The following is a 72,089-nucleotide window of genomic DNA, read 5'->3' on the forward strand; positions in this document are numbered from 1 at the left end:
CCACAGAGACTTTAGCATATAGACTACCGCTATCTGCACGGATAAGAAATTATATCAAGTATAATTCATTTAAAACAGACTGAAATTATCTTTTGTCACGGAAATCAATTCACCTGTTGTCAAGTTAATACCTCTCAAACATTCGAGCTAGCCTAAAATGATTTAGACAGTTTTATAGTAACTTAAATCGCGAAATCACCGTAAGGCCTACATTTGTTAATTGTTCAAATTAGCCTGCATACGGGCCGCATAGCCTACCTCTGAAGCATTGGATGAGCAGGTGAACTCGTTTCTCACTGGGCACAGACGTCAGTTTAAAGACCGTTTTTGGCTGAGCTGTCAACTTATATTAATTCAATGTGAAATCAACAAAATGTCACCATGTCATTGGATTTAGGTTAAAAGTTCGGTAAAAAAAGAAATATTCGCTTATGTTGACAACTTTTTAGAAGTCCAATAACTTCTCCATCTTCACTCAAGGTCACACACATTTTGTTGTTTAAATGACATGGAAGCAACGTTGATTCAACCAGCCTTTGTCCGGTGGTCTACCAGAGATAAATGACCATTATAGATCAAAGTAAATGGCAACAATGAGTTATTAACTCAATTAGCATGCTACTGGTGATCCATCTTTTTGATTTTAAAATAGATAAGGACTTAATACACATTAAATTGTCTTTGATGAATCTCGTTCACATCAAGGACTGAACATTGATTTGAATCCATGCCATCTTTGCGGTGTAGGACATTGTGCCATAGGCTACTCTATCCGTTCCCATGTCCACAATTAAATAGGCCCAATTGGAAAGTACCAAGATGACTGCACAAGTAAGCAAAAGTGGAATTTTTGTCTTCCAATGAGTGACCCATTAAACGCGATTAATAACATGGGGTTGGTTATTTTCACATCTAAATATGACTTGAATAAAGTATTATTTGAATACTAATCCATTGTATTGTCTGATTACATTTTGTAAAGAAGCAAAAATTATATAATTTTTATGATCGTTATTGTATGGGGTAATGCAAGCCTACCAATTTGTCATTATATTTATTTTTCCAATCACACCCTTAAACGCAAAATGAGCAGAATGTGACAGGTTGGATGGTGAAAGAAAGTCTTCATTGTGGTGCCTGATTCGGTCTCTGATTCGGTCTCTCGTGTCTGTTCGAAGAGCTCTCGAGTTTAGAAAAAGGTTGCTATTTTATTTTTTGGCTGGAGCAACAGCTTTACCCGAATGCACCTAAACTATAGCCCATTGCCTCACTTGAAATCCGACCAAAGAATCAAAAAATATATACTTTTCGAATTAGTTCCATATCACAGGTATTTATTAAGTTGACGTTTAAACCATCTAAATGGCATCTTGCTTATCTTAACTCAAAAGTAAAATGTTCCTAAATTACCCGGTTAAAATGTCAATGCCCATTGTTGGCTTGTTTGGCTCGTTGCTCCGCCCCTCGTGTTTGTCGTAAACCTGGCGCCTGGCTAGAGTCAAGACAAGAGCGCCCAAGGCTCCCCTCCTTCTCCAAGGCGACCCATTAGAAATCTCAGACGGACTCACAAGTACTCTTGTAGGTGTCCTGCAATAGAGACACTACGGTCGGACTTGTTCCGCGTTCAGCCAAATTCACCTGCGGGCTAAACCATGTCCTTGAGCCCAAAGCACTCAACTCCTTTCTCAGTGACAGATATTTTAAGCCCGATCGAGGAGACCTACAGAAAGTTTGGAGGCATGGACAGTACAGGGAACCTCGCGTCTTCGCTGGGCGCATACCGACAAACTCAGGTGTCTCAACCAGGCATCCAGCAGCATTCCATGTGCCATAACACCGGGGTGGCGAGCACCTATCACATGCCACACAGCGTCTCCCAATTTTCCAGTGCCATTGGAGGCTACTGCAATGGGAGCATCGGGAATATGGGAGACCTCCCGTCTTACCAAGACACAATGAGAAACGGCGCAGCAGCAACTGCATGGTATAGCGCAAACACCGAACCCCGCTACCCAACAAGTAAGTTGAACAAGTAGCCTATGATGTTACTTTTAAGAAATGCAATTCGTTTTGAATAACTTAAATGTATACCACAACTTGAAATGGAGAATTGCATTGCGCACCACGATTAAATTCAAATATTTCTAACCGGTGTCTAATATTCATTTATTTAACTCTGTTCCATTAAAGTTTCTAGATTCATGGGGGCTTCCACAGGGATGAACATGACCGGGATGGGGACGTTGGCAGGGATGGATCCTACCAAATCCATGGTCACCTTACACTCTGCGCCCAGGAGAAAACGACGGGTGCTGTTCTCTCAGGCCCAGGTGTACGAGCTGGAGAGGCGCTTTAAGCAGCAGAAATACCTGTCGGCACCCGAGAGAGAACACCTGGCAAGCATGATCCACCTGACGCCGACCCAGGTAAAAATTTGGTTTCAGAACCACAGGTACAAAATGAAACGCCAAGCAAAGGACAAAGCGAACCAGCAGATTCAACAGGAGAACGGCAGTGTGTGCCCACAGCAACAGTCACCGAGGCGGGTAGCAGTCCCGGTTCTCGTGAAGGATGGCAAACCATGCCAGAACGGGTCAAGCATACCGACGTCTGGGCATCAGCAGGTGCAGCAGCAGCAGAACGTGTCCGGTGGTGCGATGACGGCATCGGGCAGTGCGGTGGTCAATCACCATAACCAGCAGGTGAATAATCCGTTATCATCCGAAGAACTGGAGGAAATGTCCCCCAGTTCCCCTATTCTACACAGCCAGATAAACATGGCTCAGACTGACGCGGGTCTCATCGAGTACACCAATAACATGGTCAGTTCAAACCTGCTTTATGGCAGAACTTGGTAAAAGGGAGAAACCTGCCATTTTATATTTTCATTCTGGAGAACACGTCAAGTGGATTTTAAGACGAACAAAAACATCGGGAAGGACAGTGGTCGTTGGTGACATGGACAACAGAAGCACCATACTTCCTTGACATTTGAGAGGTGCATAGACCACCTATTTTTAAGAAAGTCGACCGTGCGCGTTTTACTTTTGATGAAGAGTATTTGATAAAAATTTGACTCCAAGCACTCGGTGACGGTGTTAAGGGGGTGAAGTTTTATTTGTTGGAATTAAATTCTTTAAAAGGACACATTGAGGGTATCAGGCCAAAGTATTGTAATATTTCGATTAATGAACCTGAACTGTATATATAGTTAACACATTTCATGTGACAGTGATTGTTTTTAAACGATACATTTGTTCGATCATTTTTTGTAAATTACAAATGTGATTGATGCATAGCATACATATAAACAAATCACAATCCAGTTTAACTAACAATAAATCGCTTGACATGTAAGCATATCAATTTTGATGAAGACGTTGGCCTAATGCAATTACATTTGTTATTAGTTCTTATCACCCAATTATTGAACGAAAAAGAGTCAAAAAATATAAATTCCAATATTTCTTGCCGTTACAAGCAGGCCTGGTTAAGTAAACATATTTAAGCACGTAGTCTATTGCATGATAAAGTCCTAAAATGCAAGACTATTTGCAGGATATTTAAAATTGGACTGCGACTGATTTGGGCAAACAATGTAAGACAAAGATGAAAGGCGAGAATTTCCAAACTACTGTAACAACTGAGCTCAATTGTTTTTTCAAATTTTCAATAAATATAATTTGTTATTCGTGGGCTCTTTGATTTGAACATTTGAAATATAAGCAAGCAAAAATGCTAACTATTAGTGATAAAGTTGCCTACTTTATAATAATAGGGTCCGCATTAAATAAAGGGGCTTCTGTACCTGTGAAACTGGTAAAGACTGATTTATTAAAACCGGTAGGAAATGAAATATGTTTTTTGATTAGGCTATGTAATTTTGTCTCAAACAAAGCCGCTATGGAGCTTAGCAACTGCTAAGGAATTTTGAATTGACAAAAAAAAAAAAAAAACATTCGAAAATAATTAAACTATTGTCTAAAGATTTGCCATGTTCATGATTTAGGAATATTTAGTTTACATTTTTCAATGAATGCTTCACATCAGAAAGCTTATGGCGATTGTGAGAATTGATAGAGGAATTATGATTTGAAAAATGTAAGGTTTGTGATGCAAATAGCTGAATAGTTTAAATTTGGCTATTTATGAAAATTTGAAATAAAATATGAAGGTAATCTAAATTAGAGGGGTCAATATCAATGTTACAAACAAACTGACAATGACACAATTGTCTTGACTCACTTGTATTTCACAAGTTGTACAGGCATTACTCTTAAAAATTCAGTACATAAGAACATTATTGGTATTATTAAAAGAAAACATCTTAAGTAAAACAGCCTGAAAGACAAATATAGCGAAAAAAATAAAAAATCATATTCGCCTTCTGCCCATCTAAGTCTAAATTTAACTCCAATTGTATCTTCTTGCTGGGGGTGGCAAGGGGTAACTCCGTCCAGAGCTGTATCCCTGTAAAACACAGAAAGGACCAAACCGGTCAGAAGGGCTGCACAGTAAATAAAAGCATAAAGAGCAAAGACGGCAGACATTAGTGGAGTATAGTATGCATAAATTATCTGGAGGTGTCCTCCTTGTCAGGTGGACATGGTCAAAGTCATGTAGTTACCGGTTGTCCTCCACGGTCGTCTCTGCGGTCTCCTCTACGGTCATCCTGACCACGTTGCTGGTGGTAGCCCCCCTGACCCTGCCCCCCTCCATGGCCTCCTCTCTGCAGGTTCTGCTGGTAGGCAGCTCCCTGGGACTGCATCGACCGGTCCCAGCCGTGCCCACCACCACTACTATACTGCTGCCTGTGGGGGAACAAACATTACAATTAATTGTTATTTTGGATTGTAAAAATTTATGGACTGTATTCCTACATTGCAATTCGGTTCTTAACTGCCATGTTGTAAAAGATTACTAAAACTACATCACTGCCAATTTGCCTTTGATTCTAAAACGATGCAGATTCGTTCAACATGAAGTTAAAACATCTAGCTAATGAATAGTGCCGGAGACAAACCAGTATCGCAATATTTTTTCAATGGCAAAAATTAAAACACGAAGACTAAAATCTTTGGTCCTTTAAAAACCTACTGTATGTAAAATATGGTGTTCCATAGTTTGGAAAATAAATACATGTGACTGGATGACAACATAACGTTGGTTTCCAACAAAAGTTCAACCCACTTCGTGTTGTTTCCGTGTCGCGATCCTGGTATCATCCCGGCCCTACTCAAATAAACAAATCAGATTTTGTATTGAATTCCAAAGAAAGTTCAGTCTTTCCTCCTAATTGACAGCTACAAAACACATTTGCCATGCTGGACAATTTGGGCTTTAGGCCTGCATTTGTCCTATCCATTTACTCAGTCTAAATATGTCAGAGCACCTGACCAGGAGCAAAAAGAAAATATATATGTTTCAAGTTCTATTGATGCAGCCTTCAAATTGACCGTGGTGACCTAGCAACATCCCTGCTAATTGGTATAGACCTGGAGATTGAATTCATAACAGAATTTAAAAAAATAAAGGGCCACCAATTTCACATGATTGAGAGTATAAGAATATTAAATTCATGCCAGAGTGTGAAATAAACCATACATTTAAACGTGGCTTGAATCATGAACTGCATTCATCCCTGAAATGAGGACACCACATTTCCTGTGTGTGATGAGCACACAGTGGCTCTCCATGAATAACAACTCAGCAATGTGTCCATCCATAAGCCAAGCCACCGCATCAAGGTCTCATCTTATTCACTACAATAGGCCAAGGGAAAAAGTAGAAACCGTCGTAGAGGGGGCCCATCCCTCATTATTGAACCATGTCACATTCTTCCCCAATGCCAGACTTAACTGAGCACTGGAATCTGTAATCCCTCCTCAAAGTTCCTTATGAGTTGCATTTCGGGTCCCGTTCGTATAAGTAGTTAAAAGAAACTGTTTTCAATTCGCCCACTAATAACTAGTGACCTAAGGTGACAGAGAGCCACAATAGGCCTGGTAGGCCTGAAAAGTTGAACCAAAGAAGCTGATTAGTCTTTCAAGAGGTCTGGAGCCAGAAACAATGGCGGGTCTGTGCGGACACAGTGGCTGTGGTGCAGAAATGTTACCGCTGGAGCAGTATTAGTGATGCCTCATTAAGTTGGCCAAACCTCAAGAGAAATTTGTTTAGCACTCCCAAATTCTTAATTCATCTCTAAGCCCCCCCATGGTGCAGCCCAGTGGGCTCAACTAATATAGGAAGGCCTGTCATCTAACTGGACATTAAGTGTGACTCCGTAGTCACCACTAAACCACTGGAATATTTTCTACTAACCACATACAGTAGCTGTCAAAAGTTTGGACACACCTACACATTCAAGGGTTTTTCTTTATTATTACCATTTTCTACAAAGTAGAATAGTGAATACATCAAAACTATGAAACAATTGGACTCATGTAGTAACCAAAACAAAGTGTTAAACAAATCAAAATATATTTTAGATTCTTCAAAGTAGCCATCCTTTGCCTTGACAGTTTTGCACACTTGGCATTCTCTCAACCAGCTTCACCTGGAATGCTTTTCCAACAGTCTTGAAGGAGTTCCCACATATGCTGGCTGCTTTTCCTTCACTCTGCAGTCCAACTTATCCCAAACCATCTCAATTGGGATGAGGTCAGGTGATTGTGAAGGCCAGGTCATCTCATGCAGCACTCCATCACCCTCCTTCTTGGTCAAATAGCCTATACACAGCCTGGAGGTGTGTTTTGGGTCATTGTTCTGTTGTAAAATTAAATGACAGTCCCACTAAGCGCAAACCAGATGGGATGGCATATCGCTGCAAAATGCTGTGGCAGCCATGCTGGTTAAGTGTGCCTTGATTTCTAAGTAAATCACTGAGCGTCACCAGCAAAGCACCTCCTCCTCCATGCGTCACAGTGGGAACCATACGTGCGGAGAGCATCCATTCACCTGTGTCACAAAGCCACGGCAGTTGGAACCAAAAATCTAATTTGGACTCATCAGACCAAAGGACAGATGTCCACCGGTCTAATGTCCATTGCTCGTGTTTCTTGGCCCAAGCAAGTCTCTTCTTCTTATTGGTGTCCTTCAGTAGTGGTTTCATTGCAGCAATTCGACCATAAAGGCCTGATTCAGTCTTCTCTGAACAGTCGAGGTTGAGATGTCTGTTACTTGAACTCTGAAGCATTTAATTATTTGGGCTGCAATTTCTGAGGCTGGTACCTAAAGAACTTATCCTCTGCAGCAGAGGTAACTCTGGGTCTTACTTTCCTGTGGCGGTCCTCATGAAAGCCAGTTTCATCATTACGCTTGATGGTTTTTGCGACTGCACTTCAAGAAACTTTCAAAGTTGACTGACCTTGAGGTCTTAAACTAATGATGGACTGTCGTTTCTCTTTGCTTATTTGAGCTGTTCTTGCCATAATATGAACTTGGTCTTTTACCAAATAGGGCTCTCTTCTGTATACCTTGATAGGCTCAAAACGCATTGAGGAAAGAAAATCCACAAATTAACTTTGAACAAGGCACACCTGTTAATTGAAATGCATTCCAGGTGACTACCTCATGAAGCTGGTTTTGAGAATGCCAAGTGTGCAAAGCTGTCATTAAGGCAAAGGGTGGCTACTTTGAAGAATCTCAAATATATTTAGATTTGTTTAACACTTTTTTGGTTACTACACGATTCCATGTGTGTTATTCCTAGTTGATGTCTTCATTATTCTACAATGTAGAAAAAAGTAAAAATAAAAACCCTCGACTGAGTAGGTGTCCAAACTTTTGACTGGTACTGTATATTACACTAAACCTCATATGTAATAATAATAAAATAAAAAAAAGTACTACCATGGTTAATTTCCTACGCTGCAGTGGGGGCTTTGGAGAAATACTACAACATCAGTTTGTAAAGTGTATATATAAATGCCACTGCCCAGGATGAAAGGCCTTGTGAATACACGCCTATGTATTAAAAGCAGACAATGCCGTAGACTCACCTTGGATATTGCTGTACAGGGTTAGGGTTGAATGGGGGAGGTGCCCCTAGAAGACCCTGCTGCCTGGAATCTGTGACAAAAGAGAGACATTCAGAAAGTGGTTCTGGGGAACCAATGTCCCTAACACGCTACTAACCTATCGAGAGCGACACACCCTTTTAAAAACAGCAATACTTAAGGTGTACCTACCTAAGAATTTGGTTCTGATGAGTTGCCATCAGTGTCACTTTTATACACCTCAGTACATATTGCATAGATAAAACCAGCTAGGAGACTTCTGTATAGTGAAAATGCTAGTTTGACACAAAGTGAGATTCCAAGGAATCCATTCCAAAGCAATCCCTTCGAGTGAAAGTTAAATCTGTTGCATGCAATGTTTGCGAATCAAAACGGAAACTCGGGTTTAGCATACAGAAGACTGTGTGTAAAAAATGTATTCAAGTTAATTAACCCAGTTCACTTCAGCCTTAACCTCAATATGAAACCCATAGATTTCAATCTAAAAACAGATCAAAAGAAAGTCACAATGATAAAATTAAGTCCATTCAAGCACTAAACCACAATAGGATTTGAGGTGGGGGGGGAAAGAGAGAAAAAAATGCTGCATTTGCATTTCTCGTCTCCAGCAAAATGAAATAAGCATTCAGCGGGCAGCATTGTGGATGACTCAAGTACCCCTGGTTCCATCGCGGCGAGCCCCTTCACAAAGCCACACTTTTTAAAAAGTAGCGAGAGCGGCTTCTTCCAGATCCGCTGTTGCCAAGGCAATGACCAGCTGCAAGCCCTGGACTTGTTTGTTTATAGGGGCAGGCCTGGTGAGTGGCTGAGACGGGAGGAGAGGGGGCGGGGTGAAATGAAAAGAACTTCAGCAAAGAAAAGCCAGTCATTTACAAACCTGGATTGGAGGTTGGTGTTAAAAATGTTTGATAGGAGGGGATAGGATATCTGTGGAAATAAGCGTTTGGCCGGCTGGCACAACGAAAGTTTCACTTTGAGGCCAATGCGCAATGTTATGGGGAGAGAGTTTAATGTGGTCTGAGATGGCCAAGAGAATATGGACTGGTTAGCCTGACTTGCGGGGTGGAGTAAAATTGACCACAAGAGATGTTTGTCAAGTGATTGAAAATTCTACAGATAAGAACTACGTACAATTGAAACATACTAACAACGCATAACGGTTTGTCCAAACAAAGTGATTAGGTTGGATCTGTGGACTTGTAAATCTTGACAGTTAATAATCTTGTGGACCAACAACCTTATTGAGGACCACCCACTCTGGCCCCAATTATACTCCGGTAACATTGTCATCCGTCTTCTGTCCTGATGACCGGCAGTCAGTCAAAGGAGGAAATTACAATTTAGACACCTGTCCATCTCCTTAATTAACAAAGATCTAAAACTCTAGAGCTCCAAGCCATGTGACACAAAAGACAACAAACGATTACGCCTAAAATCCCCCAGTACACTTCACATTCCCTGTATTAACCCAAGGGATAAAAACTAGCTCAAACCGACTCCCTTTTTCCTTCCAACAGTTGGTAATGTTCGATGCCTAGACCTTTCGGCCTGAAACTAGAATCAACTGAATTCCATGAGAATGCCTTAAAAGTGCAACTTCTAATAATGCCGTGACAAAGTTGCTAGTACAACGTGACTGGACATCAGAAGACTAATGGCCACCGGCGGTGTCTCCCCGTTGGGTCATTACACAGCAGCTGTTTTCATTAGGCCCAACAAAACCCCGCAGCATGTTTCAGAAGCAGCCGGTTGACACATCACCGCAGGAGGTAGTGGCACGCTGAAAGGGGAAGTTAACTTTGGTTTCAACCCTCTCCAGTCTACCACACATCCAATCAAATGGGATCGTCCCAGAAGGCTTTTATCAGAGGGGCCAGTGTGTCCAGAAGCACTCGACAATCTCATTACCACCCGCAGTCTCCCAGTGCAGCCAGCACCACTAATCAGTAAACAGCGACACAGGAGCCACCCCGAACCCAACACAAAAGGCCCCGACCTGACCAGGGTGATTACTGACAACCTAGTGGATCCTCCCTGAGAGAGACAGTTCACAGCAACAAAAGCCTTTGAGCGCTGAGCTACCTACTGTCCCAGAGTTGTCACATTTTGTAGTCTCGTCTCAATAACTTGTCTGGCTAATTGTGCTGTTGGGACCGATGTCGTCTCACACCATATATAGACTAGTTCATCTGTGCATCCTTTTATAAATTGGTTGACTAAAACGGCTAGATTATCTTATGGATGGAATGGGAATATATACACACACATTTACAATTATTTGATGTAATTTTCCCTCTTACTGACTTAAAGCTGCAATGTCACTTTTGGGGCAATCCGACCAAATTCAAATAGAAAATGTGAGTTATGGATTTAATTCTCATTGAAAACAAGTTATAGATCTGTCACTCATTGAAAGACTAAAAAGAGGCAGATCTGTTTTCTACGTGCGCAATCTCCATGTTTCCTGTTCTTAAGTTCAAATGGAGTCTTTTGTACACCAGCTTCAAACAGCAAAAAAAAAAAAAAGTTATTGAAAAAATATTTGTGTCGTTGGTTATTCAAGACAAGCGTCAAAGGGACAGTATACTAAAATTAAGCAGTTACATTTTATTATTCCTTGTATCGAGTTGTATCGTCAGGACTAGAAGGCCATGAATTTAAAAATCCCACCGTTACATAAAGTGACAATTTGAAGAGAAACAGGCCCACAATCACAGATGGGCCAGCGTATTAACCCTGATTGCCTTAATCAAAATAACTAATATAGAAAGAAAGAGGATGAAGTCCGTCCTACGCTGCTAATTGGCAAGTTTACCATCAGGGATGAACAGCAGAGGCCAAGGGAGGCTGCCGCAATCCGAAGAAACCAAAAGCCTTATTTGCATCAAGTGCCACTGGAATAGCCTCTGCTCCCCCACAAGCTATCAGCAGCCAGATGAGATTATTCATCAACTTGCAAATGGGAACATCAAAGTCAAATTGGAGAACTGAGCCGGCGTCCCAAATGGCTCACTATTCCCTGTATAGCGTACTACCGTTGAGCAGAGCCCTGCTATCAGAGGAGCATGGGGCTGAGACCGGGGCCTGGGGACAACCAGGAGCCTCTGATTAGGGGCTAGGAGACCGAGAGAGAACGGCCCCCTCCAGATTACGCCATTCCAACTCCCCAGTGTTGAACAAAAGGGCCATTTAATTGTATAATATATAGTTATTTTTATTCTTAGAAGAAGAGGTACAATATGTCAGCCGAGGACAAAGGAAGTGAAATGTAGCAGCAAGTAAGAAAGTTAAAAAAAACGGCTTTTCAGATCTGAGATTACTGTCCATCTTCGCTAGCTTTTCTATCTTCTATTTCAGATAGTTACTACTCGACACCTGCATTGATCACGTAAAGACTTGTATTATTTTTTTAAAATGGGAGATGCAGTGATTGCGTTTGTCTAAGGCCTGACTGTGTGTGTGTGTGTAAGAGGACTTACGTGAGAAGTGACCACCACCACTGTGGGGGGGCCTGCTGTAGTTCCCCTGGTGGTAGTTGCCAGGGGGTGGAGCGTTGCTGTACTGCCCACCTCCCTGCTGCTGTCGGTTAATGCTGTGACTGAAAACATGCAGCGTAAGTGACAGATATTAAATCATCAGCTATAGGCTGTTCCTTAAGCCCCAGCTGCCAGTCAAATAGCTGACTACTGACCCTAATGTGGCCGGCTACTTCATCGAGTAACGCTTCAGATGCCTACACGTACATTTTTATATATTATAGCTGCTAATACTAACCATTTGCTGTCACATCAACACAAGCAAACTGGGAGAAAAAAAAACTAATTTATGCCAGGTTTTCTTAATTACCAGTCTCTGAACACCTGCCCATTTGGCCCCATCAAGGAAAATAACTGTTTAAATTACAGAATTAAGGATTTGGTGGACAAAAACATTTCTGAATATATCATGTTTCTTTGGCAGCATGCATAATTCATTCCTGAACATGCTACAGTCCAGAATCAGCCAGATGTTCAATTACCCAGGTTCCTTAAAGAGGCAATCCGGGATTGGTACATCCATTTTTGGACTTTCCATGAGCTTGGTTCAACTGTATTTACTTTGTAAACAATGTAACAGGAAACAAACAGCCTTCTGTGAATGTCTGACTAAGTTAAAGAGCTTAGATATCATATATCAAAGGGTGACCATTGAAGGGATATCATACAAGTTGGCCTGGCTGCAAGTCTAAAAATGGTCAATGCTGTCTAGTCTGAAGAGACGTGCACGTACCCCAGGGCCCTGAAGGCTGACTGGTCCAGATGGACCTGCTGCCGGTTGGAGTTGAAGCCCAGTTGGGGCCTCCAGTTACCCCTACCACGGTTACCCCTCTCCCAGTCTCCAGGCTTCAGCACCTTGGCAGGAATCCTGAGAGACAAGGAGCCATTTTATTTCCCCCCCACAAAACAGTAACAAACAGAACATAAAACACAACACTGTCATAAAGAGCTCCATGATCCACCAAAAATGAAAAAGACAATGAATACACTATGACTTTGTCAAAGGGGACAGGGAGACATGAGTGACGAATGAGAAATATACTGGATGGCGTTCTTTAAAATCAGACGTGGTGTACAAATTCAATTGAGATCCATTTTAAGGTGTAGCAATAGGTATTTTGATAACATTTAAGATAAATAACATTGTTCTTTAAGCAATGTATCTAAGCACATACAGAAGGTGTAAGATAATATACAGCTCTGACTCAATGGGAACATGTTAATGATAAAACAATGCATTGTAATAACTTACTTTGCTCCATGAAGAATGACAGCCTTGAACACAAAGGTCTCTCCAAACTGTGGGTCCTTATATTTCACTCTGCCGAGACAAAAAAGGAATTTACAACAATTCATTTGATGAATAATTGAATTTGAGAGTTTAAAAAAAAAACAGTACTTGAGCAGTATTAAGCCTTAGTGAAGACGGAACAAATAATATTTTACAATAACATCCTGGTTAATTCAGATGGATTCCCTTAAAAGTTTCCATTTCGGTAAAACTCCAGGCAAAGCAGACTCCAAGCCTTGCATTGGCAAAGAATTTAATAACCATCCTGTTCCAAGGAGAAATAGCGAGCCAAGGCGTTTTAAATCGGGTACTCCAGCGCTGGTCGTAGAAAATGGCATCAATTCTGTTTTTTGACATCAGCCTTGCTCTACTTCCAGTGTGAATGAGGGAGGCCATGTCCCAAAAGGCACCCGAATCCCTATATCTGGTCTAAAGTAGTGGACTACATATGGAATAGGGTGCCATTTGGGACGCAAACCCACTGAGAATAAGGGAGTCTCAGCTCCTCTTAGAAGCTGACCCCCAGAGGGCCGAGCAGGTCGTTACAGCCAAGGACTTTTTATTTATTTATTATTATTATTATTTTTTTTAAATCGTGCGGCAAATGAGCATTTGAAGTCGACCACTGAAGGAAAACTTGAAATTTGTTCCAGACAGAAGATGAAGATGACCTTAAATTTCTCCTCCTGGTCAAGGTCAATCACATAACGTTAAGCAGTAATGTGAACTTACAACTATCGCTCTGAGGATTGTTAACTGGCCCTTCAGGTGAACATTTGTAGGAAATTCAGTCTTTGTACAAACGTGCACGTGTCCCAACTGGGAAGACCAACTGGTGTGACAAAGGTAAAAGACCACCCTTACCCAATGGCACTGTTCTGTGCAATGTCCCGTAGCATGGGGATGGGAGACGCCACTGGCCTAAGAACAAAAGCGGTTTCAAATAAGTTAGCCATGATTCTCTCCAGAGAAGGATGAATAATGTATCGAAAAGAGTGTTGAGAAAATAGATGTTCCTTACTTATCTGGTAGGATAGGGTCTCCGTCAAGATTTAATATACCTTGAATTCCATGGCATAGTTCAGCTGGCATCTCGGTGCCCTGAGGTAAACGGACATAATATTACTTCAAGTTCATTTTAATGTAATGGTTTATGTATTTAGCCAGGATAGTCCAGTCAGTAATTGCCACTGTTTTCAAGGGAGTTCTTAATACTTCTACTACATAAATAAACTCAGTCAACTGTGGTTTTGTCAGCAAACTTAAAGATGTGTAAATATTTGTATGAGCATAACAAGATTCAACAACAGACAAACTGAACAAGTTCCACAGACATGTGGCTAACAGAAATGGAATAATGTGTCCCTGAACAAAGCGCGGGTCAAAATCAAAAAGTAACAGTCAATATTCTGTTGTGGCCACCAGCTGCATTAAGTACCGCAGTGCATCTCCTCATGTACTGCACCATATTTGCCAGTCCCTAGCCCTCACCCTTCAATCTAACAGGTCCCAGACGTGCTCAATGGGATTGAGATCTGGGCTCTTCGCTTGCCATGGCAGAACTGACATTCCTGTCTTGCAGGAAATCCCGCACAGAACGAGCAGTATGGCTGGTGGCATTGTCATGCTGGAGAGTCATGTCAGGATGAGCCTGCAGGAAGGGTACCACATGAGGGAGGAGGATGTCTTCCCTGTAACGCACAGCGTTGAGATTGCCTGCAATGACAACAAGTGCAGTCCGATGATGCTGTGACACCGCCCCCAGACCATGACGAACCCTCCACCTCCAAATCGATCCCGCTCCAGAGTACAGGCCTCGGTGTAAAGCTCATTCCTTCGACAATGAACGTGAATCCGGCCATCACCCATGGTGAGACAAAACCGAGACTCGTCAGCGAAGAGCAATTTTTGCCAGTCCTGTCTGGTCCAGCGAGAGTGGGTTTGTGCCCATTGGCGACAGTGTTGCCAGTAATGTCTGGTGAGGACCTGCCTTACAACAGGCCTACAAGCCCTCAGTCCAGCCTCTCTCAGCCTATTGTGGACAGTCTGAGCACTGATGGAGGGATTGTGCGTTCCTGGTGTAACTCGGGCAGTTGTTGCCCTCCTGTACCTGTCCCGCAGGTGTGATGTTCGGATGTACCGATCCTGTGCAGGTGTTGTTACACGTGGTCTGCCACGGCGAGGACGATCAGCTGTCCGTCTTGTCTCCCCCTGTAGCGCTGTCTTAGGCGCCTCACAGTACGGACATTGCAATTTATTGCCCTGACCATATCTGCAGTCCTCATGCCTCCTTGCAGCATGCCTAAGGCACATTCACGCAGATGAGCAGGGACCCTGGGCATCTTTCTTTTGGTGTTTTTCAGAGTTAGTAGAAAGGCCTCTTTAGTGTCCTAAGTTTTCATAACTGTGACCTTAATTGCCTACCGTCTAAGCTGTTAGTGTCTTAATGAGCATTCCACAGGTGCATGTTCATTAATTGTTTATGGTTCATTGAACAAGCATGGGAAACACTGTTAAAACCCTTTACAATGAAGATCTGTGAAGTTATTTGGATTTTTACGAATTATCTTTGAAAGACAGGGTCCTGAAAAAGGTACTTTTCTTTTTTTACTGAGTATATTAGGATGGGTTGATCAAATTGCAGGGATGCTGCTTTCTTGCCATACCTCGTGAGATTCTCCACGGTACAGTTCCTGGATGAAGTCACAGATAGAATGGGACTTCGCCACAAACATCATATCACTGCCAAGGCTGTTCCTCTTGTCTGAAACAAGAGTGAACACATCAGCTGACTAAGTCAATATTCAAAAGGATCCCTGTAAGGAAGTACTTTACATATTAAACCTATTGATCGGCACTGACAACTGTCATTCAAGAAGACATTGCTTCCTGTGTTCAATTGGTAAACTTCACACATGGAATACTTCAGTAACAAAGTAGTGTTACACATTCGTCTTCAAGGAGTGGTTTTCACACTTCAAATATTTCATGAATAAAGTACTGCGACTACCACTGTTAAAACATTCATATTCTGAAGGAGTGGTTTACAATGGTGGCTTGAAGTTAAAGAATCCCATTACTCACTTTCCTCTGGAGAGAGGTTTGGGTAGACTTCAGCCAGGGCTGCCCTGAGCCGGCGCTCATCCACGAAGGGCAGCAATGCAACGCCTACACACAAAGGTGAAAACACATTCAATCGATTGCATTTCAGTGTTCTTTTTACATTAGCAGTAGTGCTTGGGTGTTAGCCGTTCGAAACGCAGAAGAGCAAGCAAAGCACACTGACCTGCATTCAGTGCCATGCCATGGTGTTCAGGTCAATTCATCTGTTGACTTACCTTGCCAAGCATACTTCTTTCCATTCAAGTCAATGGCAAAGTCGTCAGGGTAGAAATCAATGATTGAGGACTCCTGTTGGAGAACGAGTGTCAGGTTGGGGAATCAGTGACTAACAGAAGCAGCGTAGCAACTAATATGATCGCAACATTGGTCACACTTTATTATTTGGATAGTACACCACACAGACAATATAATTTACAGTGAGCTGCAAACGTATTGGGACTGTACTTTCTAAAAAACTAGGCAAGTCAGTTAAGAGACATATTTCCCGCACTAACTTTAAACATCAGCTATCTGAGCAGCTAACCGATCGCTGCAGCTGTACATAGCCCATCTGTAAATAGCCCACCCAATCTACCTACCTCATCCCCATATTGTTTTTATTTACTTTTCTGCTCTTCTGCACACCAGTATCACTACTTGAACATCTGCTCATCTATCACTCCAGTGTTAATCTGCTAAATTGTAATTACGTCGCTACTATGGCATATTTATTGACTTACCTCACGCCATTTGCACACACTGTATATAAAACTCTTTATTCTATTGTGTTATTGAGTGTACGCTTGTTTATTCCATGTGTAACTGTGTTTGCTTCATCTTGACCAGGTCGCAGTTGTAAATGAGAACTTGTTCTCAACTAGCCTACCTGATTAAATATAAGGTGAAAAAAAAAAGAGAACATATTCTTATTTACAATGGACGGCCTACCCAAGCCAAACCAATTGTGCGCCGCCCTATGGGACTCCCAATCATGGCCGGATGTGATACAGCCTGGATCATGAAACTGCAGCACTTTGGATTTGAAATTATAAAAAATATTTCTAAACACTTCTACATTACCATAATTACACATGGTCCTGAATTAATCATGAAAAATGGTGATACCCAAGACATGCTAACCTCTCACCATTACAATAAAGCCCCACAGTGGTGTCATAATACTCTCAGACAAGGTAACTTTGACATTTTTTGGGGGGGTATGATTCAATAAATACACCAAAATATGTAGACACCCCTTCAAATGAGTGGATTCGACTATTTCAGCCATACCCGTTGCTGACAGGTGTATAGAAATCAAGCACACAGCCAAGCAATCTCCAAAGACAAACATTGGCAGTAGAATGGCCTCACTGAAGAGCTCAGTGACTTTCAACGTGGCACCGACATAGGAAGTCACTTCGTCAAATTTCTGCCCTGCTAGAGCTGCCCTCATCAAGTGTAAGTGCTGTTATTGTGAAGTGGAAATGTCTAGGAGCAACAACGGCTCAGCCGTTTAGTGGTAGGCCACACAAGCTCATAGAAGAGAACCGCCAAGGGCTGAAGAGTGTAAAAATCATCCTCGGTCGCAACCCTCACTACTGGAAGCAACGTCAGCACAAGACCTGTTCGTCGGGAGCTTCATGAAATGGGTTTCCATGCTGAGCAGCTGCACACAAGCCTAAGATCACCATGCGCAATGCCAAGCGTCAGCTAGAGTAGTGTAAAGCTCACCGCCATTGGACTCCGGAGCAGTAGAAACTCATTCTCTGAAGTGATAAATCACACTCCACCACATGGCAGTCCAACGGACGAATCTGGGTTTGGCAGATGCCAGAAGAACACTACCTGCCCCAACACAGAGGAATAAAGGTCTGGGGCTGTTTTTCATGGTTCAGGCTAGGCCTCAGGGAAGGGAAATCCTAACGCTACAGCATACAATGACATTGTAAATGATTCTGTGCTTCCATCTTGGTGGTAACAGTTTGGGGAAGGCCCTTTCCTGTTTCAGCAATGACCTTGTGCATAAAGCAAGGTTCATACAGAAATAGTTATTTGAAATCGGTGTGGAAGAACTTGACTGGCCTGCACAGAGCCCCAACCTCAAACACCTTTGGGATGAATCGGAACGCCGACTGCAAGCCAGGCCTAACCGTCCAACATCAGTGCCCGACCTCACTAATGCTTGTGGCTTAGTACATCGCAGCAATGCACAAATACACTATGACTAACTTTCCCACTCATTCCCGATTCATCCGTAATCATGGTAGCATCCACATTAATGTAGAAGTGTTTAACATTTATTCTTATTTACAATAAAAGTACTCCAAAATTACACAATACATTACACAGTGTATATACAGTTGAAGAGAGGAAGTTTACATTCACTTAGGTTGGAGTCATTAAAACTCGTTTTTCAACCACTCCACAAATGTATTGTTAACAAACTATTGTTTTGGCAAGTCGGTTAGGACATCTACTTTGTGCATGACACAAGTAATTTTTCCAACAATTGTTTACAGACAGATTATTTCACTGTATCACAATTCCAGTGGGTCAGAAGTTTACCTTTAAACAGCTTGGAAAATTCCAGAAAATTATGTCATGGCTTTAGAAGCTTCTGACAGGCTAATTGACATAATTTGAGTCAATTGGAGGTGTACCTGTGGATGTATTTCAAGGCCTACCTTCAAACTCAGTGCCAATTTGCTTGACATCATGGAAAATCAAAAGAAATCAGCCAAGACCTCAGAAAAACAATTGTAGACCTCAACAAGTCTGGTTCATCCTTGGGAGCAATTTCCAAATGCCTGAACGTAGCACGTTCATCTGTACAAACAATAGTACGCAAGTATAAACACCATGGGACCACGCAGTCGTCATACCGCTCAGGAAGGAGACGGGTTCTGTCTCCTAGAGATGAATGTACTTTGGTGCGAAAAGTGAAAATCAGTCCCAGAACAGCAAAGGACCTTGTGAAGATGCTGGATGAAACAGGTACAAAAGTATGTATATCCACAGCAAAACGAGTCCTATATAGATAACCTGAAAGGCCGCTCAGCAAGGAAGAAGCCACTGCTCCAAAACCACCATAAAAAAAGCCAGACTTTGGTTTGCAACTACACATGGGGACAAAGATTGTACTTTTTGGAGGAATGTCCTCTGGTCTGATAAAACAAAAATAGAACTGTTTGGCCATAATGACCACCTTTGTGTTTGGAGGAAAAGGGGGGAGGCTTGCAAACCGAAGAACACCATCCCAACTGTGAAGCACGGTGGTGGCAGCATCATGTTGTGGGGGTACTTTGCTGCAGGAGAGACTGGTGCACTTCAAAGTAGATGGCCTCATGATGGGAAAATTGTGGATATATTGAAGGAAGATCTCAAGACATCAGTCAGGAAGTTAAAGCTTGGTCACAAATGGGTCTTCAAAATGGACAATGACCCCAAGCATACTTCCAAAGTTGTGGCAAAATGGCTTAAGGACAATTAAGTCAAGGTATTAGAGTGGTCATCACAAAGCCCTGACCTCAACCCCAATAGAACATTTGTTGGCAGAACTGAAAAAGTGTGTGCGAGCAAGGAGGCCTACAAACCTGACTCAGTTACACCAGCTCTGTCAGGAGGAATGGACCAAAATTCACCCAACTTATTGTGGGAAGCTTGTGGAAGGCTACCCGAAACGTTTGACCCAAGTTAAACCATTTAATGGCAATGCTACCAAATACTAATCGAGTGTATGGAAACTTCTGACACACTGGGAATGTGATGAAAGAAATTATTCTCTACTATTTTTCTGACATTTCCCATTCTTAAAATAAAGTGGTGATCCTAACTGACCTAAGACAGGGAATTTTTACTGGGATTAAAAACTGGTTTTAAACGTATTTGGCTAAGGTGTATGTAAACTTTCGACTTCAACTGTACCATAAATTTGTATTGGGCCCAATATACTCTGAAACAACCAAAACAAACAGCATATGCATCCAACAAATGTGTCTCGTCACAAGCTTGATGTAGTCATTGCGTGCTGGAAATATGAGAGCAAATACATTAAAATAGTTTAAGTGAGTTTGTCCCAATACTTTGTCCCCTAAAATGGGGGGGGCAGACATTAACTGTTCACCTGATATGGATGAAAATACCCTCAAATTAAAGCGGACAGTCTGCACTTTAGTGTAGCATTACAAATCCAAAGCGCTGGAGTACAGAGCCAAAAACAACTAAAATGTGTCACTGTTCCAATAGTTTGAGCTCACTGTATATTTATGGTCTCCTATATGTGATCTACAGATGCGTACACTATCAACAATAACATTTTATGCTGAAAAGGTGTAACATCAAGTGAAACTTACTGGATTGCTCATGAGTGACCGCCATGTTTCGGGCAGGAAGTTCCCACTGGCGGCAGGGAAAACACCCATAAGCTGCTCCAGGGGCTTGAACTGAAACACACAGCGACAACAGACTAGAACACGCCACACAAAACATGACAGGCTTAAACCAGGGGAAGACTGAAGTGGAATGACAGGGGAAAAAAATCCTGCGGTCAGTCCATTCTTACCGGCTTGGTCCCAAGCTCGAAGTCGGTGAACATGCCTTTGATGTTTTTGAAGTCTGAGGCAAACGGGGCGTAGTGGAACGGGAAGTACCACTTCCAGGATGCGCACCCCTATCAAAAGCAACAGAAACAGTTAATGAGACAGCCCGGAAAAATAATCCTCCAATACCTCACCAACTCCACTGACAGTGGACTAATTAGATGACTGGCTAACTGGGGTCCAATCCCCGCAGATTTTTTACTTATCTTTTATTTATTTGTGTAAATCTTCATTTGCGGAAATGGCAATTCAACAGTAAAATACATGGGCATCCTTTCTTAGTAGGCTAAGTGTGAATAAATTCCATTTAATTATATAACCTACATGACACTAATCTAGGTGACATTTGCCAGTGAGTATGACTGACATTTAAATCTTATAAGATTGCATACTCAGGGAAAAATGGAAAATGGAAGTAGTAGAGGTTGCTAAACCATGAAGTTCAATCAGGGTAAGGAAGGAATGGTGGAAAGGGCTTGGAAATGGGACATCCGTGAACATGTCCCAAAAACACTTTCCTATACCAGCTTAGTACCTCTTCACTTACTAACAAAATGAACACTGAAATACATGTCATCCAATATGTAATGTATTTTCATATTTATATATACACACACATATTAGGCAGAGGTGGTAAAAAATATTAACCCAAAGAATCCAACCCTGAAACGCTTATCCTCGGGCTAGTGAATGACCATCACCGGCGGGCTGGTTAGAATGCTCTTCTCGTAGAGAACGAGGTCCCCTAATCATTTCAACAGTCTTCACATCAGACTTGGCAAAACTAATTTAAAAACACGGACAAGTCTATTATGAAAGATAACTCATTCAAATAACAAAAAAGGTGGCCCACTTTGCCAACACAGAATAAGAATGCCTGAGTCGGACAAAGACAGCCAAATACCCATGTTCAAATATTTACATATCCCTAGAACATATACATAATCAAATTCCCAGGCACATATCAGATGTTTTTAAACGAACAACGTGACAAATCAAGGTAACGCCATGTTATGCAGAGCGATCCTACTAATAAAAAATAAAAATGGGTGTGAGCTTTAGCTTTGTGATTTGGCTTCCGACTAACCCGTTCCGTTTTCCTGCAGCGTTTGGCAACACGTGTGCACGCATCATAACTCCAGTGGCACAACCAACCCGGTGAATGTCTGGCGGAAACTAAGAGACACGTCTCCATCAATGGAGGGCCTGGGTAATGAATACATTCAGGCCGTCCCCCGGGACTGCTGTTGATTGCCGAGCATGTGGTGTCAACACAAGGGCCTTGCATGCACAGGGCTCACAATTACCTTGGACAAATCCCTAAACGCCAGTCTGATTTAGACTAGGATCTTCTGGAGAGAACCGACACCTAATTATTACATTTTAAGTTAAAGATCAAGATCTGCATCTACAGCTAACATTTAAAGCGATCGTCCGTTTTTTTTTTGGGGGGGGGGGGGGGGGGGGGGGGGGGGGTCGTTCGGTGACAAAGCAAACAGTAGCGAGGACAGCTTGAGCCATCAGATACTGAACAAACATCTCCAGAGAATACTCCGTAATCCCCTGAGACCTGAAATTATGGTCTGAAGTGTACATTTTCAAAGAGAGAGAAAAAAAGAGAAAGAAAGTCACATTTTTATTTAATACTGCTCTATTATCAGTAAAATAATTGACCATTGAAAGATGACCCATCCAATTTGACCAGGCCTTGGGGTTTTTAAAGCCCATTCTGAGAGGGCCCGTTATGAGGTTAGTTCTCAGCTGTGCATGTTAGGCTTTTAAAGTAAGGCCTTGTGAATGTGACTCGGCATCCCGTGCATACGACAAATAAACGTTGATTTGAGTTAGTGTTGTACCTGGTAGTAGTATCTCAGGACCCAGCAGAGACCCTCCACGTAGGACATGACCACCTTCTTGCGAAAATCATCGTCAGTCGCGTCAACGTCAAACTTGGTCTTGTAGTATCGCTGCTTCCAGCCATCCTCCCACAATCTAACACAGGGACAGTCGTATTCATTTCCCCATTCATGCACATGGAGAGGTGTTCATGTTCTATTGCGGGGGTAGGCAACTAGATCCAGCCACGGGATGTTTGTCAGGGCGCCGGAACATAATTATAATCATTTTAGGGCTGCGCCCCAAAAAATTAATCTTGGTCAACCGAGAGTCATCTGTTCTTTCGGCCAATCGATTCTTAAACATTGAGAGAGAGAGAGAGAGAGAGAAAGAGAGACATATACACACACTATGTTTGAATAAAATCCACTATCTGTAGGCTGAGCTTTTCTGCTTTAAGCACTACGATAAAAATGAAGATCCATTTCTAAAAATAGGAAGCCAGAGATCAATTTAGCCTAACCTGAAAAAAAAGATAACTTTTCCCGACCCTCCTCCTTCCACTGACCTTTGCTGCCGTTACGCTCCTGACTTTGCCAGTAATAGGCTACACCAGCGATCAGCAACCTTCTCATTTTGGAGTGCCAATTTACTCTACAATTTCTACTGATCTGCATGCCAGTTATGATTTTCATATGCACATTTTTCATTTATAATAAAGTCTTTATATCTCAAAATAAAGGTAATGCGTTTCATCAAAATTCTAAATGAAAATTAAACAAATCTAAAAGTAACTTGCAAAAATAACCTACATAAAAACCAACAAATCAAAACATTGCAGCCTACAGGAAGAAAATATCCTGATGAATATGAATATCCTAGAAATCACATTGGCTACACATGGCCTGTCTGCAAGGAACTTGAAACATTGCATTAACTATTGCACTAACTGGGTCCTGCATTAACTATTGCACTAACTGGGTCCTGCATTAACTATTGCACTAACTGGGTCCTGCATTAACTATTGCACTAACTGGGTCCTGCATTAACTATTGCACTAACTGGGTCCTGCATTAACTATTGCACTAACTGGGTCCTGCATTAACTATTGCACTAACTGGGTCCTGCATTAACTATTGCACTAACTGGGTCCTGCATTAACTATTGCACTAACTGGGTCCTGCATTAACTATTGCACTAACTGGGTCCTGCATTAACTATTGCACTAACTGGGTCCTGCATTAACTATTGCATTAACTGGGTCCTGCATTAACTATTGTGTTAACTGGGTCCTGCCTGAAAGTCCTGCTAGCAAAACTGCAACATTGTACAATACCCCATAATGACAAAGCGGAAAAAAGTTTTGAAACAATTTGAAATAAATAAACAGAAATACCTGTTGCAGCATTGAAAGTCCAAGAACAGTGGCCCCCATCATTCTTAAATGGAACCGCCAAGACTCTTCCTAGAGCTGGCCACTCCGCCAAACTGAGCAATCCGGGGAGAAAGGCCTTGGTCAGGGAGGTGACCAAGAGCCTGATGGACAATCAGAGCTCTGGAGTTCCTCTGTGGAGATGGGAGAATCTTCCAGAAGGACAACAATCTCTGCAGCACTCCACCAATCAGGCCTTTATGGTAGTGGCCAGACAGAAGCTACTACTCAGTTAAAAGGCACATGGCAGCCCGCTTGGAGTTTGCCAAAAGGCACCTAAAGACTCTCAGATCATGAGAAACAAGATTCTCTGGTCTGATGAAATCAAGATTGAACTCTTTAGCCTGAATGCCAAGTGTCACGTCTTGAGGAAACCAGGCACCATCCCTACGGTGAAGCATGGTGGCAGCATCATGCTGCGGGGATGTTTTCAGCAGCAGGGACTGGGACACTAGTTAGAATCGAGGCAAAGATGAACGGAGCAAAGTACAGAGAGATCAGAGAGATCCTTGATGAAAACCTGCTCCAGAGCGCTCAGAACCTCCTACTGGGGCAAAAGTTCACCTTCCAACAGGACAACAACCCTACGCACACAGCCAAGACAACACAGGAGTGGCTTTGGAACAAGTCTCTGTCCGTGAGCAGCCAAGCCAGAGACCGGACATGAACCCGATCGAACATCTCTGGAGTGACTTGAAAATAGCTGTGCCGCAATGCTCCCCATCCAACCTGATAGCTTGAGAGGATCTGCAGAGAAGAATGGGAGAAACTCCCCAAATACAGGTGCCAAGCTTCTAGCATCATACCCAAGAAGAATCGTTGCTGTAATCACTGGCAAAGGTGCATCAACAAAGTAATGAGTAAAGGGTCTGAATACTTATGTAAAAGTAATATAAAAAAAACTATTTTTGCTTTGTCATTATGGGGTAGTGTAGATTATTCAATTGTTTCCCCCTCAATTTTAGAACAAGGCTGTAACGTAACAAAATGTGGAAAAAGTCAAGGGTCTGAATACTTTCCGGATGTACTGTATATCATTTTACTTAACTTTGGGGCCCAAAAATATTAAATCACTCGCCAGCCTGTTGCTGACTCCTATTGTGCAGGTGACAAAGCCATCTAACAAGCAAGGATGAAAGCCTAGAGCCTGCTCATCAATTAAACTGTTAGAAAACCACTCTCAGCCTTTGCATTGTTTGTCACTATGCCGAGTAACATATAGAGCACTATTTCCTCATCTTACATACAGGATCTGGTAAGTACCATAGTAGTCCATTTCTATGAAGGCTTGGTAGACAAACTAGTTTGCTTCTTTAGGAAGTAGTTTAATGGTTTCGACATACTAGTAGATTGGCGATGCAGTGCCATTCTGCACACATAATCAAGGATGAGCAGCATCTGTCTAGTCCATCCTCCACACTGGCCCACAAGGAGAGCAGCCTAGTAACAGGAAAGCCTCCATGAATACCAATTTAGCCCAATGGATTTAACAGCTTTGGCGAGCGCATCAGGAATTTGAGAATATTCCTTCTTTCCATATTAATCACTTGCATGGACTAGGAGAGGGTGGTGGAGGTGGTAAGAAACCACAGAGGGGCCCTGCAGTGGAGAGGCATAAATCACACCATCTCCCTAGCTGAGATGCCTGCCTGGTTGACTGTAGCGTAGGTGTTTACCTGACGTTATCTTCAGGGTCTGGCTCGCTGTCGCTATCCTCGGCTTTCCGCTTCACACCCCGGCCATCCTGCCCATCACTGGTCCCTGCCTGGACAAGATACAAGACGGAGAACACAGTCAGGGGGCGGCATACAAGGAAGACATATCCTTAGAAATAAATAAACCCACACCATCTTTCAGTCTGACAAGAAGCAACTTAAAAATGAAAGCGTGTGGACAGTATTTCCACCATCGCGGAGGACACAAGAGCAGTTGGGACTGATATTCCCCTTTGTGTGAGAGCTCAGACCTGATCCTATTGAAATAAAACCACCTCAAGTAGAGCATGCAGATCTTCCCCTTTGCCACGCTTGCTTTGTGTAACACCTTATTCATGTGCAAAACTCGGGCTATTGTTCTCATGCATTTATGTAGCAACGACAGAGCGAATGGAGGCACTAACAGTTTCTTACAATGTACATTCATAAACTTTTAAAAATTACTTGTAAAGACCGGCATCAATAGAAAATGGGTACCGCGTTCAGACTTATCAGGTACATACAGGGCTCGAAATTAAAATTCTTCCTTGGTAGCAATGACCTACTGCTCAGATTTTTTTCCCGTAACATGACAAACGTAAGCCTATGTAACAATTAGGCCAGACAAACTTGATTTACATTTTAACGGATGCCCCTCTTGACCTTTTATTTTTGCCAATTGATGCACTGTCCGCTCGAGGATTCCCCGAGCTGAAACCCAAGAGTAAAAGACCAAACCACCTCAGATCACACGCTTGTAAACATCCGGGGCCTCGGATTGGACAGTGACACCAGCTCGGAACCGGTACGTGCAGATGTCTCATTTCTCTAGCATGCCAGCGGCTGTGGAAATTCTTACTGTGTGTGTGTCCAGGTTAAATGTAGGATGTACATCGTTATAAACAAAGTCGGTTAAATCCACAATTAAAATTAAGCATATATGTCCTAATAGAAGCAATTAATACCCGAAAACAATGTCAACAAACCAAATGACTGGCCAGAGATCAGGGCATTCATTAGCAAAGCAGATAGTATTGGACAACCAGATTGAAATCAATATGAGCGACGACATGGAAGTGTGTCAGCTGCATGGTGATTTGCGATTCATAAATGACATTTAACCGGTTCTGCCTGTAGCAGGTCGACAGACAACAAGACACTAAATTCATTTGAAGTTACCATGTGCTCCCGAACACAGCCCGCATATCCTGCAAAATGCATTGCCAGTGGCACGTGCCGATCAGGAGCTCCACAATGATGTGCTAACTGACTCCAAGGTGGGGGCTTTTCATGGCAGCCGGATGAGGCAATAGAAGGAGGAAGTGGTGAGTGATTGACTGTATAGGCCGACTGGGCTCAAATTTGCTTCAGTGGATTGACGCTTCTAATTGCGCATGTTAAATAAATAAATTGTTCTGTAAATGCTACACTATGGCTGGATTTTAATGTACTTTTTCCAATGCTACATGACAGACCTTGAATGATTGTCTATCTACAAAGGCCTAGTCTATGTAAGTCACTTAGGAAAAAAAAAAAAATTCTAATTTAGCAGACACTTTTATTCTAATTCAAGAATACAATGTAACAAATATTTAAGCAATAAGGGACAAGAGGCAGGGCATGCTGTATCCTGAATACAGTCACAGGTAAATGCCTTTCAGCACTACACGATAGCAGAGGGCTAGTCAACCCATTTCCCGGGCACAGTTCCCTCTAGGTACTACAGAGATTGAAATTCGAAAGTGAAACATTGTTTCCGAGGTCGGACATGCAGACAGCGAGGCTTAGATTAACCCCCGCCGTACCAAACTAAATGCTAGGCAGCAAGGGGAAATAACGTGCGAGTTTAGATAAATACAAAAACTCAGCTCACTCAACTCACCTTTTCAGAATAAATACAATCTGTTTAAACAGTAAACCATCTGTCTGGCCTAACCAATTAAAAACAGTTCTGTATCAATGAGGTTTGTGCAGTAGGCTATAGGCCCAATACATAATCACTACGCTTGAATAGCCCTGTGTTGCCAATGTTGTTCTTCTCAGACCATATTAAAATTATAATTCTAAACTTAAGGTATGATCACACTGGTAATAGATTAGTTGTATTACTTGTGAGGTACACCCAGGTGAGCATAAATTCAAATAATTGACTGTATATTTTTACGGGACTGATTGCATCTGATGGTCACCACCCCTCCGCTCTCCCTCCTGCTACAGAGACTGACCTTGACCAAAAAGGGGACAGTCTTCAAGCTGATGGCAGAACTCAGGTCGCACCGCATTATTTCTGCCTCATGCACAAATTTACAAGTCGCTAATAATTACAATTATTTAGGGCATTTGGGGGGGGGGGGGGGCGCACAGCAAAATATTTAGGAGCATATGAGACCAAAAATGGTCACACTCTAGAGCCCTGGATACATACAGGTAACTGCCAAAATAAAGGCAACGCAACAACGTGTCTGAATAGGGCGTTGGGCCACCAGAACAGCTTCAATGAGCCTTGGCATAGATTCTACAAGTGTCTGGAAATCTATTGGAGGGATGAAACGACATTCTTTCACGAGAAATTGCATCATTTGGTGTTTTGTTGATGGAAAACGCTGTCTCGGGCACTGCTCCAGACTCGCCCATAAGTGTTCAATTAGGTTGAGATCTGTTGACAGACGGCCATGGCATATGGTTTACAATGTTTTCATGCTCATCAAACCATTCAATGACCACTCGTGCCATGTGGATGAGGGCATTGTCATCCTGGAAGAGGCCGGATAGAAATGCTTCACCGTGATCACTCAGAATGGCGGTGTATTTATTGCCATTTAACATTGCATGCTAAGGGGTTGAGTGGACCTTAACCATGCCAGGAAAATGCACCTCACACCATAACAGAACCCTCATTTACTGTATATACACACAATTTAACATTGACAAAATTCCTGCGCTGCATTTGATCAATACAAGCCATAAATTCTGGTACAGTCTTCAAACCATAACAAACTGCAACTGTAAAGTTAATGTTGTGCAATTGAACACATTTTGAAATAGGGCAGAGAAATTAAGCAGTTTTAAAGCTAATTTCCTGCAATTCTACACATTTTGCTATGACTTATACCATGCTCGTATGATATGAGTGAGAGTGACTAACAAAATCAAATAACGGGGGGGGGGGGGCGCACCTGGAGGTCAGGCCTATAAACATCATTGATGTCAAGTGCCAAGCAGTGGTCTTGGTATGACTCGGTTGGGAATTGAACCCCCAATCTAAGAACAGACACTAACCACAGAGTTGTACAAACGTCCCATATCACCTGCTGCGCTTTAACATCTCATTAGTGGCTTGTAAATAATAGGAGTCTTCCTTCTGCACCAAGTTAAATCAGAAGCAATATCCCCATGATCAGCCCTCATCATACCCTGTTGTGCTGGTCCCTGCCCTGCATCCTCATATCGAAGGCTTGGTGCCGGGCATTCTGAACCACCTCAGGTCTGCCTCTGCCGCCAAGGGCCTGGGGGGCAAACTGACCGCTGGTCAGGTAGGATGGGCCCTGCTGCTGAGCCTAGGGAACACAAATTCATACACACATACTTAGTCACAATTAACAATGTAAGTTTCCTCACTTGTTTCCTGGTTTCTCGTTTCAAAATCTTGCAGACGTTTGGTTTCCCAGGTCTAAATGAATCAAAGTCCAAAGAAAGAAGAACTAGCATACAATGCAGCAGCCCTCAAGGGCCAGGGTTGTGCACCCCTGATTTAACACATCTATTGGAGGGAACATTTCAAACAGTTCTCAACTTCAATACGGAGCTACAGCAGAGACGGCTTCAGAATAAATGAAAAACACTGTGCGATTGCCCATTGAAATGAACGAACTTGTTCAAAGAAACATGGAAAATGTGAGGACTGCGGGCTTCTTACAAAACATTTTGTCAAGCAAATGGCTATAACCTGGGTACATCTTCCCGCTTACCTTCATCCTCTTCTTTTTCTCCTTATTCCTTCGCTTGAATCCCTCCTACAAGACAAACCCCATTAGTTACACAAACAGTGAAGCTGGGAAGAGACATGGCTTTCAGTTCACAATGACTAATTCCCTGACTTCGGCATCATCTACATTATCTTAAACGATAGTAGTGTCAAATGCCTACCTGAAAGAGCCATTGTAAATCAAATACCCATGCAGTGGTTAATGTAAATCATACGGAAAATCTCCCAGCCCACTGTTTAGCCAGAGAAGAATATAATATATTGAGCAGTAAATTCCCTGCTGAAAGCTACTGATCCTCCTTAGTCTTACATCATCCTCTTTGCGCTTCTTGAAGATGTTGTCCTCAGCCACACCGATTGCCTGCATGATCAACTCAACACTCTCCAACTTGACAAAGCCATTCTCTGTGATGTAGCCCTGTGAGGAGAGACAAAGACCATGTTAAGGCTAGGAACAAATACCCGGGCAAGGAGGAAAGTCAGGACAGCTTTTAAGGGCAAGTGTCCTAGAAAACTTAAGCTTAGTCCTGGACCAAAAACCTTTTTCAAATGGAGAATTCCAATTGCGCATTCTTTAGTCCAGGACTAAAAATCGGTGTTTGGGAAACTGAACCAAACACTTTTTTTTGGAGGGAACATACCTAAGCCTACACTGACAACACTTACCCCAGTCTTGTGCACAACGTCTTTGTAGATGCCCACCAGTCGATCTATCGCACCCTCTCTGAAAGACACGAAAAGTATCAACAACTGAAATGTATGGAAAGAGCGAGAACTCATTGTCGTCAAGGTGTTTTCAAGACTGTAAGCATCATCTTAGTTCAGTCAGGCTTACCTAATCTCTAAGGACGGTAAGTGAGGCAGGAAATCATTGCCAACAAAGAAACACATGAAGACCCAGTCGTCGACAGTCCTCTCAAAGTCAAAGGGAAATGGCAGACTGGCCATTGTCAACTCTCGCTCCAGGTACTGTGGAAAAGGAAACAGACCTTGATAAACAGATCTAAAACTGGGGAGAATCATGCCTCAACTTATCCAATTTTTATCTGAAGTCAAGGACGTATTTCACACAGACAACCAATAACACAATGGATCCGAGAATTCCTAACTACATGTCCAAAAACACAACTAGCAGTCTTTAGAAATTCAAGAAGATATGACAGAACGTACCTCACGCAAAACGCAGAGCCTGATGAATATGAACTCCTGTTCAGAAGCCGGCATAGCGTCTGCAAACTCATCATGCTGCAATAAGAACACAACACTGGTCAACGCTGTTGATCAACGTAGAGCAAATGGAATGTTGACGTTTTTAGGGGAGGTTTACTGAACACATAGTGCTTGAATAAAAACCTAACTCAATGGAGATCTTCCACTGATAATGATTTTTAGTCCTGGACTGGGCATAATCTTATGTCGGTGAAACGGGCACCTTGGAGACAAGCTATAATGTCTATGTACCTCTCCCTGTTTCTCCCTGGCCACTCCCTGGCAGTCCTTGATCTCATGGCCTTTCTGTCCACACATAGCACAGGGCCTGGGCTGGTTGGGCTTGAACTCCTCTCGGATGATGGTGAAATTGGGCTCGTGAGTGGCAAGGCCCAGCATGATCAGGTCAGCTGGGGAAATCCAAAATAAAATATGCAAACAGAATTGAAGAGGACCTTCAGCAACTCTTGGATAACAGTAGCAGTTGATGAAAGATAGTCTATTGTTAAATGTAAAAACCCACGTGTTTCGACCCCATCAGTATTTTTGTGCAAACAGAAAACCTTGAATACATTGAAAAGCTGAAAAAAGCTCTGAAGTACTGCATTTTATACATGTTTTGTCATCCGGGACAATTAACTGAGGTTTCTACGGCATTATGTTAATTAAATGACCTAGTTTACATTATGAGCCATGCCTGCATTATCATCTACAAATGTTAATATACACTACAAATGTTAATACCATGATTTATCCATTTGGAGGGAGGGGGAAAAGTGCTCCGCCCAAAATGGCACCGTTTCCCTAGAAAGTGCACAACATTTGACCAGAGCCCCACTGACCCTGGTGAAAAGTAGTGCACTAATATAAAGCCTAGGATGCCATTTGTGACACAGCCTGAATGTATCAAGCTCCTCTTCAAGCTAATTACATGCAATAAAATCCCTCCTTTGCTCACCAAGTGCATCGTGAACCATGGAATGCGGAAGCTTTTATCTATCATGTCCTGCGTAAGTGCACCCATTCAAAACTAACTGGCCGTTAATACAGCAGGACAATAAGGCCTGCAGAAAACAGTGACGCTCTATCGTCTAACAATGTACAAGGTTGGAGAGTTGCAAGTAATGATGCTAACCGTTTGTAAGGACTGGGAACCAGGAACCTGTTTATATGCACTGTCTCATTAACTTTTAGCTAAACATTGCCTGCAGTAAAGGCGCACAACTTCATCATTAGCCATCTCGAACGTAGCCTTAGACAAAGAAAGCATGTACGCCATCCCCGTTAACCACAGACCTTCAGCCCCTCAGGCTCAATAAGATAACATTGTATCCCCTACAACTATTGACATCTCAACAAAACCTGTATACGAATCACTGGGCATCTAAATACCTTTAAGTTGGTTTGACAAGTCTTAACCGTAATTGTGGGATCTAATTTGCTTGTCTTCACCCATCATGCTCTCTCATAATTATAAAAGTTGCAGGATATATAAAGCACAGCTTTGGGGAAAGCTCTTGCTGTAGATGCTCAATGTTCTCCCATTGTTGGTTCCTCTTCAATGCTTAAGAGACCCTTGTGGTGCAAAGCTTACCGTCAGCACCACAAAGACAGTGGTGTGTGTTGGGGTCATGATGAGGCTGAGCTGTGAGAAACAAAAAATATAAAATGGATGGATTATGAGTCATGACATATAGTTATCATACATGGTGACCGCATAGCTTGAAATAAAAGTTGCACTAAGACAGATGGCCATTTGAGACGGTGTAATATGCCTGGCAGAAATCACAATGTCACAAATGACCTTTAAAAAAAAAGGGTCAATAACCACATATTGAAAATGACCAGAAATGACTCATACCTCTCTGTCGTCTGATATAGTCCATGATCTTATGCTCCCCCTCACCAGGGACACTGGCGTCAGACAAGATGACCTAGAACGAATAAAGAAGGTTTTCATATGAACAATGATAGCAATATTCAATGCATATGACCATGTCAGACTTGACCTTGGTTTAATTTCCAATAAGCACATCTTGAGAAATGTTCTAAGGCAGAGCTGCCCAACCCTCTTTCCTGGAGATCAACTGTCCTGTAGGATTTCAGTCCAACCCTAATTTAGCAAATCTGTTTCAGCTAGTTAAGGTCTTGTTCAGCAGCTAATTAGTAGAATCAGGTGTATTAAATTGAGGTTGGACTGAAAACCCACAGGACTGTAGAACTCCAGGAAGAGGGTTGGGCAGCCCTGTTCTAAGGCCTTAACAAGTCTGAGCAGAAGAACTAACCAACATAACACTTAAAACGATTCAGCTTGAGGTCGAAACGTGTCAGCTTTTTCATAAGTTAAAGACCACCAATGCATTAGAATTTGTTGTGCTCTTTTTCAGAGATGCTATCACCTTTTTGCAATAATACTTACTGTAATGTTACGCCATCCAGGGTCATTACTGAGTCTGTCTGCAATGTAGTAACGGAGACACTTTGCAAGGTTGTCCATGAACTCTGTGCCCTAGAGAATATTCAAATGATTAATGCATTTCCAGACAGTATTCACAATTTAGCAGTCTGACAAATGTGTCAAAAAGTACGAGGGGCAAGTTCCTCTGCAATCAGAGATCTCAGCTTTAGCACACCGCCATGAAGAAATTTTACACTGCAAAATATTGGCGATAGAAACACAGCCTTAAATATTGTTATTGTACAAGAAAAGTCTCAAATACTTACTGGGGTGATACAGTTACTGTCAAATCTCTCCTTGATTTCATCAGGTGGAAGATACCCTCCTAAAACGTGAAGATTAAAAAGTTGTTTCATATATTTAGTATGTAATTCTGTTATGGCAAATATTTGTAATTAAATGTGCTTAACAGTCTATCTAAATGCTATTGGAACGATAAGAAAGTATAGACAGTTTTCTGAAAATATATGCACCTCTCCCGAGGATCTCCTCTCGGATGCGGGATTTCTCCTCAACCAATTCCACTCCTTCCTTGGAGGCGCGGAATCGCCTGGACCGCTGCTGGTTCATTTTGGCACGAGGGGCCTGTTCAGAGACAAACAGAATGTCACTCTGCTGCTGCACAGGTCATTGGCCAACATACTGTTTGAACAAAACTGTAGGATATCTAAAAGGGATCAATAGAAAAATGTTTCTCTCTCATGAAAAGAAAGCAGCAGAACGTACCACTCCATCAATTGCCATGTAAAGAACCCTTCTGGGCCGCACAATGTTGAAGAGCCGATCCATGTATTCAAAGATGGCAACCATCATTTCATCTTCATTTTTGGGTGCAGCCCTGTGGAAGTGGAGTTTTAGAGGGTTAATACTAGATTAACATCACAACTCAATGTAATACACGAGTACTACCATAGAGATTCATAGCCATTGACTATATTCTCTATATACTGCACTACTTTTGACCAGCGCTCTATGGGACCTGGTCAAAGGTAATACACTATAAAGTGAATTATAAAGTTTCTGTACAGCTCTTTGTGACATCAGCTGATGTAAGAAGGGATCTATAAATACATTTGATTGATATAAAAGGGAATATGGTGGCATTTGGGACAATGCTATGTTCTGCGGGGACTCACTTGTCTTCAGGATGTGTACAGGGGTGAATGATCCCATTCATGTCCAAGTACAAATTGTCAAACTCCACTTCATTTGGATTCGGTTTGCTGGTATCAACAGGAATCCGTACACCGTTGCATTCCTTGGACTGTGAGTAAAGGGAAGATTAAACCAAAATGAATGAAACATTCTTGCAATGACACAACTAATGATAACCTTATTTATGTAACATTGCTTGGCTATGCCATGCATAAGACTCTGTCAAACGTTCTCTAGTCATAACATTGACGGGCCGTCTAGTTTCAGTTTGCAAACCAATGGAAAGTCAACTCGACTCTTGCGCAACGATACACGCAGTAAAAGCTCTGCACGCGAGTGTCACTCAATAGTCGTTTCACAATGAATTATTCTCAGCCCTAGACAATTAAACCACGATTTACGGTGGAATTGAGTGGCGACTAGTTTGGGCGGACTGGATCTCCGAAGTAACAACATTAAGTTAATAAGAAAACGTATTTTAGGGCCCAAATAATTACACACGACATTGTTCTGTGTTATTTTTTGGGTGCTGAAGTCAGTTTTTGATAAACTTCCTTTTATGTTACGTCGGAGCTCCAGTCACCGATAAACTCCACAATTTACGATGTGATAATGACGTGCATGTGTACCCATGTAAATTGCAAGTAGCATAGTTGGTGCGCTGGCTTGCTAAGGTTAGTTGCGTGCATCCCATACATTGGTCATTCAATCTAAAAATGCTATACTAATGTTACAGTACTCATATCGTCGACAGAAATAACTAGTTAGGTAATTTTATATCTAAAATGCAGTAACGTTCGTACCTGTGCTAACAAACACCTTACAGGAATAAATAGCATATCATTATTACACGGCCTTAAAAATGCGCAACACTAGCTAGCGCTACCAATCAGCTAGCTGGCTACAAACAAAGACGTACCCTCTCCTCAGTACAATGGGTAACAATCGTAGAATATTTCCGACTCAACCAACGAAAAAATGCGGGGACTCCCATCTCCCGTAGTTTCACAATACGCTACACACAGCTATAAATTATGACATATGTTTAAAACAAACTTGGATAAAACAACGGCTGGAGAAATAGCTAGCTGTTTTGCTAGCTACGCGTTTCCAAATAAACTACTGATTACGGTTGATTTCCGGGTTAAAGGGTTTTCATCTTCCGGGAGCCATTTTGCACATGTGAGGAATCGAATAGCGCCGCCACCGCGAATTCAAAAATACATCAGTGATTCAAACTATAAGGAGGAGAACGCTGAGGTATTACATGTTGAAACGTTCAAATGTTGCGTTCATAACCAAGTGGAAAGGTTGTATTTACCATATACGATACGACTGGGGAAAATCCACTTTAACGCCCCTCCAAATTTGAACTTTTATTAATATGGTTTTTGAACACTATAATTAGTTTACAAGCATGATAGCTGTACTTTTAGTTTTTGGTTTTACTAGCTTGTTGGCAATTAGCTAATCTGAGTTTCTCAATGAGTTCTACTAATGAAACTAAAAGGGTGACTACTGTCAGCCTGTGTGTGTTGTTTGAACAGGTATAAAGCTAAGGTTGGTGATTTACTGCCACCTGCAGTTCACAGAAGGCTGCTAAGGGGAGGATGGCTCATAATAATGGCTGGAATGGAGTCAATGGAACAGTATCAAACACATGGAAACCATGTGTTTGGTGTGTTCGATACCATTCCATTGATTTCGTTCCAGCCATTACCATGAGCCTGTCCTCCCCAAGGTACCACCGGCCTCCTGTGCTTCAGTTATGGGGCTCCCGAGTGGTGCAGCAGTCTAAGGCATTGCATCTCAGTGCTTGAGGCATCACTACAGACACCCTGGTTCAAATCCAGACTGCATCACAACCGGCCGTGTGTGGGAGTCCCATAGGGCATAGGATATCCTGGTTGTTTTGGGGGCTGCCATCCTGACCTTGAGACGGAAGCCTTCCGCGATGGTGGCCTAGGGGGGTCCCATTCTGATCTTGCCACTCGGGTGAGGAAACCGCTGCATTGTCCAATGGTCCAGGGCTGGGAGGAGGAGTAACCAACGTCAGAAAATCGTTCCAGAACTGTGCATGGGCCTTCCCACTGGCTCATGAGTTTTGGGCTCTTTTGCTTGATCCCTGCTTCCAACAAGCGATGCTGTAAAGAGTGTCCAGACGCTGCTGAAGTTGGAGGAGGTACTCCAAGCCTGTGGCTCTTGGAATCTCGGGCTCCGGAGGTCTTCCAAAGGACAAGTCTACTGGAGTGCATAGTTCTCTACTAAACAACAGCAAAGGTGCAGCCAGTGGAGGTGCTGAGGTGCAGCCAGTGGACTCCTGCACTGTCTGATTAAACCGTTCGATTAATTCTGATTTAAACCGTTCAACGAGCCCATTGCTTTGGGGAGACGTGGGTGGTCCTTGTCTTGCGTACCCCCAGCATCTCACATACTTTGTTGAATACCTTAGCTTCAACATTTCTCTCCTGATTGCTGTGGAGTTCTTCCAGTGCTTCAAATCGGCAGAACATATCCACCAGCTTGTTGGCAGTAGTTGTGGTGCCCTGGTCGGGGACCTCGTAGGCCTCTGGCCGCTTGGTAAAGTAATCCATGGCCACAAGTATATATCGGTTTCCCTCCTCCGTCATGGGGAAAGGACCCAGGATGTCCACCCCAACCTGCTCCATGGGGGCCCCCACCTGGTACTGCTGCAACGGGGCATGGAAGCATCCAGTTGGTCCTTTGTGGGCAGTACAGGTGTCGCAGGTCTGCACATACTGTTCCGTGTCTTGACAACAGCCAGCCTTGTAGAATTTCCCTCAGAGGCATTGGAGGGTATTTTCTGTACCCAAAGTAGACTTCCCAAACCGACCCATGGATAGCTCTGAGGGCATGGGCACACATGGAACGAGGCACGAGTCGCTGCCACACCACTGAGTTGCCTGCTAGTTTACTCCATCTTCGAAACAGCACACCATTGTGAATGGCAAGGTCGTCCCACTGGGAGTAGTAGGCCTTGGCTTCGGGGCACAGGGGTGAGACACTGTTCCATGCAGGCCACTGGTCGGTCTCCAACCAGCCATTCCCAGTTGTCAACACTGAGTCATCTTCCTGCTCCCATTTCAGGTCTTGGTCATTCCAGGTCTCTAAGGGTGCTGAGCTCCTGTCTGCCGCATGAATTGCCACCACTGTGGGCAGGAGACCCTCATTTTGTTCCAAGCATGGACAGTGCTTCCAGTCTTCCTCTTCACACGACTGACAACGCATCAGCGTTTGAATGGAGATGACCAGCCCGGGGTTGCATCTGGCAGTCATACTCCTGTAGCTCTTCTATCCAGGGATCCACCTGGGACTGTGGTTTTTGGAAGTTGAGGAGCCAGGTGAGTGAGGCATGGTCTGTACGAAGGAGAAACTGGGTCCAGTAGAGCCCGGGTCGGAAATGATGGAATGCATCGACCATAGCCAACAACTCTCGCCGGGTGACACAGTAGTTGCACTCAGCACGGTTGAGGCTCTGACTGTAGAAGGCCACTACCCGTTCCTCATCCTTCCACTTCTGTCTAAGAACTGCCCCAATGCACACATTGCTGGCATCTGTGTCCACAATGAATGGGTGCAGAGTGTTGAGGTATTCCAGAACTGGACCCTTCATAAGGGCATCCCACAGTTCAGTGAATGTGGCCATGCAGTCCTCATCCCAGTTGAACTGCTGTCCTTGTTTGTAAGGTGGTGTAGAGGGCTGGCTACTGTTGAAAAGTCATTGATGAACCTCTGATAGTAATAATCTAGGCCAACAATACTTCTCAACTTAACAAGGTTCTTGGGGGTTGGCCAGTGCTGAACCTCCACCACCTTGACTGGATCAGTTGCAACTCCTTCTGCCCCAACAACATGGCCTAGGAACTTGACCTTCTGCTGCAGTAGGTGACACTTCTTTGGTTGGAGCTTGATTCCAGCCTGCTGGATGGCAAGTAGAACTTCCCACATATTTAGCAGATATCCTTGGAAGTCTGCTGCATGCACAAGGACATCCAGGGACATTGTTACCAGCACTAGCTCTATAAGACGCTCAAAGGTTGGCAGAGCATTGCAGAGCCCGAAGGGCATCACGGTGAACTGCCACAGTCCTTGTCCAATCGAGAAGACGGTCTTCGGCCTGGATTCAGGGGCAAGCTCCACTTGCCAATAACCACTGTGGAGATCAAGGCAGTGGTGGGAAAAAGTACTCAATTCTCATACTTGAGTAAAAGTAAAGATACCTTAATAGTAAAAGTGAAAGTCACCCAGTAAAATACTACTTGAGTAAAAGTCTAAAAGTATTTGGTTTTATATATACTTAAATATTAAAAGTAAATTTCATTGCTAAAATATACTTATATATCAAAAGTAAAAGTACGATAGCCAGGGTCACACGCCAACACTCAGACATAATTTAAAAACAAAGCATTTGTGTTTAGTGAGTCTGCCAGATCAGAGGCAGTAGGGGTGACCAGTGATGTTCTCTTGATAAGTGTGCCAATTGGACCATTTTTTGTCCTGCTAAACATTCTAAATGTAACAAGTACTTTTTGGTGTCAGGGAAAATGTATGGAGTAAAAAGTACATAACTGTCTTTAGGAATGTAGTGAAGTAAAAGTAAAAGTTGTTAAAATATAAATAGTAAAGTACAGATACCCCCAAAAAATACTTATGTAGTACTTTAGAGTATTTTTACTTAAGTACTTTACACCACTGGATCAAGGGAACTCAACTACCATGACGCTGTGATGTAGTCCAGTGCATCATCTATACAAGGGAGGGGATATAAATCCTTCCTGGTCACATAGTTCAGCTGCCTGTAGTCCGCACAGAAGTGCCATGAGCCGTCCTTTTTCTTGACTACGGGGACTGCCCAAAGGCTGTTGAATGGTTTGATGAACCCTGTCTGCGCCATCTCCCGGATCTTCTGTGCCAGTGGCAAGCGATGGGGCCGCAAACGAATAGGTGCTGTGTCGCCAGTATCGATAGAATGCTGTACCAGACTGGTTCTGCGGCAGTCTTCGTCTCGTGCTGCAAAGTCATCCACAAACTCTGCAAGCAGTGCTTCCAACGTATTCTGCTACTCAGGCTCCAGCCCTTCTGAACACCTCTGCTTTAGTTCCTGCACAGCTTGCCGGGTAGCTACCGAAGGTACGTCCACCGTGCCACTGGTCACCTGTTGGGGAAGGATCTTTGTGGGGCTGTCTGTCACCAATTGCTGCCGGGTCACCTGCGGCTGCCGTTGTCTTCTTCCATTATTCCAAAGTTGCATCACGTCTTTCATCTGGAGTTTCCATGTTCCAACATCTAGGCATGCCCCTGCTTGATTGAGTAAATCAACCCTAGGATGCAGTCATCTTGGATATAGGCCAACCAGGACTCATGCTCCAACGAGACAAGGATAAGAAATGACCAATAAGGACCTCCGGCCATTCATGTCCACGAGCTCCCCTGCCACAGTGCGAAGACATACCAAGACAGGGGTCCAACCCGGAGGGGAAGGGCCCACTGTGTCTGGAAGAACACCAGGCCCGAACAAGGGATATTGTGGAACCGGTATCAATCACTGCCTGAAAGGCCTCACCGCTGATGCTGCATGGAAGGTAGAGGTCCTGTGTCTGGCCCAAACGACCAAAACCCAAACTCGATTGCCGGTTCAACAAGGGGTTAGGGGACTGGGATGATGTTCCCCTCACGTCATCACCCCCCTGGTGTTTCCCGTCGACTCAGGAGCAGGCAACTGCTGAGGTGGGGCTTCACAGTGGCAAGCAATGTGGCCTTTCTGCCCACAGCGGAAACAGTACCTCAGGCTGTCGTTGACCTCTCAAAGTGGACCATCTTGGAGTCTGCTGCCGGTGTTACACCTTGTCTTGACAGACCACCTTATTGGAGTCACTGTTTGTCTCCACCTATGTTTCTACCTGCTGTGTCCTTGGGGTAACCCGACTCTCAGGGCCAAGACATTTTCTGCTCTTCCTGCTTCTTCCGGGGCCTTCTTCCATGCGGACAGACGCACATGTTGTTGGAGCCACTCTGGTGTCAAGGCCCTGAGGAAGGCATGAAGAGCCAGTACATCTTGATCAGCCTGATAGCTTCTTCCGCATACTCTCGCTGGAATCTCCTCTAATACCAAAACTCTGCCTCAAGGTGGTAGTTAGGGCAGTAGAATCCCTCTGCTGGTCAGAGCTGAGGTCTAGTAGGGCCTGTAAGGCACAACAGGGCAAGCTGCACATCCATTTCCTCTTCAGCCCATCCATTTTGCCATGAATGCCGCTGTGCAGGACATTGAGGCACTGCGCCTTCCTCCAGGTGGTGCTGTGGGGCGTGGTGAATCGGGAAACCTCCACTGGCTTGGAGTAGGCTGTCCTGGTGTGAGCCCTCCGTTGTAGGATTCGTGGCAGAGTTGCCTGTTCCTCCCAGGCGCCACTCATCCTCCTTCACTCGCGTCCATGACTATTTTAACAATGGAACTCTAGAAGGCTCTTTGGTGTCACATGCACTTATGTCAGAGCAGAAACTATACCATGAGGAACTGTCTGTAGATCTCTGAGATAGAATTGTGATGAGGCCTATATCTGGGGAAGGGTATAAAACAATTTCTAGAGTGTTGAACGTTTCCAAAAGCACAGTGGTCTCCATCATTAAGAAATTAAATAAATAATGGAACTTCCCAGACTCTGCCTAGAGCTGGACCTCCAACCAAACTGAGCAACCAGGAAAGAATGACCTTGGTCAGGGAGGTGACCAAGAACCCAATGACCACTCTGACAGTACTTCAGAGTTCCTTGGTTGAGATAGGAGAACCTGCCAGAAGGACAACAGTCTCTACAGCACTTCACAAAACGGGGCTTTATGGGTGTCACTCCTGAGAAAAAGGCACGTGACAGCACACAAAAGACATGTGAAAGACTGAGAATATAAGGCTAACGATTCTGTGGTCTGATGAGACAAACCTTTTACTCTTTGGCCTGAATGCAAAGCGCTATGTCTGGAGAAAACCAGTCGCAGCTTATCGCCGTGAGGCATAGTGGTGGCAGCATCATGCTATGTGGATGCTTTTCAGGGACTGGGAGACTGGTAACGATAAAGGGAACAATAAATGGAGGCAAATACAGGCACAACCTTAATGAAACCTGCTTCAGAGTACAAACAACCTTAGACAGAGGGCGATGATTAACGTTCCAACAGGACAATGACCCCAAGAAGACAGCCCAAGCAAATCTGGAATGGCTTCAGTACAAGAATGTGACAGTCCTTGAGTGGCCCAGCCAAAGCCCAGACTTGAATCCCATTGTGGAAAGACTTGAAAATTGCTGTTCCCCGCCACTCCCCATCTAGTTTAACAGAGCTTGAGAAAATCTGCAAGGAAGAATGGGAGAAAATCTCAAAATCCAGATGTGTAAAGCTGATACAGACATACCCAATACAACTCAAAGCTGTAATCGCCGCTGAAGGTGCTTCTACAAAGTATTGACTCAGAGGTGTGAATACTTAAGTAAATTAAATATATTTCTGTATTTAATTTTCAATACATTTGCTAACATTTCAATAAATGTATTTACACTTTGTTATTATGGGTTATTGTGTGTAGATGGTTGAGAAAAAAATCGATTTAATCTATTTCGAATTCAGGCTGTAATACAACAAAATGTGTATAAAGTCAAGGGGTATGAATACTTTCTGAAGGCACTGTATATATAGTGCTTATTTTTGTATGTCTTAATCTGAATGCAATACATCTGTTTTAAGAAACATTGTGTACTTTGCATCATGTAGTCAACTCGTAACATATACAAATCTAATTTGTTATTTGTCATGACTAAGGCATTTGAGACATGAGAAACAGACCAAAATGACAGACCAAAACAACTATAACCCAGACAAACAAAATGGTTGTAAAATTATAATTCAGGATTTTGTGGTATAGCCTAGGTGAAATTGCAGCACACTGTTCCTCTGTATCTAGGGATAATTCAAATTGATGATAACAATAACAATGTGTTGCACCAGGAGAATAGCTACAAAAGCATTTTAGATCGAAAATGGGAGCTTCTCTATTCTGCATGGTCCCCTTCAGGAGAAAAAGTCCATCGGCTGTTCCACTTCAGAAAGCAATGGACTGATTTCTAGACTATTGATGGAAAACAGTATCCCACTCCAATTCTCAATTTCCATAAACATTTACGCTGTTTCATTTTGTGGGGAATTTGAGTAAGATTTAGCCAATGATCTGAGTGTCTTGAGACGGACACACAGAAATGAATGTGGGAATATGCTGCAAATCATTGCAGGCATTTCAGACTCAGTGTTCTCGAACATATCATTTATATTTCACTGGGCCAGGCTTGTTAGATGTTGAAACTAATATGGATATCATAATCTGTTAGTGACCGATAGTATTTGCCAGCAGCAGCATACCACCCTGCATACCACTACTGGCTTGCTTCTGAAACTAAGCAGGGTTGGTCCTGGTCAGGCCCTGGATGGGAGACCAGATGCTGCTGGAAGTGGTGTTGGAGGGCCAGTAGGAGGCACTCTTTCCTCTGGTCTAAAAAGATATCCCAATGCCCCAGGGCAGTGATTGGGGACACTGCCCTGTGTAGGGTGCCGTCTTTCGGATGGGACGTTAAACGGGTGTCCTGACTCTCTGAGGTCATTAAAGATCCCATGGCACTTATCGTAAGAGTAGGGGTGTTAACCCCGGTGTCCTGGCTAAATTCCCAATCTGGCCCTCAAACCATCATGGTCACCTAATAATCCCCAGTTTACAATTGGCTCATTCATCCCCCTCCTCTCCCCTGTGGCTATTCCCCAGGTCGTTGCTGCAAATGAGAACGTGTTCTCAGTCAACTTACCTGGTAAAATAAAAAATATTTTAAAAAAAATTAGGGGCCAGCAGATATTTTGCTACATATAGAAATATTATGCTCCAAAACAAGAAATACTGTACGTGATAATGGTGACTAGTATCCTACTGATATATTCATAGAATTCTGATTTTAATATAGAAATATATATTTTAAAATCAAATCTTAAAATCTTCACTGGGCTTAAACAAGTCTAAAACAGGCTCCTAGAATTGGGTACCCAATGCAACCTACGGAAAATTATACTGCCGATGCATGTTATAAATTCTTGACTCATATTGTAACGATACGTTAAAGCTTTGTTTAACCTACACACTTTGAAAAGGGATCCATCTCAAAACCATATGTAATGTCAAAGTTTTCGGGCAGTTAAAGGCTTTTGTTGCAAAGGCAAAAAAAGAGAAACGTTGATGCTTTCAACAAAACACTTGATGACACACAGATATTTGTATTTCACAGTCAGGTAGCTTAGCAGTTAAGAGTGTTGGGCCAGTAACCGAAAGGTCACTGGTTTGAATCCACGAGCAGACATGGCCCAAATTTGAGGCCTCTATGCCAAATAGAATGCATTTACAGTCCTTTGTGAGGGGCCGATTCATTAAGTAATTAGTTAGCAGTTCCGGTAGAAATGTACACATTGGTAATACAATAGAACTTACATTATTTCAAGCAACTCTCAACATTACTTTTGATAATCCATTAACTTGTTGACATATTATACTGCAATAATATCACATGACACATACACACACTACTTACTATTCAATACAGAATAAATGTGAACAAAGTAAGTGAATGTGTAATCAAAGTAACAATTCAGTGAGTCTTCCTATACTTTATACTGACTTTATTGTCCCCATGGGGAAATTTTGTTGCAGTGTCATGTACATGTTTAAAGTGGCGTTTAAATACAAAAAGAAATGGAAAAATACAACTTTAAGACAAATTCTATATTCTTTATTGTAAATGTGTTACAGTACAGTTTGTTTAGATAGCAATTTTGTTGAGCACATGTTATTCAAAGCTGTTTTTCATCTAACTATTTATCTCTTCTTGCTTCTTTTGATTAGCAGATTTGTGAGCTGGGATGCCTGCACATGAAAAGCTCAGTGTGAATTCAGATAGTACAAAAAATCTATTTATGTCTTCAAGGTTCCGATGGGGCCCTGAGCACTGAGCTCCTTTGAGATGTCTACACATCCAAGCCTCTTTGAATCTGTTTCTGCTCATTTCTCTGCCAAGATAAAGAGAACCAGTGGCGATGTTCCATTACATGACACATACACAGTTATAGTCTACTTTGAATAACTACTAGAACAAAACATCTCTTTAAATGTTTTCAGTTTCAAAGAACTGGAGAAAGAAAAAAGTACGCCTTGATCATCCTCTGTACCTGTGCAACCTTTATTTTACATCTTCTTGGTTATGTTTGAGGAATCATAAGAAGATCCATAAATATAATGTGATTATCTGCTAATACAGATCTTAATTTGATCACCCTGTTGAGAAGAACTTTCCTGCATTTAAAACATGTAGTGTATTTGATGTTTAAAAAAGCTTTTGAAGTCTTGTTATGCATATAACCCACATAATAATTCAAATTCCCTGTTGCTGCAGGATCATTTTCAGGATTAGTTTCTGCAGGGTTATTTTTCAAATTAAGATCCTACATCTGTAGGAGGAATTATACTATTTTCACAAATTACCCTTTTGTCACGTGTGCTCCCTCTCTGGCCTCTAGGTCACCAGGCTACTCATTAGAATGCACACATGTCACCAGCGTTAGGCGCATAATGACACTCACCTGGACTCCATCACCTCCTTGATGTCACTCCCTTTGGTTTCTTCCCCAGTCGTCATTGTTCATGTTTCTTGTTTTGTTCATTTATTTATTAAAGGTTATCACTCCCTGAACTTGCTTCCTGACTTTCAGCGTACATCGCTACACCTTTTTAGCCACGGTTACCTGTACAATAGGTTGCAGCAGCAGAGGATGGTTTAGGTCTGTAGGAGGAAAGATTATTACATTTCCAATATGCAAGACCATCATTACAAAGATCTACTTGAACCACTGTACAATAAAACAGTCAGAGAGAGACTATCAAATCAGCCCCTTGGCCTCAATGTGTAGCAGTTTTAAAAGTGTAGCCAGACTCTATATGGAAGAAAATGTGGCATACCAAAGAAGCCAAAGCCAGCATGCCAGTGTAAAGTTTTAAGTTGATACAGTAAGTGCAAGGATGGCATTACAAGTACATTGCAAATAGAGAAGAGTGGGAATTTCTGTTCATTTTCTCAACGAGTCAACCCTTAAATGGGTTGCAGCACAAAGTGAATTTACCAGTATTTACATCAAAGCTAGCCTGGACCCTCGGGCTACTTTCACAAGTAGTTCCATTTTTTTTTTACCTCCAGCTTTTGAGTAGAGACGGCAGTTTGACGAACACAGGATTCAATCCACAGGGATATGTTGTTTTGATCATATAGACAGACAGTTGTCCCATGTGGATTTTGCATCTGAATCACCTCAATGCTGTTCTCCAATGGCAGCCCTACTTAGAAGTGTGACCATGACCAAGGTTAAAGAGTAGCAACCACGTGGATGGAATTTACATAAGATTTGTGATGGCTTTGCCATTCACCGCTGTCTCTTCAACAGGAAACACACCCAACGTGTTGCTGTTCATGAATCGTGTTAATCGTTCACCTACAGTATTTATTTGAAGGTTGGTAAGATGTATCCAGGAATAGGACAAATAAGCACCCACCAAATTATTGAAATTATACTATAACATGAAATCAATTTCTGGCAAAGCCCTGTTGGAAATTAGTACATTTGAGTGGCTTCATGGGTTACTACAGTGCTGATGAACTAAGCTGCTGCAGATTCCTCTCTTAGTAGCTGAATACAAAACCTATAATGTCTCATTACCTTTCAACTTAACATTCTTTAATCCCTCCACTTATCCACCTCTGTGACAACAAAAGGAAGACCAATTATCGGAGTAAATGCTCTGCTTTCGATGCTGAGCAGTACGGTTGTGAAAAAGGCTCAAGGTTTCTTGTTTTGATACATTGATTGTAAAACCTTGCTTGCTTTTTCCTGGTCAGGTAAAACGTATTACATATCTGAAATAGTTTGTTGCATATCTTGATATTAGTGTGAAGTGACTTGTAGAATAATGGTGTAACGGCTGTCTAATGCCTCCTCCTCGAATGAGGAGGAGGAGTAAGGGTCGGACCAAAACGCAGCGTTGTATGCAGACATAATGGAATATTTATTTAAACAAGACAAAACACGAAAACTCTTACACAAACTACAAAACAACAAACGACGTAGACAGACCTGAACTTGAGCACTTACATATAGACACAAAGGAACGCACGAACAGGAAAGACCAGCCAAACGAACGAACAAACGAAACAGTCCCGTGTGGTGCAACAGACACAGGAACAATCCCCCACAAACAAACAGTGAGAACAGCCTACCTTAATATGGTTCTCAATCAGAGGAAACGTCAAACACCTGCCTCTAATTGAGAACCATATCAGGCAACATATTCAACCCAACATAGAAACACATAACATAGACTAACAAACCCAGCTCACGTCCTGACCAACTAAACAAAGTAAAACAAAGGCAAATAAGGTCAGGAACGTGACAAATGGCACTCGTGCTGTATCTGGTCCTAATAATAGTAAAGCTTTTCCGGTGAGCCATACTCTGCATAACAGACCAGCCTCTATCGCATTGTCACTCAGCAAATTTGAACAGTACTCTACCCGTTGTATTTTAGCATTCATCCAGCTCCGCTTGCCGGTCCTCTCTGGAGAACAGTTAGCAAAGACTAAAACTGATTTGACTGAGCAACATCTGTCACAAACATATAACGCTTTCTTTGCAGAGGCACCAACATAGCATCAGCATCAGATGCACATAGCCTCAGGGGTTACATTCAAGTAAGACTAAATTACGGTTACATTCAACATGTAGTAAGACTATTGGAAATTAGGAGGCTAAGCGCTAATCCTGGAATACCGTTTTCATTGTTGTGCAGGATGAGATCCTTGAGCACGTGCTAGCAAAACAACATATTTCAATATATTCACGGCATAAATTTGTTAAAACCGTAGCTATATGAATTCACAACATACTGTTATGAATTTTATGTATAATGACTAAATGATGTATACATTTAAAAGTAATGACAGGACTGTAACTAACAGAATTCTACCCTGTCTGATGAAGAATGTTTATACATAGGCAAAGAGGAAGTGTTAACAGACAACTTGTGACCACTGTGAAACTAACAACAGGAAAGATGTCTCGTCCCCATCCAGGGAGGGGAGAAACCGTTGGGCTTGCAGTAGATTGTGTAACATGTTGTAGCATATGGTAAGCAATGTGGGCATAAGAGAAGACTTGTAAAACAGCATTGTCATTGTCTGAAAGGAGGAGGGACATTTATGACGAAAGGAGAGGTATATAAACCAATGTACATAGTATGATTGGCAGAGCTCTCGGGAATAAACATTCTGACTATTGTGACTGGCCTCTGTCTGTTTCATTTCAACCAGAACCTTACAAATTCTGGGCTACAGACTGAGTATTTGAATTGAAGTTCAGTTTATGAACCTTGGGAACATAATTCCCTTAACACATACTTATGTTGGTTATCGACCAAGAGACACAAGATGTGACCCAAAGATGATAACATGTACTGATAACAAAATGGGAGTTAACAGAGATATCAAAGGGCACCCAGGACATTCATGGTATATATTCAGATATTCAAACATGAAAACAAGGGGATCTGTCATGTATCTTTTCATCATGCTTAATTGAAAAGGGTGGTTTGTAATGACGCTCTGAAACACTCTCGGTGGGACGTAAAGCAGTTTAATTGGGCTAAATTGAAAGCACTCTGTTAAAAGCAAGGGAAGCCACTGGCAGTGGGCCTAGTGTGCCCAGTAATACAAACGCGTGAGGGCCCTTACCTGCCCATTAGTATGGAAATGCAGAGGATGAGCTTTGAGTATAAAGCATTTTAATAACAAACATGTTTCCCCCAGTTAGCCTTTAACTGGAGTGTCATTCAATTATTTTCAAAGGAGGGTTTGGCATGCATTTGCAGTGCACATCGGGTCCCCAGCATATAACTCTGTTCTGATCCCATTCTCAATGTCTGCCCCCTAAATGGCACCCTATACCCTATGTAGTGCATTACTTTTGACCAGGGCCCATAGGGCTGTGTTCAAATGGGCCCTGGGCAAAGTAGTACACTATGAAGGGCAAAGGGTGCCATTTGGAACACTCACCATCAATCACCCGGGCAGTCCGATAAGGTGATGTATGTGAAAAGGCAGACGGGACGGCTCGACCCTCCCTGATGCTGGTCCAAACAGCAATGTTTTATTGCCAGTGCCCAGCACCTATGAGACAATAGGGCCTGTGTGACTGTCTGGAGGACTGTCTGGAGCACAGGAGGATAGTGTCTCACTGTTTGTCCCACAGAAAGAGGAGAGCTACTAGGTGCATCACATCTGGATGTTCTCTTTCCTCAGTGCCCTGCTCTCTAGATGTATGCATTGATAGAGGATCTGATTTTCTCAATATTATCGTATAGCATTGAATACTAAACTTCCCCTTTCACCAAATGTGTACTGTAGTTTCAGTGGACTTTGCTATCCCTTAATGTTTACAGTAAAGTTAATTACTGAGCTTCAACGGGCGATCAAATCTTCTGAAACTGTATGTACATTTTTCTCAAATATCTCACCTAGTAGATGTTGTCATGCCTGGTAATATTATTAAGAGGCTTTATTTATTTCCTAATTACTAATATAAATACATAGAGTAGTAGAGCTCCAGTAATTATGATCAGAGAAGCAGTTCCTATGCTTTGGTTGTCATTGCTCCAAACAGGCCAGTTTCCCATAAACATAGGATATATCACAATAACACACTAGAGCACTGTGGGGTCTCAGCTGCTCACTATACATTCTCATGATGTACAACTCCCAGGGGCGGACATAGTGATTTGGAGGCCCAGGCAGTGGCCAGTCTGAGGGCTCCCCTCCCCCACTCCATAAAAAAAAGGAGAAAAAAAGGGTTTCATAGTAAAGACTAGGGCTGTTACGGTGACCGTATTACTGCCACACTGATGCTGCTGATGGTCATTAGTAGCCTACCAAACTTGCTAACTGCCTGGTACGCAGCACTCTATTGTCCCTCTAATCACTCTGACATCAATGCAAATGTAATTGAAAAATCTAATCAAACACTTAATGGGAGCACATGAGCTCCTGTTGCTCAACATTTCTATAGGCTATGCAATTGTGTGAGTAAACATTGATGGTCTCTACTAAAAAGAGGAGGACCCCATTAGCTTTCTATAGGCTACTATATTTATTTTCTCAACTTTCCTAATATTAAGCACATTGCTTCTCTTTACAACAGGAGTATAACCTACCTGGCTGGCATGAAAATTAACCTTGGGAATAGCGTGCACCATTCGCTATTTAAGTGCATAGATTACATGTATTTTTTCCTCTGCCTGTGTTTCCAGACAGGTGCATGATAATGGTCCATTCTAAATCCCAAAAATGCCACATATATTATTTTGTATATGTAAAGAGAAGATTAAATCAAGACTAGTCTGATGGGTGACAATATTAGCCTATCACTTGTGAATTATATATTTGCTGCCGGGAAACCTCGAGGCATTATCAAGCGCTTGTCAAATTGTGAATGAGAAACTGATGAAGTGTGTAGAGCCTGTGCAAGAAACAAAGCAGAGCTCATGCCTTTCATGCAACTGTTTTCAAATCATCATTAGAGTCCCATCATGCAGCCTTAGAATGTATTAACAATCTAAAAACATACAGTATAGCCCAATATTTGTATCACAACTAAAGTGGCTAAATAACTTTACAACGGGTGTAGAGGCTAACTGGCATACATATGCAGTGCATGAGTTTCAAGTTCGGGGAAGATCATTTTCACCATAGAAATGCACCTTTTATAATAATAGCATTACATGCATAATCGCATTTGCGGTCACTTTTGAGAATGGTGTTTTCCTGCTAATGGAACATTTGCGCTTATAGCCTACTGTCATGTGCGCATTACTGTGCTTATAATGTGAAGAAATAGCCTAATCATTGATCAATATTTTCGGCTAAAATGTTCTAATCTGTTGCGTCCGCCTCATTACCTAAGACAGTTATTTTGCTGCTAGTGGTTGTATTAATGTGGGATCTATCGCATCCCACAAAGCAGAGCTCATGCCTTGCAACTTCTTCAAATCCTCATTAGAGTTGCATCATGCAGCCTTAGAATGTATTAAAATCAAATTATATAGCACAATGTTTGTTTCACAACTAAAGTTACATAAATAACTCTATATTAAGCATTTAGGAGTACCTGTTTCTTTGGTAACCTATCAATACAGAATAGTGTGCTCACTTCTCACATCTTTTATATTTTATTCAGCTATGTTCAATTGTATTCTTCATACTATAAAATAATATAAAGAAAATCTTGTCTGCTAAATGAACTGGTGTAGCCTACAACCATATGGCATAGCCAGATCAGGGCCTAACATCAAATCAAACTTTATTTGTCACATTCATCAAATACAACAAGTGTAGACCTTACTGTGAAATCCTTACTTACAAGCCCTTAACCAACAGTGCAGTTCAAGAAGAGTTAAGAAAATATTTATCAAATAAACTAAAGTTGAAAAAAAATCTAATGATAACAGGTAACACAATAACGAGGCTATATACAGGGGGTACCGGTACCGAGTCAGTGTGCGGGTGTACAGGTTAGTTGAGGTAATTTGTACATGTAGGTAGGGGTGAAGTGACTATGCATAGATAATAAACAGCGAGTAGCAGCAGTGTACAAAAAAGGGGGGTGGGGGTGTCAATGCAAATAGTCCATTTAATTAATTGCTCAGCAGTCTTATGGCTTGGGGGTAGAAGCTGTTAAGGAGCCTTTTGGTCCTAGACTTGGCACTCTGGACCACTTGCCGTGCGGTTGCAGAGAAAACAGTCTATGACTTGGGTGACAATTTTTAGGGCTTTCCTCTGACACCGCCTATTATATAGGCCCTGGATTGCAGGAAGCTTGGCCCCAGTGATGTACTGGGCTGCACACACTACTCTCTGTAGCGCCTTACGGTCAGATGCCGAGAAGTTGCCATACCAGGCGGTGATGTAACCAGTCAGGATGCTCTTGGTGGTGCAGCTGTAGAACGTTTTGAGGATCTGGGGACCCATGCCAAATCTTTTCAGTCTCCTGAGGGGGAAAAGGTTTTGTCGTACACTCTTCCCGACTGTCTTGGTGTGTTTGGACCATGATAGTTGGTTGGTGATGTGGACACCAAGGAACTTGAAACTCTCAACCCGCTCCACTACAGCCCTGTCGATGTTAATGGGGGCCTGTTCGGCCCGCCTTTTCCTATAGTTCACAATCATCTCCTTTGTCTTGCTCAAATTGAGGGAGAGGTTGTTGTCCTGAGACCACACTGCCAGTTCTGACCTCCTCCCTATAGGCTGTCTAATCGTTGTCGTTGACCAGGCCTACCACTGTTGTGTCGTCAGCAAACTTAATGATGGTGTTGGAGTCGTGTTTGGCCACACAGTCGTGGGTGAACAGAAAGTACAGGAGGGGACTAAGCACACACCCCTGAGGGGCACCAGTGTTGAGGATCAGCGTGGCAGATGTGTTGTTGCCTACCCTTACCACCTGGGGGTGGCCAGTCAGGAAGTACAGGATCCAGTTGCAGAGGGAGGTGTTTAGTCCCTGGGTCCTTAGCTTAGTGATGAGCTTCGTGGGCACTATGGTGTTGAACGCTGAACTGTAGTTAATGAACAGCATTCTCACATTGGTGTTCCTTTTGTCCAGGTGGAAAAGGGCAGTATGGAGTGCGATTCAGATTGCGTCATCTGGACAACTCAGAGTATGCTATTATGTTCTTCTGAAACAGACTGCATTTTCTTCATTTCATGTTTCTTTAGACCCGTCTAAAATAAATAATGGATTTAATGTGATGGCTATATTAGGCTATATTACATGTAGGCTATATTACATGGATTTATTTGGCTTTTTAAAATGTAGATGTTTCAAAATGCTATCTGTTCAAAAAGAGTATGACATGCCATACTCTTTTTGGCCAGACAGCATCAGATACATGGGTTACATATAGTAAGACAGAGGGGCGCTGTTTTGCTCGCTCAGATGCTTTCTCCATTGAGATAGTTTCAGCCACTTGCGAAATGAAGGAAAGTTTGTGGGTGCACAGTACACTGTTTGGATGTTGGAATTATGGGCTACACATGTCCTCTACCTGGGGGGGGGGGGGGGGGGGGAGGTTATGCCCAGCTCATGACGCCCCTTGATGATGTGAGGCCTGAGGCAATTGCCACTTCTGCCTATTGGTAAGTCCGCTACAGAGAACTACTGACCTAGAAAAAAGCATGGCCTACATTTTCCTGTTGAGTCCGTTCAATACTGTGACCTTGGGGCTTGTGTAGAGGAGAGCAAATCCCTTTAATTTAGTTTCTATTTGGGCCCCTACAGTGCGAATTGAAACAAGGTTGAGTACCAACAATAATGAATAATGACAAGTCATTTAGAGAGGGTGGTGTGTGGGAACTACATGGCCACTGACAAGGTTGGGGTTTTCGTCAACAAAAGCAGGAGTTTTGCTGCTCACAACATTCTCTACTCTGGCCATATATATATATATATATATATATATTATACCCGCACCTCTCTGATTCAGAGGGGTTGGGTTAAATGCGGAAGACACATTTCAGTTGAATGCATTCAGTTGTACAACTGACTAGGTATCCCCCTCTCCTTATACTAGACTAGCCTGCTGTTATTGTCAGTGCAGCCATATAGGCTAACCTTGGTCAAGACTGCCCCCACCTGGTAGAGTGTTGAACCAGCAGAGGATTGTCACTGATGCTCTCTCTGAGGATGTGCAGATTTTATTTGTCTAAGGTCATGAATTGTAATCTCCTATGTGAGGTGGGTATAGTGTTGATGACTTGTTAAAGCAGTATCATAATGAAATCAGTCAATATACGGCATAGAGTCAACAGATCTCGGGCTGCCCAGATGTCCTCTCTCAGCCCTCTCTGAGATGTGTTTGTGGAGGAGCTTAGGGCTCAGTCCAAACTGTGAAATCACATAGAAGTGGATTACAAGCAACAACCCCACTCGAGTGAGGCCACACACCTAAATGAATAGGGGTCGTCTTGGTCCTGCCTTAGGAATCTTGCTTTAGTTGGAATCCACATCGTAAAAGGAAAAATGTGATAGATTCCCCATATAATATACCGTATTATATGAAAGAAACAGAATAGGGACAGGAAGTAAAAGACTTCAGAAAATAACAGAAACAAGACAAATAGTAAGCATAACTGATCACAATACATGGTGAGAGTTCTTGTACATCTGCATGCAAGTCCTACTTTCACATCGTGTGTTCTCATGAATATCTGTGCATAGCTGCTTTTCCACAGCAGTCGATGGGATCCATTCAGGCCTCAGATAAGTTTGCTCTGTCTGTCACAATAACGGTCTTTCAGCTGCCTATCCATCTGTAATGGGCCTTTTCTTCCCTGTCTGTGTGCCCTGCACATTCAGCTCCAGCTTCAGTCAGGTGGCCTTGGAGCATTAGGCCCAGTGCATTATGTTCTATATTCAAGTATTCAATACTTTAAAATGTCCTTCCTGCACACATTTATCAGGTTTCTACGATTTATATTTCAAACGTCAACTAAGTATGAGCACAGGGTCTAACCTGGGTTAACACGGCTGTGTTGCGTCGGAGACAGGGTGTACAGGTTGCTCTTTGAACGTGGTTTTCTCCTATTCCCTTTGACGTATATTGCGCTGTGCGGTCTGGGAATGTAACATTTGAGACCGCAGTGTGATCATGGACACATGCTTGAAAGCGTTCCACAACGACAGTTCATTATTCCTCTTATCTGATTTTAGCATAGAAATATGAATGCCCGCTGTGTGCCCGCTGTAACAAACAGCCCTTATCAACATGACATCTGAGTGTGTACTGTACACAGTAAATAATACCCACTATGCAGGGCATTACTTTTGACCAGAGTCACATGGGCCCCGGTCAAAAGTGGTACACTTTATTGGGAATAGGGTGCCGTTTGGGACGGAACCAGGCAGACACCATAACAACTTCTGTCCCCAATAAGTGATTTGTCAACTAAGTTATTCAGCCGAGGCCAAAGCCCCATGCTGTGATTCAAACAGATATCCCTGTCATTAGGCTTGGAAACTTAGGCTTTTACATGAAAGCTACGTGACACCAGTAAGAGCGACAGTTCTGGGCAATCAGTGCCGCCACCCCAGGGGTGTGGCCATATTCCCCGCTTAGGGGACTTGCATATTGGTACTGCTCAGTTGGCACGTTTCTCTTGTTGTAGCTGTGAACTGAGAGAACATCAGAGACTGCTAAGCAGACGTGCGATAATGACATGGATTTGGTTGTGTTTAGGGCCCACGGCAGGGGAGGTGGGGCACTGAGCAGCCGAGCTACTGAACCTGCAACTGTAGACCATCTCATTATATCACTAATATGGCTCACAAACAAAAGGCCTCGATAAGGAAAAGTCACTAATGAGAAACACACGCTAAATGGGAGCTCTCTGAACTGCCCTGGCTGCTTCCAACAGGCACACACAAAATCAACACGCTGACCGACACACACACAAACACAAAATGCAGGATATTTCACTTAGGCCTTCCGTTATCTTCTTCGTACTGTAGCTTTATCTATCCCTTGTAGAGGGACAATACTAACTTGGAAGAAAAAGCCTTCAATGATTGAAGAAAGGGTGATAGACAAATGACAGTACAGGAGAAACCAGGAGTCATACCATCAATCTACTTTGCATTATCACAAACTCGTGGCCTTCTTTGGGGAATTATACATCCAGGCCTACTGTATGTGCAATATTAACAAGAAACAAGGATAGTTGTCGCCTACTACACATTCTGAGGATGGCAAACAATGCAAATGATGTGAAAGAAAAATGACAGCCAGAGATAGCTTTAGCAGAGCAGAGGCTTCTGTTATGCCTCCTCCTAGCTGCCAAATTATTCCAGTCCCACTCATTCACTCCAAGCCCTCATCCCTAATCATCTGCCCACACTACTATGACTGCCAGCCACCGCTGCCTCTCTATACACATGGAACAGGAAAGGGGGATTATTGCACAGTTTGCTGTGAATGACTGAGAGATCCTTCAAAATGTAATGATGCTCTTAAATGATTCATTAGCACAACCGTGTATTCAGGAGGGAAGAATTCTCCCCTTTTTTTTAGGAAATCTATCCAGATGTAAAATGAGGACACAGTGAAGGGGGCATTCACATTCAGTTCTGTTAGCCAGGGCATTGAGTGATAGGAACCAATAAATACTCTCTGGTTAATGATGTTGTCAGTGGGGATAATTTATGCTAGAGAGCAACACAAAAGAAGATTGTCCACAAATACCTATTGCTTTTTCCATCCTCATTAAGAAAGACTGAATGCTACTGTTTAGTGCCCGAGGCAGCAAAGCTACTCTTTGTCCCATTGATAGAGGCCATTGTGTGTACCGAATCTACGGATGACTGTGTCACGATTCCGGAAGCTATGAAACGGATGGAGGATGATAAGCCAATCAATCATTTAGTGTAGAGAGATTGATGCCTTTGGATTTCACAGCACAAAAGTGTGCTATAGTGACATCAGGCCTCATTCACTTACTAAGTGTTTCCTTACTGTATGTGCAGTTTATTCTCAAATGAATACGTTTTATTTATTTATCCTTTATTTAACTTGGGAAGTTACTTTGAGATTGTCATTTTTTAAGTGAGCCATGAATGTAGGTATTTAGTAGAGGTTTTAAAGTAGGGTAGGATTTAGGGTAAATGGACTTAAAATGTTTTTTTTTTTTTTTGTTTGTTGTCATATTACTCCCTTATACCATAAGATGTAAAAATAAAGAGCTTCTTAAATCGAAACCATAGATTGTACGCCTTCCAATATCAAGGGGTCATTTTATATGCACATTGAACATTACATTTCATCAAATTTCTTCTTTATCACAATTCTCCTTGACCTCACCTGAAATGCATTTGTGAAATATCTTTCAGTAATGGCATCCATTTCACTGTAGCTCATTGGTTAGGCGTTGAAGTGTTTAAAAAAAAAATCCAGCATGAATCTAGTCCCATGCAGTTGAAAGGGCAATGTGTAAATATGTAATACTTCCAACCAATTATCATTGGATAGTGCCTCCACATCAATTAAATTAATTTCCAATTATTTTCAATATACAAATGATATATTTAACAGGCACAACATGTTAAGGTACATTTCATTAGACCATTATACTGTATATTTGGAGACAAATACTTTTTGTCAGTCAGTAAAAAGGACAGATTGCTTTCCAGTGGACTCTCAAAAGCATTTCGTTTAGTACTGTAGCCGTCTCGGTGGCTGCCTCTCAGGTCAAGTTCTATCTGCTCCGTTCTCTTGTCGTGGGGGAACAATAACAAGCTTCCTCCGCAGACAGAGGCTGTCGTGTACGTCAGTGGAGGCTGCTAAGGGGAGGACGGCATAATAACGGCTACGACGAAGCGAAGCGAATGGCATCAAAACCATGTGTTTGATGAATGTAAAACCATTCCCCTCTTTCCGCTCCAGCCATTACCATGAGCCCGTCCTCCCCAATTAAGGTGCCACCAACCACCTGTGGTGTTTCGCGTAAGTCTCCAGATAGAGTGCAACCTTCTGCAGGATCACGACAATCCAGACAGTGTGCCCCAGAGCAGAGAGAGCTCCAACCATGACCACCTCCAATCACAGAATTTGCCTATAACAGTTAAACAACAGTAGAGGGTGGAAAACAAAGCACTTTCTCTCACTCAGAAACACTAAGGGCACGTTGGACTCGGAGAGCATGAAAACCAACAACACAGAACTCTGAACAGTTACGGCAAGATCAATACGCTGCAGAACTGTAGCAAATCTTTAGATCTCAGATGTAGATCAAACAGTATCTCTTTCTAAATCCAGAAACATCCGTTTGGGGTCACTGTGCTTGCCTGCTCATTTGTCACACAAAAGAGGACTTTGAGCTGCTTAGCAGTATGTGTAGCTAAAGCAGTCCCAGTGGGCACGGTTCGGCCACCATGCTGTTTAAACAGATCAAAACAAAAGCACAAAGATGCTTGCCGGCCGCGGGAGCTCTTTAGTTCCCTCAAACTCTGGCTTGATTTGCTTCTACCCGGCAGGCATCTAGCTGTGTCCCCTTGGACTGGAACCATCAGTTATTCTAACACAGTATCAGTTACTAAATGCTGTTTTTGGTGAGAATATTCCAGTTGATTGTCCCTATTCCCAGTGGGCAGCTCTGTCAATTCACATTTCTTTCTGGATTCTTACTGTATATCAGCCTTCTGCATAGTTCAGTGAAATTTCACATTAAACTGACATTGTGTTATCACTATAAAATTATACCAAGCGAGAGAAAGAGTTAGCTACCTCTTGAAGGAAAGAAATTCATACAAGAACATCGCCTGGTGTTGAGGGTAATCCACACAAAAAACCATGAGTGGTGACACTACAAATATGGCTGAAGAGAGGACATTAAAAAAGCCATGAACCAATGGCTTGTCTGATGTAAAAATGAAAAACTAAAATGGGATTTTTGTGTGACAGGATTAGCATTCCACCCCAAAGCGGAGATTGTTGGGGAGAGGGGTGCATGGCCACTTCAGCATGCCCGCTCAGAGCTGAAAGCACTGGGAGCCCAGTAGTAAGTGATGCTCCGGCTCATTTCAATGGGCACTTAGAGGCTCAGCCTCTCGTCCACATACTGTGAAAATGTATCTGTAGTGCTGCCCTGTGAGTAAGTGTGTATCTATGTGTCCCTTTGTCAATGTCAAAAAGCTCGCTGTACCCATTGCTGTGCTTTTGAGGCACTCTTCCGTCCTGCACACTTTGAGTTCATTTGGAATATGAACTATGGTACACACAAAATACAGCTTTCTCAGAATAGCACCATGTAAACTTTGAGTTGTGTGATGCAGTTAAATTTACAATATATTGATCATGGTTTCCTGCTTAAAAAAAAAAGTACAATGTAATGGGTTAGTTACAGTATGTTAAACTGCTTGCTTATTCCAACTCAAATTTTACTGCTCTAGCCCGCTGACTGTAATCCGAAACACAATCAACTGTCTCTCTAGAATCACAATGCGGACCAAATAGCACCCTATTCCCTACATAGTCTCTGGTCAAAAGTAGTACACTAATGGGGCCCTGATCAAAGTAGTGCACTTTATAGGGAATCGGGTGCCATTTGGAATGCATCCTCAGTCTATCTTCCTCCTCCAGCCTACCAAGGCTTTGCGGTGACTCATAAGCAGAGACCCATGACAAAAGCTATATCATCTACTGTATTGTTCCCAGCCCAACTCCATGTTGTATTCCTGATTTAACTTTGTTGTGGGATCTATTACGATAAGACCTGTTATCAACACAGGGCCTTGATGGCCCACTCCTTCACTAGCGATTTGACATTTAAGAATGACAACAGGCACACGACCAGTTGCCTGGAAGGGAAAAGCCCAAAAAATGCATACAATGGATACAAATTTCTATGCTAAAAAAGCTGTCAAATCCTTTAGGAAATGTGGTGAAGGGCTTAGCTATGTACCGTCTAGCTCCTATTTGAGTCATCATCAACACTCTGATCTGAAGAACAACTTAATGTAGCACTCGCTCCGTAAGCACTTACAACGCATACAGGTATGCTTTCAATGTCACCTCTCTCTCTCTCTCCCCCTCCCTCCAACCATCGGGCCTAATTAAAGCACATAGATCTACGTGAACACTGCTCCATCACAATGTTGTTACCACTCCCCGCCCACATACAACCATGCATCTGTCCCCTCAGACAGCCGTGCGCAAGCCTACTTTCTTCAGTCGGGCGGCTGGGGCTGTGTGGATGTCACGGCTAATCCTGGGGGAGTTCTCCCATTGTGTCTCAGCAAACAGGCGGTCAGAGCCATTAAAAAGACATGCTTTAGTTAAACATCTATTAGCAGAACACTGCCCAGGCCCCTAGAGATTCTCCTATTGGTCAGAACGACTCCACGCTCAGGGGAGGGAGGGTTTCTGTTAGAAACGGTTTCTCCCACAGCTGTTCGGTGTTACATCATTAGTCATCTGCTCCGTAGAAAGTGCTACCGTTTAAAGTCGCTCTATGGAGGCTGTATTTGGGGATCGTCAGTTCACATTAGCAGAGGAAAGGTGGAAGAAAATAATATACACTGCTCAAAAAAATAAAGGGAACACTTAAACAACACAATGTAACTCCAAGTCAATCACACTTCTGTGAAATCAAACTGTCCACTTAGGAAGCAAAACTGATTGACAATAAATTGCACATGCTGTTGTGCAAATGGAATAGACAAAAGGTGGAAATTATAGGCAATTAGCAAGACACCCCCCAAAACAGGAGTGATTCTGCAGGTGGTGACCACAGACCACTTCTCAGTTCCTATGCTTCCTGGCTGATGTTTTGGTCACTTTTGAATGCTGGCGGTGCTCTCACTCTAGTGGTAACATGAGACGGAATCTACAACCCACACAAGTGGCTCAGGTAGTGCAGCTCATCCAGGATGGCACATCAATGCGAGCTGTGGCAAGAAGGTTTGCTGTGTCTGTCAGCGTAGTGTCCATAGCATGGAGGCGCTACCAGGAGACAGGCCAGTACATCAGGAGACGTGGAGGAGGCCGTGTTGTTTAAGTGTTCCCTTTATTTTTTTGAGCAGTGTCTATTTAATTATTGTGAAATGGCTGTTTTCCTATCAATTTTACAACCTCCCAGTGAACAAAAGAGCCAAACCCAACATTTACATGTGGAAACTGGAAGAGACAACAAAATGGAAGAGTGCTCTCTTGTTGGCTGTTCCGTCAGCTGTTGACATTTCCTACAAACATCCTTATGGTATTGTCAGCTCTCTCCAAAGCCTGCTCTGGTGAAGACCACTATTCACTGGTGGCTGTATGTGTGGGGGAGAATAAGAACACTAAGCTTAAGAAAGTGACCAAGAAGTGGGTTAGATTAGGGAGATGTGCTGTATTAAGGCTACTCTTGGTGAACGTAGTATATTACATTACAAAAGCGTAATAACAGTGTAGAAAACGACAAAGACAAAGCTGTCTCCAAATATCTGGTATAAAATGTTACACTGCCATTGTAGTCAAGCAGAATTAATTAAATCTCATTACAATCTATTTAAATGAAATTGCTAGAGGAGAAGATATTACTATTAGACATCCATACACTCCCATCCATATGTATTTAGTCAGTGAAGCATTTTTTTTTTGGGGGGGGGGCTCTATACTCCAGCATTTTGGATTTGAGATAAAATGTTTAATATTAATGATAGCACTTTGAGATTCTATGAAAAGCACTACAGATGTTTAATAAATTAATATGCTAACCTGCTATTGGTAATGGTGAGAGGTTAGCATGTTTTGTTGTAGCCTCTGTTATAGGTAATGGTGAGAGGTTAGCATGTTTTGTTGTAGCCTCTGTTATAGGTAATGGTGAGAGGTTAGCATGTTTGTTGTAGCCTCTGTTATAGGTAATGGTGAGAGGTTAGCATGTTTTGTTGTAGCCTCTGTTATAGGTAATGGTGAGAGGTTAGCATGTTTTGTTGTAGCCTCTGTTATAGGTAATGGTGAGAGGTTAGCATGTTTTGTTGTAGCCTCTGTTATAGGTAATGGTGAGAGGTTAGCATGTTTTGTTGTAGCCTCTGTTATAGGTAATGGTGAGAGGTTAGCATGTTTTGTTGTAGCCTCTTTAACCTTCTCGATCGTCATTATTCCTGATTCTCTCTTGATTTTTCTTAATCGTGGCATTAACAGGATTCATTTAGAAGTGTTGAGAAACATCTTATCTATTCACTTAGAAAGAAAACTACTCCAAACATCGTTCACCATTCAGGTCCTATTGGGAAAAACGCAACCAAAACCAACTGCATCCATCGAGTTTGTAGGGTCACCAGATTGATGTAATCATTGTGTACTAGGAATATAGGACCAAATACTAAACTTTAGACCACTTCAATACTATATAAGTGAATTTGTCCAAATACTTATGACTTCTTTAAAATGGGGCAACTAGATACATGAAGTGCTTTCATATCTTAACAGTAAAACAGAAAAGGTGACATTTTGTACTGTCGCCTCATAGGAAACGTTTGATCTTAAATCCCAAATTCTGGATTATAGAGAAAAGAAAAAAAATGCTTCACTGTCCAAATAAATATGGAGGTGAGAATAGGAGAATAAAGTCCTCCTCCTTCGTCTAGTTCTTTTCAGAGCGGGGTTGGATGACCAGCTCAGGGAAGCCTGTGCGATGGTCCATCTGTCTGTCAAACAGCAGATCAGAGGCCTCACCGATGACCACCTCAGCCGTGGTGAACACCTCCAGGTCCCCCAGTACATGTCCTCCCACCGTCTTCCCCTCCTTGTCGGCCAGGCAGATATGGAGGTGAGCTTCCTTGTTCAGTGTGCCCACCAGCGACACGATCTCAAAGCGCTCGTCAAGATGGATCACCTGGAAACAGGTTGGAGGAAAATACAATTTAGGGTGGTAACACAACACTTCGGAAAGTATTCCGACCCCTTGACTTTTTCCCCATTTTGTAATGTTACAGCCTTATTATAAAATGGATTAATTATTTTATTTTTTGAAATCTACACACAATACCCCATAACGACAAAAACAGGTTTTTAGAAATGTTTATACATTCGTAAAAAAAAAGAAAAATACATTATTTACCTAAGTATTCAGAACCTTTGCTATGAGACTTGAGCTCAGGTGCATCCCGTTTCCATTGATCGTCCTTGAGGTGTTTCTACAACTTGATTGAAATCTACCTGTGTTAAATTCAATTGATTGGCCATGATTTGGAAAGGCACACACTTGTCTATATAAGGTCCCAGTTGACAGTGCACGTCAGAGCAAAAAAAACAAAAAAAACAAGCCATGAGGTCGAAGAAATTGTCCGTAGAGCTCCAAGACAGGATTGTGCCGAAGCACAGATCTGGGGAAGGGCACCAAAAAATGTCTGCAGTATTAAAGGTCCCCAAGAACACACTGGCCTCCATCATTCTAAAATGGAAGAAGTTTTGAACCACAAATACTCTTCCTAGAGGTTACTGCCCGGCCAAACTGAGCAATTGGGGGAGAAGGGCCTTGGTCAGGGAGGTGACCAAGAACCCGATGGTCACTCTGACAGCACTCTAGAGTTCCTCTACGGAGATGGGAGAACCTTCCAGAAGGACAACCATCTCTGCAGCACTCCACCAATCAGACCTTTATGGTAGAGTGGCCAGACAGAAGCCACTCCTTAGTAAAAGGCACATAACAGCCTGCTTGGAGTTTGCCAAAAGGCATCTAAAGGACTTTCAGACCATGAGAAACAAGATTCTCTGGTCTGATGAAACCAAGGTTAAACTCTTTGGCCTGAATGCCAAGCATCACATCTGGAGGAAACATTGCACCATCCCTATGGTGAAGCATGGTGGTAGCAGCATCATGTTATGAGGAGGTTTTTCAGTGGCAGGGCCTGGGAGACTAGTTAGGATCGAGGCAAAGATGAACGGAGCAAAGTACAGAGAGATCCTTGATGAAAACCTGCTCCAGAGAGCTCAGGACCTTAGACTGGGGAAAAGGTTCACCTTCCAACAGAACAACAACCCTAAGCACACAGCCAACACAATGCAGTGGCTTTGGGACAAGTCTCTGAATGTCCTTGAGTGGCCTAGCCAGAGCCCAGACTTTAACCCGATAGAACATCTCTGGAGAGACCTGAAAATAGCTGTGCAGCAACGCTCTCTATCCAACCTGAGAGCTTGAGACTCAGCAGAAAAGAATGGGAGAAACTCCCAAATAAAGGTGTGCCAAGCTTGTAGCGTCATATCTAAGAAGCCTCGAGGCTGTAATCACTATCAAAAGTGCTTCAACAAAGTACTGAGTAAAGGGTCTGAATACTTATGTCAATGTTATATTTCAATGTGTTTTATTTATTAGCAAATAATTTGCAAAAACCTGTTTTTGCTGTCATTATGGGGTATTGTGTGTAGATTGAGGATTTAAAAATATATATATTTTAGAATAAGGCTAATGTAACAAAATGTGAAAAAAGTCAAGGGGTCTCAATACTTTAAGGCACTGTATAGTAAACTTAAATTGAAACTAAAATGAAAACTAATCAAACAATATTTAGTAAATAATTAACAAACCTGTTTGAAAAACTAAAACTATATTGTAACGGTTTAACTCCAAAACAAACTCAAATAAAATCCACCATGAATTATGTTCAGTTTTAGTTTTTTTCTCTAAATTTAGGGCAACTATCTAATGGGATTTTCTAGCTTTTGGCGGGTTTTCAAACTACTGAATCTGGCGGGTAAATGAGGCCAGGAGATTGCGATGTTTCAAAGGCCTAGCTTGTGCATCACTGTCACTAGCTAACAGTGGGGGAAAATGCTAGGTGGCTAACTTGATTCTTTTAACATGTACTACTATAGTTCAATATAATTTGATTGGTGTAAAACATGGGCGAGAGCGAGTTTCCTTCCGCCCTATTTTTTGCACCAGTCTCGGCGCTATTCCTTTTAAATCCAAGTCACATTGAGATTGACTTTATAATTTAAACCTAACCGTAGCTCTCGAGAACCCAAGACTATACAGCCAGAGTTCTCATTTGAACAATTGACCCCAGTGGGGCCAACGTGTACAACTCTACATGTTAATAATCACTGCTTTTAGGGAACCTCAGAAATTCTACTCCCCAAAATGTTTTTACAAAAAGATACACTTACTGTGCGCCATTATAACACAGATTCCCACAGAGGTGTTTTGCGTTACGCTTCCTGAGAAAATTAAAAAATATATATACTACGTCTGCTCCAATTGGTAGTTAGTCTTGTCACATCGCTGCAACTCCCATACCGACTCGGGACAGGCCGTGGTTGAGGGCCATGCGTCCTCCGAAACAGCCCTGCCAAGCTACATTGCTTCTTGACACACTGCCCGCTTAACGCGGAAGCCAGCCGCACCAATGTGTCGGAGGAAACACCATACACCTGGCGACCGAAGTCGGCGATGGGACAAGGACATCCCGGCTTGCCAAACCCTCCCCTAACCCGAACGATGCTGGCCCCATTGTGCGTTGCCTCATGGGTCTCCCGTTCATAGCCGGCTGCGACACAGCCTGGAATCGAACCCGGGTCTGTAGTGACGCCTCTAGCACGGCGATACAGTGTCTAACACGGAACACAAACCTGCTGCGCGCGTGCGCCATCGTGCATAAATTTATTTTGCCCCCCCACACCAAAAGCGATCACGACACGCAGGTTTAAATATCAAAACAAACTCTGAACCAATGACATTAATTTGGGGACAGGTCGAAAAGCATTAAACATGTATTGCGTTAGCTAGCTAGCTTGCAAACGTTAATTTGTCCTATTTAGATAGCTTGCTGTTGCTAGCTAATTTGTCCTGGGATATAAACATTGAGTTGTTATTTTACCTGAAATGCTCAAGGACCTCTACTCCGACAATTAATCCACACATAAAACGACCAACCGAATCGTTTCTAGTCATCTCTCCTCCTTCCAGACCTTTTCATCTTTGAACTTATAATCTAAACTTTCATTGTATTACCACGACAACCGGCAACAAAGTTCGTCTTTCAATCACCCACATGGGTAAAACCAATGAGGAGATGGCACATGGGTACCTGCTTCTATAAACCAATGAGGAGATGACTTTCTGCGCGATCTGCATCAGAAATAGGAACGACTTCTATGCCCTTGGCGTTGCAGACGCTTGTTGGTGCGCGCGAGCAGTGTGGGTGCAATAATTGAATAACATGGATTTCTACATTTATTTTGCGACGCTGAGCGTTTTCACACTTGACCAAATCACCCCAGCTAATCAAAATGGCCATGGAATGAGGAGGACTAACCTAACTTATGACCTGAAGTGACATCCCAAAAAACTATACAATGCAAATGGCTCCTAGCCTCCCACACATTTCTTTCCCCAAACTAAATAATATAAAACCGAAGAATATTTTTATACAGCTATAACTAAAACGATTAAATCCGTTCGGAAAGTAAACTGAATTCAAAATAAACATCTAAAAACAACTATAATAACCTTGGTAGTACAGCATTACTTAAAAAAATTAAAATAAAAGTGGAACTGACAGGTTATTTGACTCAAAATGTCGTGGCGTACAGTAAGACATTGTTGGATGCAGTTCAATGCATGATTAATATAATTCACCAATACATTTCTTGGTAGTCCAAAAAATATTACTATCGGGTTGTAGATCACAGCTGGCTTGGTACATTGTTTACTGCCTCCACCCATTCCGGATGCACTGTTTCAGTTTCAATGACTCAATATTTGGAACAAAATCGGACGACTAACTAAGGCAGGTAATGTCAATACAATCAAACTAGCAAGGGCAATGATCACAAGTAATTCGTGGCTAATAGGCCAGCGCACATGTGTCAAACAAGGCCCTCGGAACGAATAGGACACACAAGCAAGTATAAATGAGATATCTTGAGTTACTTCAATTGTGCGGCTTTCATGTGTCCCGTTTACAGCGCGCAGCGGAGGGAAAGTGTACAGACATGTAACGGTCCTAGCTCGGCTACTAAAATGTTGCAGTCTGGCTTGGGTTTTTAAAGCTTGATAATGAAAACGAAACAAAACAGCATGTAAAGGAGAAACATGTAGGCCTATTACTGCAACATTTGAGAAGTAGTCTAGGCTGGCTACTCAACTACAATACATGTTGTGTGCCCGATACAGTAACGCGGCATTCAACCACACAGGTGATCCATGCAGTGCAAAAAAAATGAAAAATATATTTTAAGTTGAAATGTTAGAACAACCTATAGATACGTCTTTGTTATTTGGAGTTATTAAATACTTCTTGATTAAGGTCGCAGCATATTCTGCATACATTATTTATCCTTTGTTAAAATGCTATATACAGCATCATATGTACGTGGACATTAAAAGGGCTATATTTGATCTAATAAAACAATGGCCAGTTTGGGTCGCAGTTGCAATTTTTGTATAGACAACTAGGCCATGTCTGGCCCGCGAATTCCTTGTTTTTTTCCCCAATATGGCCGTGCGCTGAGTCGAGTTTGACACACATGGGCTAGCGTATCCATTTACGTAGCTAGCTATTTATTTAGAATGCTAAAAACACGGAGACTAACTTTGGCTAGCTAACGTTAGCTGCTGGGAGGATGTCATTGGAAGAGTGGGTGAGTGACCGACTTGTTCCCTCATATCGTTTTTCGGTGGCTACAGCTAGCGATGCAGGTGTCATTTGGTTAGCTAGAAACATGTCAATCGCTTTGCTAGCTAACGTTAGCTAGATATGTTAGCGTATCTTAGTTATTTGGCATCGATCAAATGGACGGGCAGGCAAGTTCCCATTCAGTTGTCAAAACGTGGGTTGGTACAAGCATGCATTGGCAGGCAAGCTGCATAAGGAGGAGCAGGCTACTATTCGCCATTGTTTATTAGTGCAATTTTGATGGCCAACAGGCTGAAAAAGTTTGAGAGGGTTTATCTAATGTTCCCTCGTTTATTTTAACTAATCTCGCTCTGGCTAGCATTCAGCTAGTTGTTGATATTGTTGATGTGCATAGGCAACTGAGGGAGAGCTTACCTTTTCGTGGTTGTTTAACGAATAGGACTGTGACGTTCTCAAATGTCAGAGGACTCCTGTGGTACATATTTTACCAAAAGGTGGCTTTTGGTGTTCTAAATGTTCTAAAATCTTGCTGTTGATACTGCCTGTAAACAGACAGTCCAGTTCAAAATCTTGCTGTTGATACTGCCTGTAAACAGACAGTCCAGTTCAAAATCTTGCTGTTGATACTGCCTGTAAACAGACAGTCCAGTTCAAAGTGAATGATGGCAGGCCCCTATGGCAAATTGCCTATTTGCATACAGGCCTACTGTAGCTCTGATTGGCTATGGCGAACCGGTTTGTGTAGACTCCAGCCCTGGTCTAGACATGTTTTTATTAGGTTTTATTTACTGCAGTGTTGTCCAAGCGCACAGCCGTGTTCCCACTCTATTGCCACAGAATGTTCAGAAATGCCTTACTATACGCCCTATCCAAACACTAAAAACTTTAAAATGACCATATATAAGTGCTCTTTTGTCTGATTTAAAAAAAATTAAAAGTCATTCTTCCTGGCGGTGTATACTGTATGAACAGATTTAAAAATATTTGTTGCTAAAACGCGGTCAGTTCCACTTTTAAGCAGGTAGTCCAAATGAGCTCAGAGGACCTCTTTCCCAAGGGAGACTGTAGTGTAGTATTACTGTAGTATATTGTCATACTATAACACAACACGTACCCATTTATGAGAGATTTGCTGTGTGTACAACAGTGCTCAAAGGCCCTTTCATCATGTCTTTTGACGTCTTGCCAGATGTCCTCCCAATCCCACTCAGTGCCAACACAAACCCCTGTGAATTCTGTGGAGGCACTTACAAGACTTGGCTATGTCCCAAATGGTACCCTATTCCCGATATAGTGCACTACTTTAGACCAGAGCCATCAGAAGCTTGCTCAAAAGTATGGACTATGAAGTGTATAGGGTGCCATTTGGGGTTCATTTACAACAACAATTTAGACACTTCACCAGAAGCATGACGGATGGTTGCCAGCCAACATCTCTGCCAAGTACCTCATTGGTATTCCCTGCAGTGGCGTTTGCCAGCCGGAGTGTTGCCTTGGTTACGCTACCCACACAGGTGATGATGAATGGCGCTTTGAGGTTTCTCTCCTCCACGAATGCCAGCAGGGAGCACAGCAAATCCTGTCCCGGCCCAAAGCGCACTGCGTGGACCTTGAGGGCAGAGCCTGCAGATGCCTAGGCACAGTGGACATAGAAAGTAGAGGTCGACCGATTATGATTTTTCAACGCCTATACCTATTATTGGAGGACCAAAAAAAAGCCGATAGCAATTAATAGGCCGATTTAAAAAAATAAAAAATAATAATAATAATAAAATAAAATATATATATAATGTATTTGTAATAATGACAATTACAACAATACAAAGTTGGAGAAGAAAGTAAAAGTGCAATATGTGCCAAAAAGCTAACGTTTAAGTTCCTTGATCAGAACATGAGGACATATGAAAGCTGGTGGTTCCTTTTAACATGAGTCTTCAATATTCCCAAGTAAGAAGTTTTATGTTGTAGTTATTATAGGAATTATAGGACTATTTCTCTCTATACGATTTGTATTTCATATACCTTTGACTATTGGATGTTCTTATAGGCACTTTAGTATTGCCAGTGTAACAGTATATCATCAACCATGTGTAGTTAACTAGTGATTATGTTAAGATAAGTTTAATGCTAGCTAGCAACTTACCTTGGCTTCTTGCTGCCCTCGCGTAACAGGTAGTCAGCCTGCCACGCAGGCTCCTCGTGGAGTGCAATGGTTAGAGTGTTGGACTAGTAACCAGAAGGTTGCAAAATCGAATCACCGAGCTGACAAGGTAAAAATCTGTAGTTCTGCCCCCGGCAGTTAACCCACCGTTCCTAGGCCGTTATTGAAAGTAAGAATGTGTTCTTAACTGACTTGCCTAGTTAAATAAAGGTGTAAAAAAAAAAAAATACAGATTGTTATGAAAACTTGAAATCGGCCCTAATTAATCGGCCATTCCGATGAATTGGTCAACCTCTAATAGAAAGGGATGGGGGGAGACCGAGACATGAGCATGTTTGGTACTGGGCTGGTGGTGAGCTGTAGCATTGCAAAGCTCCCAAACTTTATTCACTCCCAACCCCTAGCAGCCATCGCTTCTTTCTCCTTCTCAATCTGGGGCTGCTCTCTATTGTTCCAGGCCTGGCTTGACCCAATTATGGTTTCCCGGAGTCATTGAGCCCAAGAAGTGAACTATGATTAATGGACATGTTGGGTAAAGGGGAACAGAGGGAGAGGAGAGGGGAGGAGGATAGAGGTATAGACTCGAGAGGCACACTCGCTAGGATGGTGGTCCATTCAGTTCTTTAACAGGATCATCACGGTTAACTAAATACGAGCGTGACCCCATAACCTGCGGTAAAGACATGGGCCCCAGCCGGTGTATGCAAATGAGTTTATCACCACCTCAGTGTTCTCTCCAACGGATTCCATATCGTATTCTCATTTACTCAGTGTTCACCCTGCTGGTCTTCAACTGCCTGACAGAGCAGCTCTGCATTTCAGAAGTAAACCATAACATCATGATTCTTCTTAAAGCTATCCACGGCTTGCCTCGTTCAACCAACCCGATCTCACGAGCTGCACATTCAAGTCACACAAACTGAAAGGCAACGGGAGCGTAGCGGTCAGTCAGTTTCATGAGGCTCATCAACAATTTATCAATAATTACATTGAGGCAAATCATACAGTATGACCATAAGCCAAGGAGTTTGTATTGGAAAGTTAGGCTTCATCTTGAAATGGAGCCAGTCTTCAGGACTGGTACATGTGTGGTTCAACTCAGAAATCCACAACCACAAGCACCAACTGGCAAGTAGCTCATTACAATAAAGGAAAGGGAGGATATTCTGTCTTTCTCCAAATCCTTCATTCAAACCAGCACCTCCGGTTTCCTCCTTTTCTCCCAGCAGGGGAGGAGATTCCAGAATGCAACATCCAGAGGAGGATGATGGGAGGAGTCAGACTAGATTGGTGGACAAGAATGAAAGGAGAAACATTTGCGTCATTGATGCAGATTTTTAAATCTTATTTATTTAACTAGGCAAGTCAGTTTAGAACAAATTCTTATTTACAATGACGGCCTACCCCAGTCAAACCCTAACGACGCTGGGCCAATTGTGTGCCGCCCTACGGGATTCCCAATCACGGACGGTTGTGATACAGCCTGCAATCAAACCAGGGTCTGTGGTGACGCCTCTAGCACTGAGATGCAGTGTCTTAGGCCGCTGCGCCACTCGGGAGCCCCCCGGATGTGAGCATCTAAGTTTTGTCCAATTACCTAGCCCCTATTCAGATCATTAGGCAATTTGTCATATAGCTTATCATATAATATTTATCAAGGATGGATGAACAAAAATACACTACATGGCCAAAAGTATTTGAACGCTTGATCATTGAACATCTCATTCCAGAATCATGGGCATTTATATGGAGTTTGTCCCCCCTTTGCTGCTATAACAGCCTCCACTCTTATGGGAAGGCTTTCCACTAGTTGGAACATGTTGGAACATTGCTGCGGGGACTTGCTTCCATTCAGCCACAAGAGCCTTAGTGAGGTCAGGCACTGATGTTAGGCCCGGCTCGCAGTCGGCGTTCCATTTAATCTCAAAGGTGTTTGATGGGGTTGAGTTGAGTTCAGAGCTCTGTGCAGGCCAGTCAAATTCTTCCACACCGATCTCGACGAACCATTTGTGTATGGACCTCGCTTTGTGCACAGGGTTATTGTCATGCTGAAATAGGAAAGGGCCTTCCCCAAACTCTTGCCACAAAGTTGGAAGCATAGAATCAATTACAATGTCATTGTATGCTGTAGCGTTAAGATTTCCCTTCACTGGAACTAAGGGGCCTAGCCCGAAACATGAAAAACAACCCCAGACCATTATTACTTCTCCACCAAACTTTATAGTTGGCACTATCCATTGGGGCTGGCATCCGACAAACCCAAATCCGGCCATCGGACTGCTAGATGGTTTAGTGTGATTCATCACTCCAGAGAACGCGTTTCCACTGTTCGAGTCCAATTGCGGCGAGGTTTACACCACTCCAGGTGACGGTTGACATTGAGCGTGGTGATCTTAGGCTTCTGTGCAGCTGCTCGGCTATGGAAAACTATTTCACAAAGATCCCAATGAACAGTTATTGTGCTGACGTTGCTTCCAGAGGCAGTTTGGAACTTGGTAGTTGCAATAGACAGACGATTTTCACACGCTACGCACTTAAGCACTTGGCGGTCCCATTCTGTGAGCTTGTGTGGCCTACCACTTCGCGGCTGAGCTGTTGTTGCCAGGCATGGTAGAGAAATTTAAATTACATTCTCTGGGAATAGCTCTGGTAGACATTCCTGCAGTCAGCATGCCAATTGCACGCTCCCTCAAAATTTGAGACATCTGTGGCATTGTGTTGTGTGACACAACTGCACATTTTAAAGTGGCCTTTTATTGTGCCCAGCCCAAGGTACACCTGTGTAATAATCCTGCTGTTTAATCATTTTCTTGATATGCTACATCTGTCAATTGGATAGAATATCTTGGCAAAGGAGAAATGCTCACTAACAGGGATGTAAACAAATTTGTATACAACATTTTACATGTTGCGTTTATATTTTTGTTCAGTGTAGTAGCGTTGTCTTCTCTTCACTAACAGTTGAAACTCAAACATAGAAAAACAACCTAGCTTGTGAACAAAACTATGTAAATTGCCATGAAACACATGGGCAAAGTCAAGTAGATTAGACCAATTTTTATGCCAGTGTGCAGCACCTCTAAAAATGAACCATGAATGAATTATCGTCACGTGAGCACAGCCCCCAGCCAGGCAGTTTCCCAGCGCGAGGTGGAATAAGCTAGATCGAATTTGTGCGATTAATTTACCAGCTATAAAACCAAAACGGCATAAATACTTTTTAAACAGCTACTGCAGCATTTATTTTACTGTAAATGTGATCATACTTGACTTTTTGTATTTTTTATTCACAAATGTGAGTGAAATGCTCGCACTGTGGAGCCCT

The 72,089-nt window shown here is 42.6% G+C and overlaps 3 protein-coding genes across 4 annotated transcripts in view; 1 reads left to right on the plus strand and 2 right to left on the minus strand.

Annotated features, from left to right (window-relative positions):
* Nucleotides 1–1,246: 1,246 nt before the first annotated feature.
* On the plus strand, nucleotides 1,247–3,689 carry LOC129824942 (homeobox protein Nkx-2.4-like). The gene is made up of 2 exons (XM_055884514.1): nucleotides 1,247–2,019; nucleotides 2,191–3,689. The coding sequence occupies exons 1-2, from the start codon at nucleotides 1,653–1,655 to the stop codon at nucleotides 2,856–2,858; spliced, it is 1,035 nt and encodes a 344-aa protein (XP_055740489.1). The 5' UTR covers nucleotides 1,247–1,652; the 3' UTR covers nucleotides 2,859–3,689.
* Nucleotides 3,690–4,231: 542 nt separating this feature from the next.
* LOC129824941 (5'-3' exoribonuclease 2-like) lies at nucleotides 4,232–35,452 on the minus strand. Of its 2 annotated transcripts, none has more exons than XM_055884512.1 (30): nucleotides 35,234–35,452; nucleotides 34,296–34,423; nucleotides 33,886–33,997; nucleotides 33,633–33,744; nucleotides 33,426–33,484; nucleotides 33,121–33,210; nucleotides 32,563–32,635; nucleotides 32,296–32,346; nucleotides 30,954–31,111; nucleotides 30,663–30,737; nucleotides 30,328–30,461; nucleotides 30,159–30,216; nucleotides 29,803–29,910; nucleotides 29,476–29,520; nucleotides 28,921–29,064; nucleotides 25,490–25,578; nucleotides 22,402–22,537; nucleotides 20,509–20,616; nucleotides 20,300–20,389; nucleotides 16,184–16,256; nucleotides 15,930–16,013; nucleotides 15,512–15,609; nucleotides 13,867–13,946; nucleotides 13,710–13,766; nucleotides 12,807–12,875; nucleotides 12,288–12,422; nucleotides 11,498–11,616; nucleotides 8,001–8,070; nucleotides 4,628–4,811; nucleotides 4,232–4,470 (listed from the first exon to the last, which is right to left on the minus strand). In XM_055884512.1, exons 1-30 carry the CDS (start codon nucleotides 35,306–35,308, stop codon nucleotides 4,408–4,410), a joined length of 2,877 nt encoding a protein of 958 aa, XP_055740487.1. In that variant the 5' UTR covers nucleotides 35,309–35,452; the 3' UTR covers nucleotides 4,232–4,407. The 2 variants fall into 2 exon arrangements, with proteins under 2 accessions (XP_055740487.1, XP_055740488.1); XM_055884513.1 differs by lacking the exon at nucleotides 35,234–35,452 and adding an exon at nucleotides 35,118–35,201.
* A 20,794-nt stretch (nucleotides 35,453–56,246) lies between these two features.
* Nucleotides 56,247–72,089, minus strand: part of LOC129824943 (bifunctional protein GlmU-like) — a 26,924-nt gene continuing 11,081 nt past the window's right edge. Inside the window, exons 2-3 of the mRNA XM_055884515.1 lie at nucleotides 68,051–68,236; nucleotides 56,247–61,859 (exon numbers count right to left, since the gene is read on the minus strand). Of these exons, the coding sequence (XP_055740490.1) occupies nucleotides 61,608–61,859; nucleotides 68,051–68,236 (438 nt within the window). The 3' untranslated portion in view covers nucleotides 56,247–61,607. The remainder of the gene's footprint in view (nucleotides 61,860–68,050; nucleotides 68,237–72,089) is intronic.

This window comes from Salvelinus fontinalis, chromosome 27 (genome assembly GCF_029448725.1).
Source record: "Salvelinus fontinalis isolate EN_2023a chromosome 27, ASM2944872v1, whole genome shotgun sequence".
Taxonomy (NCBI): Eukaryota; Metazoa; Chordata; class Actinopteri; order Salmoniformes; family Salmonidae; genus Salvelinus; species Salvelinus fontinalis.

Coding starts and splice junctions, on each gene's coding strand:
- LOC129824941 (XM_055884512.1), bottom strand. CDS start 35,308: ATGGGAGTCCCCGCATTTTTTCGTTGGTTGAGTCGGAAATATTCTACG. Junction 33,745..33,885: donor ACATGGCAATTGATGGAGTG/GTACGTTCTGCT, acceptor GTCTCTGAACAG/GCCCCTCGTGCCAAAATGAA. Junction 11,617..12,287: donor TCAGCCTTCAGGGCCCTGGG/GTACGTGCACGT, acceptor GCATGTTTTCAG/TCACAGCATTAACCGACAGC.
- LOC129824942 (XM_055884514.1), top strand. CDS start 1,653: ATGTCCTTGAGCCCAAAGCACTCAACTCCTTTCTCAGTGACAGATATT. Junction 2,020..2,190: donor CGAACCCCGCTACCCAACAA/GTAAGTTGAACA, acceptor GTTCCATTAAAG/TTTCTAGATTCATGGGGGCT.